The sequence below is a fragment of the Nomascus leucogenys genome, chromosome 13, assembly GCF_006542625.1.
Source record: "Nomascus leucogenys isolate Asia chromosome 13, Asia_NLE_v1, whole genome shotgun sequence".
NCBI classification, from domain to species: Eukaryota; Metazoa; Chordata; class Mammalia; order Primates; family Hylobatidae; genus Nomascus; species Nomascus leucogenys.
Window position 1 is genome coordinate 18,699,926 of NC_044393.1, and position 68,576 is coordinate 18,768,501.

Consider the following 68,576-nt stretch of genomic DNA (forward strand, 5'->3'; position numbering starts at 1 on the left):
AATTTTTTCTCTCCAATTAGCTCACTAAAACCTCCATGAGGTCGGGTATAGTGGCTCATGCCTGTAATACCAGCACTTTGGAAGGCCGAGGCAGGCAGGTCACTTGAAGTCAGGAGTTTGAGACAAGCCTGGCCAATGTGGCGAAACCCCATCTCTACTAAAAATACTAAAATTAGCTGGGCGTGGTGATGTGCACCTGTAATTCCAGCTACTCGGGAGGCTGAGGCACAAGAATCACTTGAACTTGGGAGGCTGAGGTTGCAGTGAGCAGAGATTGTGCCACTGCACTCCAGCCTGGGTGATGGAGTGAGACTTTGTCAAAAACAAACAAACAAACAAACACCTCAACGAATATTGCTAGAAGGAAATAAGTTTTAGCAATAATTTTATTCCTATTTTTCATTTTTTATAGCTGTCAAACCATGGTGTGCTAAAGCCATCTTGTAGTGGTTCATGAAAGTCAATTTTTAGAAATTTTGTGGCTGGGTGCCATGGCTCACACCTGTAATCTCAGCACTTTGGGAAGCTAAGTTGAGAGGACTGCTTGAGCCCAGGCATTCAAACCCAGCCTGGGCAACATAGTAAGACTCTGTCTCTACCAAAATAATAATAATAATAATAATAATTAGCTGTGCGTGGTGGCATACGTCTAGTCCCAACTACTCAGGAGGCTGAGGTGGGAGGATCTCGTGAGCCTGGGAGGTCGAGGCTGCAATCAGCCATAATTTTGCCACTGCACTCCAGCCTGGGCTACAGAGAGAGATCCTGTTTTTTTTTTTGTTGTTGTTGTTGCTTTTTTTTTTATGTCATTAGCCAGTTGTTAAACATAACTATTATTAAAAATTAAATTATATGAACATACAATTATATTAAAAACAAAGGAGGCCGGGTGCAGTTGCTCACGCCTGTAATCCCAGCATTTTGGGAGGCCGAGGGGGGTGGATCACGAGGTCAGGATATCGAGACCATCCTGGCGAACATGGTGAAACCCTGTCTCTACTAAAAATACAAAAATTAGCCGGGTATGGTGGTGTGTACCTGTAGTCCCAGCTACTCAGGAGGCTGAGGAGAATCGCTTGAACTTGGGAGGCGGAGGTTGCAGTGAGCCGAGATTGCGTCACTGCGCTCCAGCCTGGGTGACAAAGTGAGACTCCGTCTCAAAAAAACAAAAACAAAAACAAAACCATAAAGGAAATAAATACTCAAAACTCATCACTTACTAATTATCTCACTACACTTTACTGTTATCCATGCTTTTGAGATTATTTGCACCTATTGTATCTGTGTGGTAGAAATATATCTTCCCAGCTGCATGTTCAGTGACATCTCATTGGTAGCTTCCCCTAGCCAATTGTCAAACATTTACCAGCACACCACTGGCTGTAAGTGCTGAGAAACTTATAAAAGTTGGTAGGAACAGAAGAACTCTTGTTACAACAATGTGGCAATAGATAACTAAAATCACATAGTTATATCTATTCTATAGTTAATGATCTATCTACTGACAACTAGATTAGGCCCCCCTGCAATTTTGTGGAAAGCAAAGATTGCAAACCATTTAAATTGCAAAAGGATTTCTTATTCTGACGTGAGATTTCTTCATTTTCTCAGTTTTGTTCCAAATCCTAGGGAAGCATGTTAAAAACCACCAAAAGTCATTGCTTACCTTTAAATCTGTGGAAACCCCATGGTCAGCATCTGAAGCTTGCTTTGCTGCCAAGATTCTCTGCCACAAGAGACTTTTATTCTTTGATAATAATCAAGGGGTGGAAAAAGGGAAGTCACTACCAATTCTCCACTCCACAAAGTGTATGAATTCATAATATGCCAACAGAGGCCAAAACGCCCTACTTCTAAGACTCTTAGAAAGATTTATACATAAGTCAGGGAGAGACAGGGTTAGGCTTCTTTTGTACTTCGATCATCATAGGATGCCCACCTTCACACCCTGCAATAATTCCAACAGTACCTGTGCTTGGGGCCCCAGAGAATTTTACTGTCTCCATATAGCACCCCCCTCCACTTCTTTCCCCAACCTGCTCCCACAAATGCACTGCTAGGAGGATGAGGGGTAAGGAGGACACACAACTTTCTCTTATAGAGGGTGGAAGCTGACCTAAGAACGGAAATAAACTTGCAGACCAGTTCTCAGAGAGATCAAACTTTTGAGAAATTTCAAAATCTGGAAGATGAAGCCCTTAGAACAGACGTCAGCCACTCTGAGACCAGCGTCAGAGTGGTCTCAGAGTGGCTGAGGCCCACCGCCTATTTTTGTTCAGCCCACTGCTAAGAATGGTTTTTGCATTTTTATTTTTTATTTTTTTGAGACGGAGTCTTGCTCTCTTGCCCAGGCTGGAGTGCAGTGGGGAGATCTCAGCTCACTGCAACCTCCGCCCCTCGGGTTCAAACGATTTTCCTGCCTCAGCCTCCAGAGCAGTTGGGATTACAGGCACAGGCAACCATGCCTGAATAATTTTTGTATTTTGTAGAGACGGGGTTTCAGCATGTTGGCCAGGCTGGACTCAAACTCCTGAGCTCAAGCAATCCGCCGCCTCGGCCTCCCAAAGTGCTGGGATTACAGGCATGACTCACTGCATTCGGCCTGCATTTTTATTTTAAAATGTTATTTATTTATTTATTTATTTATTTTTGAGACAGGGTCTCACTCGGTCACCCAGGCTGGAGTGCAGTGAGCCATCATGGCTCACTGCAGCTTTCACCTCTCTGGCTCAAGCAGTCCTCCCATCTCAGCCTCCAGAGTAGCTGAGGCCACAGGGGTGCACCACAATGCCTGGTTAATTGCTTAAAAAACTTTTTGTGGAGATGGGGTCTCATTATGTTGCTCAGGCTGGTCTCAATTCCTGGGCTCAAGGGATCCTCCTATTCCTCGGCCTCCCAAAGTGCTGGGATTACAGGCGTGAGCCATAGAGCCCGGCCAATTTTTGCATGTTTAAATGGTTGGGAAAAAAGTCAAAAGAATAATAATATTTCATGACACATGAAAATTATATGAAATTCAAATGTCGGTGTCTATAAATAATGTTTTATTAGGACCTAGCTGAGCTCATTCCTTTAGTATTTATGGCTGCTTTTTAGCTGCGACGCTCGAGTTTGAATAGTTGCCACAGGGATCGTATGGCCCGCAAAACCTAAAATATTTAGCCCTTTACAGAATAGTTTGCTGTCCCCTGTCTTAACACTGTTCACATCCCATTTGGGAAGTTCTGTATCTTCAGAGGGGAGCACACCCGGTTTGAAGGCTGGTCTAAACTCAACACCCTAGGCTAGTCCTTCCCGTCCCTGGGCCTTAGTTTCCCCAACTATGAAATGGGGTTAGGCGCAGTGATCTCTGGGGACCTGTCGGGCAGTGGGTCAAACAAATAAAGGGGTTGGAGCTCCTGGAGGGTAGGACTAGGGGTTGACTAGGAGCCCGCGGGCTCGGGCAGGGCGGGTCTCTTGGGGTTTCCAACTCCGCGGGCGGGCGCAGTGCCCCACAGGCCTCGCTTCCACTGGGGAATTCCGGGCGGGGTGCGGGCGGTGGGGCGGGGGCGGGCGGTGGGGCGGGGGCGGGCCGGGGCGGGGCCGGTAGGTCGCCTATAAGATGGGTGGCGCGCCCGCCCGGGGCCACTCGCTGCAGCCTGCACGCCCTCTCCAGTCCGTGGTGCCATGGCCCCCGCCCGTCTGTTCGCGCTGCTGCTGCTCTTCGTAGGCGGAGTCGCCGAGTCGGTGGGTGCCTGGAGGTCCCCGGGCGGGGGGCGGGGGGAGGGAGCGCAGGCCGGTGCCTCCTTTGTTCGTGGGAGCGTGGGATGGGGGGGGGCGGATCAGGGAGTACGCCACCCCCAACCGGACACCGAGGCCCGGGAAACTTTGTTGGAAACTTTGCTCTGGGGTCACGGGCCAGCTCCGGGATGGCTTCACGCGCCGTGCGCCCCTCGCCTGTTGCTCTTCCCGCCTCCCCTGGCCTCAGCCCCGCCGCGGGCTACGGGCTCGTTAGTGACTAAGCCGGTGTCAACTCTTCAACTCCCACATCCTCCTCCCTTCCCTGGTGACCCTGGGGCAGGCTTGGAGCGCTGAATCCCCTCGCTCCCTGGGCGCCCAGAGCGGACAGCTTTAGGATCCGAGATGGCCCTGGGGGTCGGGGGGGGCTGCGTGTAGTCGGAAGGGGGAGGGTTTTAGGGTTGTGCGAGGCCCTCTTTCACACACCAGGGAGAGCTGAGCCCTGACCTCAGTTCTGGCCCCAGCTCTGTCATTGACTTGTGACTTAGGGCAAAGTCCTGCCCTTCTGAATCTCTTCCCAATCTCTTCCCAATACTGCATCAAGGGTCTGAGGGAATGGGGCAAGAGGGGACTGCTACTGCGTTAGGGTTTCTAGAAAGTTGGGGACTCTGCTCTTTTCGAGGACAGAGGAGACGAATGGTTTAGACTCAACACTTAGCCAGGAGCTGAGCCTCTGCTTTCTGCAAGAAGTGTGTTCATTTTTTCTCAATTGCAGCTAAGAAAATTGAAGCATCCACCGTGAGTGAGGTGAAGGGGGTGGGGGGAGAGAAGGCCTCAATCAGCCCAGAGAAACCTTTCATTCTCACTGTCCACTGGTCTCCGTCATAGCTGTCCCTGGGCCAGCAGAAGCGCTATCCATCCCCGCAGCCGGCTTAGGAGGAGGGGGGCAATCTCATCTGGAAAGTTGGGGGGCATGGGAATTACTGTTGAAGGCAATCTGTCCCCCACAGCCTGAGCTTTGTGCCCTCTTTGTGCCCTTTAGCCCCAGTTTTCAGAGCGAGTGAGTCCTTGCAGTTTAACCATTACTGTTAATTTCTTTGAAAGCCTTGGGGCTCCTATTCCTCTGAATTTACTTAGGGGAAGGTTGATTCTGCCTGCAGGCTCTTCTTGAGGAATGAATGAGACCCTAGGCAATGCTTCCAGCCCGATTCCAGGCATGCCATGATGATTGCAAACATTTAGCGCCTTTGTGGGGGGGGCCAGACATTGCTCTAATAACTTTCTAATGGGTATATCAAGGAGCTTAATTCCAACAACAATCTTACTGTGTACTGTTCTTAAACTGGTCCTGAGGCTAGAGAGGTTAAGTAACTTGCCCAGGGTCACACAGTTAATACACAATAAATGGGTGAGTCAGATTGAAATTTAGGCAGCCAGGCTTTCAAGTTTCTGCTTTAGCTTAACTTCTACTCTTTGTGCTACTCCAAGAGTCCCATCGTTGCTAACTCAAGACGGGTTTAGAATAGGTTGAGATTTTAGGCTGGAGGGCAAAGGAATTCAGAGGTGGAAGGAAACAAGGCCAGAGTGAGGTGATGACTTAACCTAAACCAAAGGCTACCTTGCCTAAAATGTTAGTGGCTGGGGACCCAAGCCTTCTGCCTCTAGCGCAGTGCTCTAAAGTAGGCCCTGAAGGATGTGTCGGGGTCAAGCAACTGGGGAAGCATCCGAAGGGATACCACCTGGGCAGTACAGGGAAAAAGAGGAAAGGACCCAGGAGGTTGCTGAGGTCACCATGTGCCCAGTCACATGCCAGTTTCCTCCCAGGGGCTGCTGAGCCTGCAGGTGCTTCAGAGTGCTGAGCAGTCACCTGTGTCCTGGGGGCATTCTGAAGGATGTGGTTTGGGGGAAGGGGACTGTGTCAGTCCTGCCTGGGTGACCCATCAGCTGCAGGAGACATCAGCCCTGGGCAGCTGCTTCCTGAGAAAGGTGTCAAGTCTCATCCTGACCTCAGCTCTCCCCTTCCTGGCTAATGTCACAGATGTCCTGCCTGTAACTGGGGCACAGGGCTTCCCCTTTGGCCTATCCCCTCCCTCTTTTCTAGGTTGTGGTTGGAAAAATCAGACCTAGTCACAGTTGGCTTGGACTGAAGAGATAATCCAGCGTGTCCTTTTCTTTTTGCAGGTAGAGAAAAGTGAGGCCCAGGGAGATGGACTTTGCTAATAGCAGTTAGGATTGATAGAGTACTTTTTATATGACAGATCTGGTGCATTTTATCCTCACAAAAAGACCTATCACATGGGGATTCTATTATGCCCACTTTCCAAATGTGAGAGGCAAAATGGTACTACTTTGGGTTAGCAGAGAGCATCCAGGTCCCCAGGATCTCAGACTAGTAGCCCTCCCATTGTGGGTGGTGTTCCCCCAACTGTTCCATCATTCCCCTTACTGCCCCCATGTTTTGGAAGGGAACCCAGGCTCAGTACCCAGCTGTCCTCTCCTCTGTTTGGCTGGGCTTGCTATACTAAACCAGTTCTTCCTGTCCAGCTGGGAGCATTCCCTGATCTGCCTTCCTGCCACTCCCTCTCAGGCCAATTAAAGGCAGCCTTGTTTTGGGAGTACCCTCCACCCAAAGGTGTTCCTACCCAGGGGCACAGCCTACTGACTTGGCCCCAGGCCCAGGCAGTTCTGGGGAAGTGTCCCCCACCTATCAAGTGTACTTTAGCTTAAGGACATTTCTGGTCTCCTACAGTGTCCTCTTCTTGATTACATGGGAGTGGGGGTGGGGGTGGAAGCCTAGGGGCTTCTAGGACCCTTAAGTGAACAGTGAGAGCTCTTAGGACTTCTCGAGCCCAGGGAGTTATCAAACACCCAGGAAAATATTTGGGCCATGATTTGGAGGGTTCCATGAGGTTGGAGGGAGGCCTCTTTCCCCGCTGGGCTGACATCCCCCACCTTAAAATGAAAGGTTTGAACAGGGTGGCCTCCAGAGTCCTTTCCATCTCTGAATTTGATAACTTAAGTACTTACTATTCAAAAGAGGTCTCTGTCTTGAAGGAATTAACTTGAGGGAATTAACATACTCCACCAAATTCTGAATCCCTCCCTCTCTCCCCCCACACACTGAGGGCAGGAACTCTGCTCTATTTGTTTTTGTGAAATACCTGTCCCCTAGTTAGTACTCAGGAAATGCTTGTATGAATGAATAAATTCGTGCATGTAACTTTATTCTAAATGGTTCATTAATGTTATTTATCGCTTGTATGAATATCTCCCAGTACTGCAAGGTACTATTTTCTCTATTTTTACAGGAAATGGATGCTCGGAACAATGCAGTGGCTTGCTAAGGTCAGAACCAGATCTGACTGATAGGGCAAGGTGTCTGGTTTGAGTGTCCTCGGAATATTCCAGATGAGGAAATTTGCTGGGTTTGGAGATAGATACCTTAGGTCCTACTTCTGCGTTGCTGGGTGACCTTGAGCAAACAATGCCCTGTCTCTAGGTCTCAGTGTCCCCAACTCTAAAATAAGGAGGCTGGACCATTGCCTTCTAAGGGTCCTTCCTGCCCGGAGAGCCCATTGATGAGGGGAGGGGCCCTCTCCTGGCCTCCTTGGTAAAGAGTCTAAACAAATCCTAGTCTCAGAAGAGAAGTGTGGGTGAGGGGACATTCAGATCCTGCCATCTCCAGCTCCTAGAAACAGAGGGCTTTTCCAAGGACTTGGAGTGCTGAGCCTGCCTGAATGAGGAGCTGGGGAAGCCAGGCTGGGCTCCCAGTCCCAGCTCCCTGTTGGGAGAAGTTGGCTCCTAGCTGTCCTTCAACCTCCTGGACCGGAGAGGCGAGTGTGATTTCCAAATGAACGCTTAAAATTGGGGTAAGGGGCTGGACCGAGCGCTGTGAGTCACTGCATGCTAGTGTAGCCTGCCTGAGTCACCCATTTCCTTTAAAACTCTTGGCTAATAGGACAGCTCTGTGGTGGGGGTGTTGGAATGCGCTCAGAGTTTTACCTCGTCCTTTGGGAGTCATTGTTCCAGTGTCCGGGGCCTTGAGGGGACATGCAGGAAATGTTTGTACTAGGTCCCGCACTGTCACAGCCCCTTGCCTGCGTGTGGACTTTGACATCGTACATTGTGCAGCCAGTCCTCAAAATTGGGCTTTAGACCTCTGCAGAGCAGGTAGTACTTTTTTCCTCTTTAAGGCAAAACTGAGGATGCAACTGGCCTGCATTTTTTCATAGAGCAAAAGCTGGTACCGTTCAGGTTTGGTGTGACCCCAGGATTTTCTGATGTTTGTGATGACACCTCTTTGCTTCCTGGGGCTGGCCAGAGAGCATTGAAACATTGGCTTGGTGTCAGGCAGACCTAACTCCAGACGTGCGAAGTCCACCTCTTACTGGCTACGTGAACTCAGTCATGCTACTCCACCTCTGAGCCCCAGCCTCCTGGTCTGTTGAGATCATGATACCGGTGTGGGAAGCTTAAAGGAGACGACAGGGCTGTAAATAAAGTACCATACCTGGTAGGGAGGAGGTGTTACTTAGTGACAGTTCCCTTCTTTGCCCAGGCCACCTTCATGCCAGGGGGTCCTATCTCTCAAGATTCTGAGCCCAGGTCTCCTGGAAAGCTTTCTCCATCCCCCTTATCCCCCTTATCTATCCCCACAGCTGGGAGGTGGGAAGGGATAAGTCTAGGGTGGGGCTTTTGGAGTCCAAATCTCCTATTTGTTTATCTTAGAAGTGGGCTGTTTGCTAATTATCGAATGGGTTTATGTTTAAACAAGAACCAGTTCTGGGCAGCCCCACCTCTCCTGCTGGGATTTGCTGGAGCCTCGTGCTGAACAGTTTGCAGCCTGGAGGGAGAGGGGGCAGGGGGTTTGCCAAGGGTACCGGACCACTCTGGACACTGTCCAGGACTTGGGGTCACCCTCCTGTGCTGGAAGGGCAGAGTTTCTACTCTTAAGGAGGCTGAGTGATTGCAAATAGCACTTTGAGGGGTGGGGTGTTGGTGGACAGAAAAGGTACAGTGTTCTGAAAAGCCAGTTTCTCGTATGTTTTCACTGCATGGTGCCCTAGAGAGGGAGGAGAGAGAACACATATGTCAACAGTTGGGGTCTCATTTAACCTTAGAAGAACAAGCCTGACTTCTTGGGTTGGTTTGTCATTAACTAACACAGTGGTGACCTTTGGGCGCATTCGCGCACCTCACTGGGGCCTCTCTGGTCCTGTCTGCTGAAGGCTGGGTGACTGAAAAAGAAGGTACAGAAAACTCCAGCCCCCGTCCTAGCTCCGCTGCTCACCCAGGGACACACACAGTTAATACAGCACTTTGTTGATGTGAACCCCACTGTCCTCTATAAAACACCTGTGGCACTCAAAGATCATAATCGCTGTTTGGCAAACTTGTAAAGTTTTGGCTTTATTAGCACCTAGACAAGGGTTCTTAACCCGGCCAGAGATTGGCTTTGGGGAGGTGGTGTCTGTGCATATGTTGAAAATGTAAACTAAGAGTTATAGTTACTGGGGTTTAGACCTTTTTATCCTTTTCAGGGGGCGGCAGTACTCCCCAAAAGGTCACTCTGATCTCAGCAGTTCTTTCTGGCTTTGATCTTTCTACAGCCATCCTTCCTCTCTCCCCCACTTCCCAGCCTTGTTCTTGCCTCCTGCTTCCCCCAACCCCCACCTTCAGCCCAGACCTTCCTATTCAGCGGCCCCCACCCCTTCAGGCTGCATCTCACCCCTCCCCCGTCCTCCAGGCCCGGGAGCTCGGCTGCTCCAGTTTTCTCTGGCACAGTAGAAGAGGCTGCTGGTCAGGTGACACCTGGGGTAATGGAAAGGGGAGGCAGGGAGAGGCTGGTATGTGTGGAAACAGTGACTTGGTGAAGCCCAGCAGTCAGTGGCCAGGCCTGCGGGGACTGGCGGTGTCACTCCAGCCTCTGGGCGTGGGGGCAGATGTGGCACATGGCTGGCCCTGCTACCCAGAGTGGGGGTACTCCTTGCCTTGGAGAAGCCCTGCCAGAGCCGTCTGTGGGACAGACTGACCTGGTCTGGAGGATGGCTTCCTTGGGGGGTGGTGAGGAAAGAGGCAGGAAGCCAGCACCCGGGGCTGATCTAATCAGCCAAGATAAGGCTGCAGCGTGGGCTCTCTACTCTGCTCTGAGAACACGGGAGGTTTGTTTACATCCCGAGAGCCTCCCTAGCCCTTGGATCCAGCAGGGATTTTGGATCTGCTGCCTAGATTACAAGCTCCAGCTTCAATGCACCTCTGTCTCTGAGGCCCTGAGGGAGCCAGCCCCCTCCTGGCTGTCTCCACCGGTAATCGGAGCAATGCCCAGCTTGGGTACCGGGCTGGGACAGAGGGAGGCTTGTCTCTTTGAGACCTGTCTTTTACAGATTGGGAAACTGAGGCTCAGAGAAGGGAATTGTCCACGATCATCCAGGGAGTTAGTAACAAGGGTGCTGGGTCAGCTCCTGGCAGGGAGACGTCCAGAGGCTCCTGAACCCTCCCCCCATTTCTAGCTGGCACCCTAGGATCCTGGAGTTCTTGCTGTGGGAATGGGCCGCCCTGGGGCTTGGTGAAAAGCTGGTTGCTGGCAGTGCCAGGCCTGGCTCTCTCCTGAGTGATTGTGTTCAGAGTAACCCGACCTTGAAGGTGACATTTGAACCCTCACTCCACCCGCACCCCCAGACCTGGTTTAACCATTCAGGCACCAGAGCACCAGACCATGGATTGGTGTGTAGTTTCTTTTTACCTTCTAGATTTTTATTTTTTTTTTGTCCTTGGGGACCCAGGTCCCCAAGTAGAATTTCAGGTGTTTCTGGTCACTGTCATTTGCACCTTCGGGGAAAATAAAAATGTTCTTTACCTTTGTCTGCTTAGGACAGGTGGTCAAAGCTGTGTGACCTTGGGCAGGTCTCTGACTATCTCTGCATCTTTTTTTTTCACAGTCTGAAGGGACCTGATTGGTTGTTGAAAAGTCTCTGGGCTCAGAAGCAAAATGATAACCCATTGTAGGTTATATTCCTTTACTGTTTGCAAAGCACCATCTCCCTGTCCCCAGACTAGCTTCCTTCCAGCAATAGAACTGCCTCTGCAAGTTTTCCCAGGCCTCTGATCCTTTGAACACTAATCCCACTGGCCAGGAGGAAGGCAGGTGGGGGTTAATCACAGCCACTGTTCATTGATCACCTGCTGTGTACCAGGCCACGTGCTGGGTCCCTTGCACACACAAATGCATTCCACTTAATCCCCATCACCCTGCAAGGTGCTACCAGCCCTAGTCACAAAAGAAGAAACAGGATTTCAGAGATGAAATAAACTCCCAAGCTCATATAGTTAGGAAGTGGCAGAACTCACTTGTGAATCTGCCTCGATGCACAACCACTCTGGGTGGTAGAGTCACAGTTGTGGGCCCCAGGTTTTAGCCATTTCGGGGAATGTCTGGCCCTTAAGAAGTGGGTGGGATGGGGAAGAACAGTTACTACTAGTGTACGCTGCTGGGGGTCTCCTGCCAGAAATCATTCTGGTGGGTCCAGGTGTTGGAGCCCCAGGTACTCACCATCCCCTCTCCCCACTAAATTTGGCTTGCCCAGTTATTACCCTTCTGGTCTTGCCTCCTGAAAGAAGGGTCAAGTGTGTCCCCGACCCTACCTCCCCTGGGGAGGAGCCAGGTGGGGGGAGGCTCTCATTAGTTCACAGTTATCCAAGCCCTGACCCTGAACTCCTCCTGGGTGCCCCAGCCAAGTTTCTGTTCCTTTGTTTAAGCGATATCACTTTCACCTTTGTTTACTCCCGGGCAGGGGCAGGGGTAGGGGTGCCCTGGAGCCCTGGCCCAGCCAGTGTGTTGTGGACTGGTGGGTTAGGCTGGAGAGAAGTGAAGAGTTGGTGGCAGTGAGAAGTCTAGTTGTGGCTGGGACGTGTTCTTGAGAAAGATCTGGATTTGAATCCCAGCTCTATTGCTTTCAGGTTGCATGACGTTGGATAAGTACTCAGCTGAACCTCAGTTTTCTCATCTGCAAAATGGGTAGAGCACCTTGCAAGGCTGTTTTGCCAATTAAATGAACTTGTATAAATAAAGTACCCAGCATGGTGCTTGGCATGTAGTGGATACCCCTTTTAGTCACTCATGCATTTCGTGGGGTGATAGAAGCCATAGGATTTCGGGATAGGGTTGGGATAGGACCTTTTCATAGCTTCATGCCTATAGCCAAAAGACTAGATGGGGAGTGTAACTGTAATGACAGCTGCTGCCTGTGGATTTGCTGAGGCCCTTAGGGGCAGCCAACACCCTGGAAGGGGAGAGAAGATAATTCCAGTCTGGGAGCCAGGAGACCTAGGTTCTAAGTCCATCTCTGCTGCCAGCTGCTTGGATGACCTTGGCAAAGTCCCTTGTCTTCTTGTCTGTTTGCTAGGTTATAAAATCAGATACCTTCTGTTGGCAGGTGTTAGTTTCTATAGAACAAAAGAGCACTTGCCCTCCCTTCTTTCTCCCCAACAGTCTGGGGAAGAATCTAGGATCTCTAAACCCCCAGGCCTAATCCCAGATCCCCACCAGCCACAGGGCCAGCAGAGTCTGGGGGACCTAGGCCCACTGCCCTATTTTTTATTTTTGGGAGACAGGGTCTTCCTGTCACCCAGGCTGGAGTGCAGTGGCACGATTGTAGCTCACTGCAGCCTCGACCTCCTGGGCTCAAGTGATCCTCCCACCTCAGCCTCCCTAGTAGCTGGGACCACAGGCATACACAACCACATTTGGCTAATTTTTGTAGAGATGGGGTTTCACCATGTTGCCCCGGCGATCTCAAACTCTTGGGCTCAAGTGATCCTCCCACCTTTGCCTCCCAAAATGTTGGGATTAAGCCACTGTGCCTAGCCACCACTGTCTTATTTAGTTGGTAATTTCTGTTGTGTGTTCATGAAAGGGACAAAGATACAAGGAGACTTGAGAGCCCAGAGAGGGTGCCTGTGCATGTACACACACGAACACACATGCCTGGGCAAAGGTGGGGTGAGCTGAGGAGAACAGACCACATTCTTAGCCAGGAGCAGGGCGGGGTCCATCTCTGGTCAGGGCTGGGCCTGGCTGCTGGGTGGCCTGGTTCTTCAAAGTCACCCCAGACTGAATGGGCTTTATCTGAAAAGAGGGTGGAGGAGAGGAGGACCGTTGGTGCCTTCCCAACCTTTACACAAAAAAGAGTGATTGCCCACAATCCCACGGGGCTTGGTCCCGTCTTGCTGGCCTAGTCCTAAATGGCTCTTACCCACTTGGGAGTTTCCTTCCCTCTTGTCAGAGGTCATGGGTGGAGAAGGGACCAAAACAGGGCAGAGAAGGGGCTTCCAGAGCTCAAGGAGAGATTTAATTCCCTGTGTCCTCCCATCACCACTGGGAGCTGGAAGAAGTTTCTTCCCAGCCCCTTGACTTGCTATAGGAGGGAAATCCTGGACTCATCTAAATGCAGCCTTGAAGACTCCGTCTTTTCAGAGCTTTGGAATAGGATCAAATCCTGGCCGTGCCACGGAGCCCCAGGGTGACTTTAGACTAGACTAGTTTCTTTTTTTGGAGACTGAGTATAAAAATGAAGGGCTAAGGATGAACAGGTGCCCACAAAGAGGGCTGAACTGGGAATAAATCTTGGTTTCAGCCTTGCTTTTGCTGCTGACTTGGCTGCAAGATCTTCACGCCCCGCTTTCGCTCATAGCCTTCATTCCTCTAGTGTAAAACGGAGGTAATTCCTAACAGCCAATGGGCATGCTAATGCCATGGGTTGTTTTGAAATACCTCTTAGCACTTTCACGTACTGAAAGAGAGGCTGGATGCATAAACAACCTTCCATGGCTCCTGGAGGCAGTGAGGGGTGGGAAAAGGTCTCTCAGCCTGAGACAAGTCTCCTGATGGAGCTACAGCCCCTGTTGAGGACTTTGACCTGGTGAACAGGTGGCCAAAGTGTACCATTCTTTCTCTCTCCCGGCTGGATTTGACCCCCGCACTTAACAGGGCTCCCTTGGAGCCTGGGGCAGGCTGGTGACCCCGTGTACATATGTGTTCATGCATGTGTTTATGTGTTTGTGGTTAAAGGTCCAGGCGAGTGACGCCTGGGTTCTGGTCCAGTGTCGCTACTTCCTGCTTGTGTGGCCTTTGACAAGTGACTTTACCTTTCTGAGCCCTTGTTTCCATCTCTGCAAAAACGGACTATTAAAAGGACCTAGACAGGCTGTGTGCTTGGTTAAGTCTTGTCACTTGGGCTCGGGGGATTTGCCGCAGGAGATGGAGGTAGGAGCACAGGGACCCTGCCGTTAGGTATAGGTACTTGGGCAGCCATGAGGAGCCTTCCTCCTGCTCTGCCAAACCAAAGCCACAGGCACGGGCTATGTGCGGGGGCTTGAATTCCAGCACCAGCAGCCCAGCAGCTCCTGATTCCCAAGTCATGAAGTCATCTCTGACCAGGACTTAACCTCTCTGGCTTTCCACCCCCACGGGTGCCAAGCGTTCAGCAGAGATTCTCCCCACTCCCCGGGGAGAGAGTGATTCCTGGCCACTGCCTTCCTTGCAGCCTGACCCAGCTCCCTTCCGGGAATCCAGCATCCTCCCTCTGTGGGGGTGGAAGAGGGGGCATGAGGGTCAGGTTCCACCTGCCTCTCCCCAGAAGCCCAGTGAGGAGAGTACAGGAGCGGCTCTGAAGCAGCTTTCCTGGGCCTCTCCTGCAATGACAATAACCTTATCTTAGGGACAGATGTTCCTTCTCAGACACCCTCCTTTGTCAATGGCAGTCAGCTGAGTGAAGGACAGCCTGGGGTGTCCGAAACAGAGACCTGACCTCTTTCTATCCTGAGTTATGTAGCAAACGCTCTGTGTGACCTTGGGCAAGTCCCTGCCCTGTTCTGGGCTCAGATTCAAGTTGTGTGAAATGGGAGGACAGGAGCTCCTTGGGTCCTGGCATTCCATGATTCTAAGCAGACCCCCAGCTCCTGCAGTTATGGCGTCTGGAGAAGATGGGAATGTCTTGCAGCGGGAGGGGCATGGTGTATTGAACTTAATGAAAAACCCCAACTCTCCTGGCAAATACTAGGCACTTTAATGTTTGAATTAATTAGTAGAATAATGAACTTTGCTCAGAGCTGCTGTTCTCTGGGCAAACAGAAGCCTGAGCCCAGAAGCTGGAGGAAGGGTGATGGGCATCCAAATGTTTCCTGTGCTCTTGAGGGTGCATGCATTGTTCCCACTCCGTGGAGCTACAGAATGGGAGCAGGGTAACTGATGTACTGTAGGGCTGCCCAGGACCTTTGACACTTTCCTTTGGCAAGTGGTTTGGTGGGAGTGGACCTGAGACTCTGTCGTGATCAGCTGTGTCTCCACAGGGTAGTGGCTGAGTGACACTTATGGGTACTGGAGTGGATGGTCTGTGAGGGTAGGGATTGTGCCTCTCGGTGTCTGCATGGTGCTGGCAGCAGAGTAGATCTGTGGGAGATGTTTGGAAGGCAAGACTGAATCCAGGAGTGTACTCCTGAGTCATCAGGTCTGGGCAGCGCCCTGACCTGAGGCTGTCTTAGGGTGTGCGTGAGGCAGCCCTGTCTGTCCCGGCCCAGACTGACTCAGCTGGGCAAAGTGTCCTGGACTGGGCAAGACCAGAACCAGCAGCCCACTCCATGTCCTGTGTGAATCAGCTGCCACTGCATCACAGAGCCCTGGAGTGTAGCATCCCAGGGCCCTGTGCATGGAGACTCCTGGCTCTGAAGTCAGGCAGCCCTGTGTGTGCAATCCTTGCCATCTGCCAGCTGTGTCACCAAAAGAAAATGACTCCCTCGGCTGTAAAAATAAGTGAATAACATGCCTCCAGAGTTATTAAAACAGGGCCCGGCACATAGCAAGTGCTTGGTAAAGGATACCTAGCCATATTAATAATTTGATTATTACCTCATTTACTATTTTTATTTTTTTTTCTGAGACGGGGGTCTCACTCTGTAGCTCAGCTAGAGTGCAACGGCATGATCCTGGCTTATTGCAACCTCCGCCTCCCGCGTTCAAGCAATTCTCCTGTCTCAGCCTCCTGAGTAGCTGGGACTACAGGCGTAAGCCACCACGCCCAGCTAATTTTTGTATTTTTAGTAGAGATGGGGTTTCACCATGTTGGCCAGGCTGGTCTTGAACTCCTGACTTCAGATGATCTGCCTGCCTCGGCCTCCCAAAGTGTTGGGATTACAGGTGTGAGCCACTGTCCCCAGCCTCATGTACTATTTTTATTTGCCCAGAATGGGAAAGAGACTTGTCTAAGGACACGTGGCGACTTAGAGGTAGAGTGGGATCCAGGACTCAGGTCTCCAGGCCCTGGCCTGGTCTCTTTCTAGTTTCTGAATGCCCACTTCACTAGCTTTCGGGCATCAGCTGTCACGGAGCACTGGGGATGTTGGCTGATGTGTCTCCTTTCTTTATCTTAGATCCGAGAGACTGAGGTCATCGACCCCCAGGACCTCCTAGAAGGCCGATACTTCTCCGGAGCCCTACCAGACGATGAGGATGTAGTGGGGCCCGGGCAGGAATCTGATGACTTTGAGCTGTCTGGCTCTGGAGATATGGGTATGGAAGGTGTGTTGGGCAGGCGTAGGCACAAAGCTGGAGGGGGTGGTGGCCTCACCAGCCAGGAGGGTGACCATGCCTTGAGACTTGGATTTTTGTGGGGCTTTTCCTAGAGTGCCCTTCCTCCTTCTCAAAAAAAGGGGAGACAAAAGTAACGGATTAACCTTTTCCATCCCTGAGAGCCCCTGGGGACAAGCTGTTTGCTGCTTTGAAGGCATCTGGGTTTTCTGAGCTCCAGCCTGAACCTGTCCTCATAGGCTCTTCTCTTTTCTGCAGGGCATGGTGGGGGTGGGGTGGGGGTAGGATGGGTGGCAGGACAGGGTGGGAGTGGGGAAGGAGGACCCATAAAGTGTTTTCCTTTTTCTGAAAGGAAAAGTTCCAGCCTGGGCCACATGGTGAGAACTTGTCTCTACAAAAACACAAAAATTAGCCGGACATGGTGGCATGCACCTGTAGGAGTCCCAGCTACTTGAGAGGCTGAGGTGGGAGGATCCCTTGAGCCTGGGAAGTTGGGGCTGCAGTGAGCCAAGATCATGCAACTGCACTCCAGCCTGGGTGACAGAGTGAGACCCTGTCTCAAAAAAAAAAAAAGGAAAAGTAGCAGCTTAGAAGTGGGGATGGGGTGGGAGGGGGCATGAGTGGGCAGAGATGTAGTTGGGAAACCAAGAACAAGTCCCTGCTTCAGCGGTGGTGGGGGTGGGTGAAGGGCCCAAGGCCTCTAGGCCAGACAGCTAATAAGTGTCCCCGCTATGTGCAGAGAGGTGTTAATGATTGCAAGTTTTAGCTTTGCAAGTTTTAGCTTTGGAGTCACATGGTCCTGAGTTCAAGCCTCCATCCTGTGTGAACTGAGCTTCAATTTTCTAATCTGTAAAATGGGAATAATAAAGATAGTACATGAGTGTTGTGGGGACTGAACTGACTTAAAGCTTTTGGCACCTACCAAGCACTCAGTACGTGTGTGTTTGGTTTAAAAAAAAAATAAATTTTATGGCCGGGCGTGGTGGCTCATGTCTGTAATCCCAGCACTTTGGGAGGCCAAGGCAGGCAGATCACAAGGTCAGGAGTTTGAGACCAGCTTGGCCAACATGGTGAAACCCCGTCTCTACTAAAAATACAAAAATTAGCGAGGTGCGGTGTCAAGTGCCTGTAATCCCAGCTACTTGGGAGGCTGAGACAGGTGAATTGCTTGAACCCGGGAGGCAGAGGTTGCAGTGAGCTGAGATCGCGCCTCTTGCACTCCAGCCTGGTGACAGAGCAAGACTCCGTCTTGAAAAAATGTAAAAATAAAAAAATAAATTTTATTATGCGCATACAACATGATGTTATGGGAAACATATAGATAGTAAAAACGTTACTACAGTGGAGTTTAATTAATATATCCATCATCTCACATAGTCACCCAGGAAATGTTTTAATATTGCAGTTAGAGTTTTCTTTCTCAAAAGTTAATTCCCTGGGGATCTTGTTAAAATATAGATTTTGGCTGGGCGTGGTGGCTTACACCTGTAATTGAAGCACTTTGGGAGGCCAAGGCAGGTGGATCACGAGGTCAAGAGATCGAGACCATCCTGGCCAACCAATATGGTGAAACCCCGTCTCTACTAAAAATACAAAAATCAGCTGGGTGTCATGGCGCACCCCTGTAGTCCCAGCTACTCGGGGGGCTGAGGCAGGAGAATCGCTTGAACCCAGGAGGCGGAGGTTGCAGTGAGCTGAGATGGCACCACTGCACTCCAGCCCAGGCAACAGAGAGAGACTCTGTCTCAAAAGAAAAAAAAAAAAAGTAGATTTTGATTCAGTCAGCCCTGAAATTCTACATTTCTACTTTTTTTTTGAGACGGAGTCTTGTTCTGTTGCCCAGTCTGGAGTCCAGTGGCATGATCTTGGCTCACTGCAACCTCTGCCAAACGGGTTCAAGTGATTCTCCTGCCTCAGCTTCCCAAGTAGCTGGGATTACAGTGCCTGCCATCAAGCCTGGATAATTTTTGTATTTTTAGCAGAGACGGGGTTTCACTATGTTGGCCAGGCTGGTCTCAAACTCCTGACCTCAAGTGATCTGCCCACCTTGGCCTCCCAATAACTCCTGACCACAAATGATCTGCCCACCTTGGCCTCCCAAAATGCTGGGATTACAGGCGTGAGCCACCGTGCCTGGCCTTGAAATTCTACATTTCTAACCAGCTCTCAGGTGTTGCTGTTGGTTTTTAGATCCACACTTTGCAGAGCAAGGCTTTAGAGCTGATGAAGCCTCTGCTCAGCTGCCAGCTCACACATTCCTGTGAAAGAGCCAGGGGGGTGGGTCTGAGAAGCCCCATTTTACAGATGATATGACTGAGGTAGGGGTGGGGAAGCTCGCTTGCTGGACATTGAGCATTTGGAGGCTGGTTGTAAGGTGGAGCTCCCACCAGCCCTGGCTGAAGGGGTCATTTTCCTGGGGTAATGGACCTCACACTCACACAGCTATTCTGACCTTACAGATGACTTGGAAGACTCCATGATCGGCCCTGAAGTTATCCATCCCTTGGTAAGTAGCTACATCCTTCTGCCTCTTCCACTTTGCTCCTCTATAGCAGACCTATTGGGAGAGGCAGAAAATACAGCCCACATAGGCAGAATAAGTGAGGGGTCTTACCCCACTATGCGGGAAGGCTTTTTAAAAATCTGGCCCTGGGCTGGGCATGGTGGCTCAGGCCTGTAATCCCGCAATTTGGGAGGCTTGAGGTCAGGAGTTCAAGACCAGCCTGGGCAACCTGATGAAACCTGTCTCTACATAAAAAATACAAAAATTAGCCAGGTGTGGTGGCATGTGCTTGTAGTCCCAGCTACTTGAGAGGCTGAGGTGGGAGAATGGCTTAAGTCCAGGAGGCAGAGGTTGCAGTGAGCCAAGATTGTGCCAGTGCACTCCAGCCTGGTTGACAGAGCCAGACTGTGTTAAAACAAACAAACAAACAAATCTGGCCCCAGCCTCATTTTGTAGGTTGCTGGTAGGCCATCCTCCCTGCAGGGGTAGTCACCGTCAACAGCAACTCCTTTTCTCTACATTTATAGCTATTTCCTAGCATTGGTATAAAAGTATATATACAGGCTCGGTGCAGTGGCTAATGCCTGTAATCCCAGCACTTTGGGAGGCCAAAGCGGGCAGATCACCTGAGATCAGGAGTTCGAGACCAGCCTGGCCAACGTGGTGAAACTCTACCTCTACTAAAAATACAAAAAATTAGCCAGGCATGGTGGCGTGTGCCTGTAGTCCTGGCTACTTGATTAGGAGGCTGAGGTAGGAGGATCACTTGAACCCAGGAGGCAGAGGTTGCAGTGGGCAGAGATTGCACCATTGCACCCCAGCCTGGGCGACAGAGTGAGACGCCCTTTCAAAAAAAAAAAAAAAAAGTATATATATAATTCTGTGAAATGCGTTTTTCACTTAGACTGGTCATGAGTATTTCCCTGCATAATTTAATGCTCTTGTCATTTTTATAGGCTGTGTAATAGTTTACCTGTTTCCCTTTATTGATGGAAAAATGGCTTATAATTTCTTAACATTTTAAAATTATAACACTGCAGCAAACATCTTTTTTATTTTTGCAAAGTGATAACAAGTTTATTAAGAAAGTAAAGGAATAAAAGAATGGCTACTCCATAGGTAGAGCAGTGGCATTGGCTGCTGGTTGCCCATTTTTATGGTTATTTCTTGATTATATGCTAAGCAAGGGGTAGATTATTCATGAGTTTTCCAACAAAGGGGTGGGCAATTCCCAGAACTAGGGAGTCCTCCCCTTTTTAGACCATATAGAGTAACTTGCTGACTTTGTCAGGGCATTTGTAAATTGCCGTGGCACTGATGGGAGTGTCTCTTAGCATGCTAATGTAGTATAATTAGCAATATAATGAGCAGTGAGGCCAACAGTTTCATTGCCATCCTGGTTTTGGTGGTTTTTGGCCAGCTTCTTTATTGCAACCTGCTTTATCAGCAAGGTCTTTATGACCTGTATCTTGTGCAGACCTCCTATCTCATTCTGTTATGTAGGATGCTTAACTTACTGGGAATGCGGCCCAGCAGGTCTCAGCCTTATTTTACCCAGCCCCTATTCAAGATGTAGGCACTCTGGTTCAAACACCTGACATTTTCCCCCTCCCTTTTGTAAGAGAACCCTTAATTCTAAGGGTTGCAGAGGGACAAAGATCCATCTTCTGTAACTTCTTCATGCTGAATAGGGTGATGATATTCCTGCTTAACTATTAGGGCCTCTTGTATCCATGGTAGAGAGGGGCTCAGTCAGAAAGGGCCAGTATGGTGAGGGCCATTCATAACTCTTAGTTCTGACAAAAGGTGATATCCAAAGTCCTCCAATCAGTGCTGCAGTCCATTTCCTTTGGTTTGGGGGTCTCCCCCGTCTCATCCCTTCTGTGGTTCTCCAGAAAGATGTTACCAGAAAGGGGTCCCGATCCAGACCCCAAGGGAGAGGGTTCTTGGATCTTGCACAAGGTAGAATTCAGGGTGAGTCCATAGAGTAAAGTGAAAGCAAGTTTATTAAGAAAGTAAAGGAATAAAAGAACGGCTGCTTCGTCGGCAGAGGAGCTGCAGCAAGCATCTTTTACATGTAGTCTGTAAAGAGCTCCTTATAGTAGCGTTTCCAGGGCAAAACTGCCACCTTAAAGGGCCAGCCATGTCTAAGGTTTTGCCAAATTGCTTCCAGAGTGGTTGCTCTAGAATAACCAGTGGCCAGCAGTGCAGGAGAGCACCTGCTTCCCTGTTCCCTTGGTCGCATTCATTTTTCATTTGGGACAGATCTACTAGAAAAGTTGGGGATAAGGATTTTGGCAGCATAATTGTGGAGAGGTTGTTGCCAATTCCTGCTCCAGGACCATATGGTTCAGCTGAACATGGCAGAACCAGATTCTCTGCCTGGCTGAATGTCCCTGTCCCCTGCTCTGGGTCTCTTCCAAAATATGCTGAGTGTCTCTTCTCCTTTCCACCCATCCAGGTGCCTCTAGATAACCACATCCCTGAGAGGGCAGGGTCTGGGAGCCAAGTCCCCACCGAACCCAAGAAACTGGAGGAGAATGAGGTTATCCCCAAGAGAATCTCACCCATTGAAGAGAGTGAGGATGTGTCCAACAAGGTGTCCATGTCCAGCACTGTGCAGGGCAGCAACCTCTTTGAGAGAACGGAGGTCCTGGCAGGTAAGGCCCCATGCTGCTTATAAGATGCCTTGAAGGTGGAATGGGGCTTAGCGGGGGAGAGCACCTGCAGGCAGGGATGCCTCCAGCCCATGAGGCTCCTTGGTGCCTCTTCCTTTTGCCCATTCAGGTTGCCCTAGAACTTGGAAAGACTACACCTCCCTTATGGGGTGGCTCTGACTGTGCAGCCTGGTGGAGGGAGAGGAAAAAGTGCCTATCAAAGGCTTCTGGAAAATAGGCAGTAAGTCATTCTCTTGCCTTAAGTCCTTCTCATTTATTTTGCAAAGGACTTTCACTGTATAGGTTTGGCATCTGGGAGTTAATCATTAAAAGTTAATTTCCCTTGTAAGTCTGGAGGCTCCTTCGAATTGGGTTAGCTTCCCTTCCCCCTACTCTATCACTTGTCAGCCTTGCGACCTTGGCTGAGAAGCTTTCGAACTTGATGAGCCTCAGTTTCCTTATCTGTAAAATGGGTACAGTGATACCTCCTGGGGTTGATATAATGAGTCCATGAAAAATAAAATATGAAATAACTTCGCACACTGTAAAGGGCTATTCTGATTTGGCCTCAGTTGAGTGTTCTTTACTGGAATGTGCATGGTGAGGAATGCTTTGTCCCAGGTGTTGACAAGAGGGATGGAGGGAACTCCCCAAGGTCATGGCCGAGGGCCAGTCTGGATGAACCGGCCTGGAAAGTGGGCACCCTGGGCCCATGCTGGGTAACTCCTGTCTCCTGGGAATCAACAGGGCCAGCAGCTCCAAGGAGGCTTGAGCTATAGAGACAGAGCCTGGCTTCATCCAGGACAGATGGAAGGTCTCACCTGCCTCTTGTAAAGAGGGTTCCTGGGAGCACAGTCCCAGCTGACTGGGCCCACCTCAGCCCTGACCCTGGCTTCCTGGTATCTGAGCCAAAGTTCTTTTTACTTTTCTTTCAGAAAAAGATTTGCATAAGACTTTGGATTTGCATAAGGTTTTGCTCTAATTAACTAAAAGTGCTATTGCTTCTAAAGAAAAATGTGAAAACCACTGATTAATCCAAGCGCCTGCTTCTTATACATGGGGAGACTGAGGCCCAGACTTTGGGCCACATAGTAAGAAAAGAACTGAAGCCAGGTCTTTAATCTTCCATTTGAGAATTATACAAGCCTAAGAGCCTTATGTGAAAAGTTACATTGTTAGCTGGTGTGGTGGAATCCCCCATTCCAGAAGCTTTAATGAGCACCCAGAAGCTTTATTAAATGCTTGCTGTATGCTCTATGATTCCTGCACCCCTCATTGAGTCCCTACAACACAAAACTGAGTCTAAAGAACTTATCCAAAGTCACAAAGCTGGGAAGTGGCAGACCTGGCATTTGGACCGAGGACCACAGTCAGCTTCTGAGCCTGTGCTTGAAACTTGACCCTGTGGGGCATCCCAGCGCAGACCCAGGGCCCCGTGGAGGAACTGGGGTCATCAGAGGGAAAGGTGATAGAGACAAGAATGGGGTTGATGCCTGATATTCCATGTGCTTTCTCTGGCACCTCCTGGGGGTACTTTTTTGTTGCTTTTTCATAGGATTTTACCTAAGAAAGAACCTTGCTTGACTCCTCTGTGCCACTGTGTCCCCATTGTGGACATAGATTTGTAGTGTGTGCAGGGATGGAAAATTAATCTTCTTAGCCAGAGTAAGACCGAATTAGGGGACTCAATCTGCCACAGAAGGGATTCTATGAGGCATCCCTGCCCCTAGCAAACAGGAATGAGTCATTCAGGCCACCTGGCAGAGTGGACAGGCCAGACCCACTCACCGTTAGAAGCCCATCTCTGCCCGACACTAGGCAGGCTCTCTTCTCAGAGCCTGAAAGTGTCATTTATTAAGCACCTCCTGTTGTGCACACCTGATTCAGGGGGTTCAGGACACAGCTATAAACCTTAAACCTTTACAGTTAATGAATCTTGAGAATATGCTATGCACTAGGCATTGTTCTAAGCATTTTGAGTGGATTAATTTATTTAATCCTTAGGACAAATGTATGAGAAAGATATGGCTATTCCCATTTTGCAGTAGGGAGATGAAGGAAACTTGCCCCAAATCACACAACCAGGAAGTAGGAGAGGTAGGAGTGGAAACCAGGCCTTAGCTACTGAGTTCTGTATGTAATCGTAACATAAGAGCTTGGAATTAGTATGTTCTGTATGTGTGCACTTTGAATGTACATACCTGTCTATGAAGTGTAGGCTGTATAGGTAAATATGCACGCAGGGAGAGCTAGAGAGTGCCCTGTGCTAAGGACTGCAGGATAAATATGTCTACAGGGATTTCCATAGCCTACCGTTTTCTCCTGTTCCTGGCTCAGTTACTGCTAGACTGTTGCAGGGGAGTCCGCTTGGTGTTTGGAAAGAGCCTGGGCTTTAGATTCAGGCAGATGTGGGTTAAAGTAGTGGCCTTGGCCAAGTGCGGTGGCTCACGCCTATAATCCCAGCACTTTGGGAGGCCGAGGTGGGCGAGGTCAGGAGTTCAAGACCAGCCTGGCCAACATAGTGAAACCCCGTCTCTACTAAAAATACAAAAATTAGCCGGGCATGGTGGCATGTGCCTGTAGTCCCAGCTACTCAGGAGGCGGAGGCAGGAGAATTGCTTGAACCCAGGAGGTGGAGGTTGCAGTGAGCCGAGATCACACCACTGCACTCCAGCTGGGGCAACAGAGTGAAACTTCATCTCAAAAAAAAAAAAAGGAGTGGCCTTGCCACTAGCCCTGTGGTCTTCAGTGACTTAAAATGCCAATGACCCACTTCTTATAACTGGGGTCATGAGGTCAACTTAAATAAGGCATCAGCTTGCCTGGCACAGGCAGTGGTGATGGTGAGGATGTCTGGTTGTAAGAGAACTGACAGTGGGGGAAAGAGGGGTTCATCCTTAGGTCCTGATGAGGAGCTCTCACCCCCCGCCTCTTCTCTCTCCTCCTCTCCAGCTCTGATTGTGGGCGGCATCGTGGGCATCCTCTTTGCCGTCTTCCTGATCCTACTGCTCATGTACCGTATGAAGAAGAAGGATGAAGGCAGCTATGACCTGGGCAAGAAACCCATCTACAAGAAAGCCCCCACCAATGAGTTCTATGCATGAAGCTTGCTTGTGGGCACTGGCTTGGACTTTAGCGGGGAGGGAAGCCAGGGGATTTTGAAGGGTGGACATTAGGTTAGGGTGAGGTCAACCTAATACTGACTTGTCAGTATCTCCAGCTCTGATTACCTTTGAAGTGTTCAGAAGAGACATTGTCTTCTACTGTTCTGCCAGGTTCTTCTCGATCTTTGGGCCTCAGTTGCCCTGGCAGAAAAATGGATTCAACTTGGCCTTTCTGAAGGCAAGCCTGGGATTGGATCACTTCTTAAACTTCCAGTCAGGAATCTAGGTCCGCCCTCAAGCCCATACTGACCATGCCTCATCCAGAGCCCCTCTGAAGCCAGGGGGCTAACGGATGTTAGCTAGAGGTCCTCCCCCAGTGGCCTTCCTCCCTTCCTTTCACAGCCGGTCTCTCTGCCAGGAAATGGGGGAAGGAACTAGAACCACCTGCACCTTGAGATGTTTCTGTAAATGGGTACTTGTGATCACACTACGGGAGTCTCTGTGGTATATACTTGGGGCCATTCTAGGCTCTTTCAAGTGACTTTTGGAAATCAACCTTTTTTATTTGGGGGGGGAGGATGGGGAAAAGAGCTGAGAGTTTATGCTGAAATGGATTTATAGAATATTTGTAAATCTGTTTTTAGTGTTCATTTTTTTAACTGTTCATTCCTTTGTGCAGAGTGTATATCTCTGCCTGGGCAAGAGTGTGGAGGTGCTGAGGTGTCTTCATTCTCTTGCACATTTCCACAGCACCTGCTAAGTTTGTATTTAATGGATTTTGTTTTTGTTTTTGTTTGTTTCTTGAAAATGAGAGAAGAGCCGGAGAGATGATTTTTATTAATTTTTTTTTTTTTTTTTTTTACTATTTATAGCTTTAGATAGGGCCTCCCTTCCCCTCTTCTCTCTTTGTTCTCTTTCATTAAATTCCTTCCCCAGTTTTTTTTTATACTTTAAACCCCGCTCCTCATGGCCTTGGCCCTTTCTGAAGCTGCTTCCTCTTATAAAATAGCTTTTGCCGAAACATAGTTTTTTTTTTTTTTTTTTTTAGCAGATCCCAAAATATAATGAAGGGGATGGTGGGATATTTGTGTCTGTGTTCTTATAATATATTATTATTCTTCCTTGGTTCTAGAAAAATAGATAAATATATTTTTTTCAGGAAATAGTGTGGTGTTTCCAGTTCGATGTTGCTGGGTGGTTGAGTGAGTGAATTTTCATGTGGCTGGGTGGGTTTTTGCCTTTTTCTCTTGCCCTGTTCCTGGTGCCTTCTGATGAGGCTGGAATAGTTGAGGTGGACGGTTCTACCCTTTCTGCCTTCTGTTTGGGACCCAGTTGGTGTTCTTTGGTTTGCTTTCTTCAGGCTCTAGGGCTGTGCTATTCAATACAGTAACCACATGTGGCTGTTTAAAGTTAAGCCAATTAAAATCACATAAGATTAAAAATTCCTTCCTCAGTTGCACTAACCACGTTTCTAGAGGCGTCACCGTGTGTGGCTCATGGCTACTGTATTGACAGCAGAGAGCATGTCCATCTGTTGGACAGCACTGTTCTAGAGAACTAAACTGTCTTAACGAGTCACAGCCTCAGCTGTGCTGGGATGACCCTTGTCTCCCTGGGTAGGGGGAGGGGGAATGGGGGAGGGCTGATGAGACCCCAGCTGGGGCCTGTTGTCTGGGACCTTCCCTCTCCTGAGAGGGGAGGCCTGATGGCTTAGCCTGGGCAGGTCGTGTCTCCTCCTGACACCAGTGGCTGCAGTGAGGGGAACCACCCTCCCTTGTTGCACCAGTGGCCATTAGCTCCCGTCACCACTGCAACCCATGGTCCCAGCTGGCTGGGTCCTCTTCTGCCCCCAGTGCCCTTCTCCTCGGGCTGTGTTGGAGTGAGCACTTCCTCTGTAGGCACCTCTCACACTGTTGTCTGTTACTGATTTTTTTTTTTGATAAAAAGATAATAAAACCTGGTACTTTCTAAACTGCCTGCCTCTGTCATTTTAGTTCATAACAAGTCATCCTTTTTGGGCTCTGTATCCCCTTGATCTCAGTGGGGCATGAAGAAACACCCTGGACCAAATCCCCTATGGGGTGCCAGACATGCCAGGGGGTGGGCAGCGGGTGGGGGCAGAGATGTAAGAAGGCAGGAAGGGGCCTAGAGAGGAGGGAAGACTTCAGAACATGCACCCTGATGGCCTATGCAGCATATCACCCCTACTTCAAGGTTTTGTGTAGGTGGCACTGTGTTTAAATAGCAAACACGAAAATCTTTGCATCAGTTGCCATCCATAGAAATCAGGAGGTTTCTCATAAAAATCCAGATTTCTCACTTTTCTTGGGAAAAAGAAATCAAAACATTGGCCACTGTCGGCCTGCATGGCAACAAGAGAGAGCTGCTGAGCAGCAGGCACCCATCTAGATGTGGGCTGTCCACACCACCGTCTCCGCCTGCTTCACTCAGGCCACCGCCGCAGCCAGGCTGGCTGGCAGGCTCCGGAAATAGCGTGGGCCATCTTTCTTGACCACCGTAACAACCCTGTGAGGTGGGTAAGATCCTTGTTACCAAGAGGGCAACCTGCCCCTAGTGTGTCTGGAGAGTCGAACCTTAATTTCAGGTCCTTGGACATTGGTGATCTTCCTTTGACACCATGTTGCCCAGTACTTTGCTGGGGTTGGGGAAAGGACGCAAACAGGAATTGGTGGTAGTTGGTGCAAACCCTCGCATATACACCATGTGGCCAGGAACCCATTCTTAAGGCTTTATATCAGAGCCCATTTAATTGTCAGAGCTTCACAGAGTAGCTGCTATTAGTAACCCCACTTGACAGATGGGGAAACTGCATCTAAGAGGTTAAATACCTTGCTCAAAGCTACCCAACTTATGTAGAGGTGGGATTTGAACCCCGGCAGTCGGGCTCTAGAGTGCTAACAACTGCACTGCCTATCAAGGGGTTTATATCACCCAAGTCTCCCTCACTGGGGGCTGTTCGTGCCCCCACAAACCCCCTCCGAACCAGTGAGTCTGGTCTCAAATCTCATGTCAGCTTAACTCTCTCTTGAGACTTTGCCACACTGTTTTTCTGAGTCCCATGAGGTTGAGTGGGTCTCTGTTCTCCTAACTTGTGTCTTGTAGAAGGCCCTCACATCTGTTAGATCTGTGCTACTACGGTAGCCACTGGGCACTGTGGCTATATTATAAATTTAAATTAATTATAATTGTAAAAATAAAAATTCTGCTTCTTAGTTGCATTAGCCTTGTTTTAAGTGCTCAATAGCCATATGTGGCTAGTGGCTACTGTATCAGGTGGTGCAGTCACAGAACATTTCCAGTTGCAGAAATTCCTGTTAGGGCTGCTTTGGATGGTGTGAGACTGAGTCAGGACCTCTGGGTTTGGGTTTCAGCTTTTACCAGCTGTTACCTTGTGCTCCAACAGCCTACAGGGAGGCAAGTCAGAGCTTAGCACACAGTAAGTGCTCAATATATGGTGTTCTTATCATCAGTGCCATCTTTTTAGGTAAAGTATGAGTTTAAGAAGACCCCCCAGGAGACTGAGACCATCCTGGCTAACACGGTGAAACCCCATCTCTACTAAAAATACAAAAAAAATTGGCTGGGTGTGGTGGTGGGCGCCTGTAGTCCCAGCTACTTAGGAGGCTGAGGCAGGAGAATGGCGTGAAGCTGGGAGGCGGAGCTTGCAGTGAGCCGAGATCCTGCCACTGCACTCCAGCCTGGGTGACAGAGCGAGACTCCATCTCAAAAAATAAAAATAAAAAGACCCCCATATTATCTATTGATATTTAAAATTACCCCCAAACTTAGGGGCTTATAACAACATAAATATTATCTCACATTGTTTCTGTGAGTCAGAATTCAGGAGCACTAGCTGGGTGATTCTGGCTCCATCTTGTGAGGCTGCAGTCAATGTTAGCCAGGTCTTGCTGTCATCTGAAAGCTTGACTGGGCTGGAGGATCCACTTCCAAGATGGCTCAGTTACATTTCTGACAACTCGGTGCTGGCTATTGGCAGGAGGCCTCAGTTCCTCATTGTGTGGACCCACATAGGGCTGATTGACAATCCTTGTGATGTGGCAGCTGGTTTCTCTCAGAGCAAGTGATCCAAGAGAGCCACCAAGTGGAAGCTACAGTGACTTTTATGACTTAGCTTGGAAGTCACCCACTATCTCTTCCATAATATTGCATGGGTCACACGGGTCAGCCCTATTCATTGTGAGAGGAGACTACCCAGGGGCAGGAGCACCTGGATACAAGACTCATTGGAAGCCATCTTAAATGCTGGCTGACATAATGCCATCAGTGGTGAACTTCAAATAGGGCTTTATCTGTCTGGAGAGCCAACTCTGGTTATTTCTGATAATATATGATATTATTTCTGAGAATTGGGCAGTGGATGCAAAATGGATTTTGAACACTATTGGTCCACTTTTTGTTTGTTAATTTTTTGAGGTGGAGTCTCACTCTGTCGCCCAGGCTGGAGTGCCGTGGTATGATCTCAGCTCACTGCTATCTCTGTCTCCCAGGCTCAAGCGATTCTCCTGCCTCAGCCTCCCAAGTAGCTGAGATTACAGGCATGTGCCACGATGCCCGGCTAATTTTTGTATTTTTAGTAGAGACAGGGTTTCACCATGTTGTCCAGGCTGGTCTCAAACTCCTGATCTCATGCGATCCACCCACCTCGGCCTCCCAAAGTGTTGGGATTACAGGCGTGAGCCACAACACTTGGCCAAAATGTGGGCACAGGTTTAACTAGTTTTCTGTTTGTTTCCAGCCTCGATTAAACTCACTAAATTTAGGGGGAAAATCTCGTGTTTTGGCCCGGTCTCAAACCAGCGACCTTTCGTGGGTGAGGCGAATGTGATAGCCACTACATTACAGAAGCCAGGCGTGGGCCCACTTTTTGTTCATGATCTTGCCAGTCTTCAGAGGCAGCAAAACCATGGGACAATGCCTGCATGGGGTGTGGGAAGGCCTACAAGCAAAACACATCTCCCCTACCTATGATTTGCTATGTTGTCTGGGGAGTAGACAGAATTCTAAGATGGCCTGCAAGATTTCTGCCCTGTATATACAACCTGTATAATTCTCTCTCCTTGAGGACCTGTAAATATGATGGGATGCCACAAGGTTTATGATTAGTTTACATTAGATAGCAAAGGTGAAAGTGCCCATCTGGTGGCAAGCAGCCAGCTGTAGTGGGGGTTTATCACTTTGCTCTCTAAATGCGTTATTGTGCCACCGCTACCCTGCCTGCCTTTGTCCCTTAGGGTCTGGAACAGGGCCAAGCCTGTCTAGGAGGCTATTTTGAGCTGGTCTGTGGCAAAATCTTATAGATGGCTTTGTTTGTTTTTCTTTTTTTAGACAGTCTCGCTCTGTTGCCCAGGCTGGAGTGCAGTGGCACAATCTCGGCTCACTGCAACCTCTGCCTCCTAGGTGCAAGCGATTCTTGTGCCTAAGCCACCCAAGTAGCTGGGACTACAGGTGCACACCACCACATCTGGCTACATTTTGTATTTTTTATTTTTTGAGACAGAGTCTTGTTGTCACCCAAGCTGGAGTGCAGTGGTGTGATCTCAGCTCACTGTAACCTTCGCCTCCTGGGTTCAAGCGATTCTTCTGTCCCAGTCTCCCGAGTAGCTGGGACTACAGGTGTGAGCCACCGCGCCCAGCCTGTTTTTGTATTTTTAGTAGAGACGGGGTTTCACCATGTTGGCCAGGCTGGTCTGGAACTCCTGACCTCAAGTGATCCGAAGTGATCTGCCCGGCTCGGCTTCCCAACGTGCTAGGATTACAAGCGTGAGCCACCATGCCTGGCCACAACCTTATAGATGTATTATGGGTTTCACTTCCCTTAAAACCACTTCCTCTTTCCCTTGCCATCTTCACAGGTCTGTGCCCTACCCAGGGGAAAGCTGTCAGAGAACTTTACTTATGCTGTGGTTATAACTTAGTAGAAGTTAAAAAAAAAAAAAAAAAGAAAGGAAGAGAAACCCCAAGGTCAGTACTTAAACTGGGGAACTAGCTTGTTAATAATGGTGGAACACCAGGCAGCATGAGAGCTGGTAAATTGGAGATTTGGGCCTTATCCTCACTACATGCCCCATCCTCACCCTCTGCAACACACATGTCACCTACACACAGCAGTGTGGTAGAATGAGAATGAAGAGAAACTCAGAGCCCCGGATTTAGTGGTAGGAGTGCAGGATTCGAATCAATTGTAGGCTTTGCCATCTGCTGTGACCTTAGCCTCCTCTCTTGGAGCCTCAGTTTCCCCATCTATAAAATGAGGAGGAAATACTGACTAGGGCCATGATTCTTAACCCTGGCTGCTCACTAGATTCACATGGGAGGGTTTCAAACAATACAGATGCCTGAGCTCCACACTCAGAGATGTTAATAGAATTGTTCCATGGCGTGGCCGGTATATTAATTTTTTTTTTTTTTTTTTGAGATGGAGTTTCACTCTGCTGGAGAGACCCTAGGCTGGAGGGCAGTGGCGTGATCTCGGCTCACTGCAGCCTCCGCCTCCTGGGTTCAAGCAATTCTCCTGCCTCAGCCTCCTGAGTAGCTGGGATTACAGGCGCCCGCCACCATGCCTGGCTAATGTTTTGAATTTTTAGTAGAGATGGGGCTTCACCATGTTGGCCAGGCTGGTCTCAAACTCCTGACCTCGGGTGATCCACCCACCTCGACCTCCCAAAGTGCTGGGATTACAGGCGTGAGCCACTGTGCCAGGCCTGGTATATTAATTTTGATAGCTTGGTAAATGATTCTAATATCAAGAGGACTAAATTAATCCATAAATAGACTTTAGTGTTTGGAAATTCCCTGGAAGTATGTAGAATTCTGTGCATAAACCCCCAAAGGGTCTCCCTCTGTCACCCAGGCTGGAGTGTAGTGGCACAATCAGCTCACTGCAGCTTCCACTACCTGGGCTCCAGTGATCCTCCCACCTCAGCATCCCCCCAGCCCCCTCCCCCGCCCATAGCTGGGACTACAGGCGTGCACCACCACAGTGGCTAATTTTTTTTTTTTTGAGACGGAGTCTCACTCTGTCCCGCAGGCTGGAGTGCAGTGGCGTGATCTCGGCTCACTGCAAGCTCCGCCTCCCGGGTTCACGCCATTCTCCTGCATCTGCCTCCCGAGTAGCTGGAACTACAGGTGCCCGCCACCACACCTGGCTAATTTTTTGTATTTTTTGGTAGAGACGGGGTTTCACTGTGTTAGCCAGGTTGGTCTCTAACTCCTGACCTCGTGATCCACCCGCCTCGGCCTCCCAAAGTGCTGGGATTACAGGCATGAGCCACTGCGCCTGGCCCTATTTTTACGTTTTTTTGTAGAGATGGGAGTCTTTGTTATGTTACCCAGGGTGGTCTCTAACTCCTGGGCTTAAGTGATCCTTGCGCCTCGGCCTACCAAAGTGCTGGGATTAAGGCCCGGTTTTTAAATATAAATAAAATGAGAACTTAATGCTCGGGTGGAGAACAGTGCCACCTGCTGGTTTCACTTTGCATTAGCAATATCTAAATATCTGCCAATGCCATATAATGCAATTCGCTGTTTATTGAGCACCAACTCAACATGCGAGGCATTGTGATGCACCCTTTAGGACATGAAGAGATAAGAGCTCCTTTCCCCATGAAGCTGACAGCCTAGAGGGGACAATGGGCATGTACGTAAAACCTTTGATCCAAAGTGGGCAGCTGCCACGGTCCCACCGAGGTTCTGTGGGAATACAAGAAAAAAGCCTGGGGCCAGGGCTGGCTTCATGGGTCTGCAGCCTGTGCTTGGAAGGGCCCTGTACTTGGTTTCATCATTTCCTGTGGCTGCCTTGAAATTCTTTTTTTTTTTTTTATCCTGTGTTCTGTAGAATTGAAAATCTTTAATAATTTTTGAACAAGTGGCCATTTTGCACTGGGGCCCACAAATTATATAGCTGTTTCTACCTGGAGTAGTTTGGGAAATTTTGGAAGAGGCGACATATGACCTGGCAGGGCAGTAGTGGAGGGAGCGGAAAACAGGAGGTATATGGCAGTGTGGAAGGCGAGGTGAGATCCTTAGGCCTGGGTGACTGGATGGTGTGGGGGAAGGAGCTAGAGCTGGTGCTGCAAGGCAGGTGGAGAGGAAAAGGAGTTTGAGGTTACATGGCTTCAGATTCAGTGCAAGGAAGACCTCCAAGGACAGTTTCAGCAGCTGGAACTCAGAAGCTAGGCCAGGGCTGGAGCTTTGGTCACAGACCTCCAGATGGATACCTTGGTGACACCAAAGGTTATAGGATCCCCTGAGATGGGTGAGGACTAAGAGAGAGCTGTATGGCTGGGCCTGGGCTTTTGGTCCAACCTACATTATTGGCTTCTGGGACTCCTGCCTTGGAGAGTGGTGGAGGAAAACTTCGGGGGCAGGGCTGCACGATGAGTGCTTGAGCCCCAATTCCCCATGTGGTGCGCTATGACACTCTTCTCAGCCTCCTTCCTCCTGGCTGCCTGCTTCATCACCACCATGGACGGTGAATCAGGCGCTCATTTCAGGGACATTTCCCATTCAACTCACTCGCTGCATTCCTCAGCCAAGATTCACCTTCAGGGGCCACAGGCTTCTTCCTCACCCCTCACAGTGGGTTGCAGCCTGCTGATGGCAGATGACAGAACTTAGTCAAGACTTTGGGAAGGCTAAAGAACATACCCCATTTCCTCTCCTCTGGGTATTGTTAGTTTCTTTTTTCCCATGGGACTTTCCATAGCCTGGGGGAGGAGTTTTACAAGAAATGAGCTCTTCCTTAGGAGGGCAAGCTCTTCCCTAGAGGGTTATAACCTGGAACCCACATTTCAGACCAGTTTTCCCATCAGGCACCACCAGAGGCTGGTACAGGTAGCTGGCACACATGATACTTATCTGTGTCCTTGATTCCAATAGCCCAAGCCAGTGTTCTGCCTGTTTTTTTTTTTTTTTTTTTTTTTTTTTTTCCTTCCCTATAAAGCACAGACCAGGTAGAGGGTGGGTAGGTTCGTCAGGAATAGATTGTGATTCTGTCCCTCAGCCCCATGCAAGGAGGTCCCCCTCTCAACTACATTATTGCCCAGTCAATCCCAGGAGTTCTGCCCAGGGCTATCCTGGGAAAGCTTTGTTTTGAAAGGGTCCTGTGGTCACCTCTGGGCCTGGGGGGCACCCTTGCTTGGGATGGAGAGATAGCTAATAGGGTAACATCCCCAGGGCAGGGACAGGGACTCAGGATGCCAGCTGCCTCTGCACCCTGTTCCTCCTCTAAAAAACGTCAAAAAGGTAGGCTCTCTGCTCCATCAGACTTGTGGTTCTTTTCTTTCTGTGCAGGTCCCCTCTTTTGTGTGTTGGTGTGAGGGTTGGGGGAGGCACACTTGGGGAGGTGGCTCATACAGACCAAACTCTGCCTTGGATAGGATTGATTTTAATGCAGCTGTAGAATCCCTGATCCTCAGGACTGCGTCCTGCTGGGCCTGTGGGAGAAGTGACTGAGGGGACAGTTAAGGCAGCAAGACCTCATCACTGTCCAGGCACCTGCCCAGCCACCAAAGCTGTGGACCAGGGAGCAAACACAGGCAAGGGTAGTATGTCTGGCTGCAGCCAGAGAGAGTCTCAGGAGGAGCAGGTCTTTGTGCTCCAGGGCAGGACACAGTGCTCTAGGTGGGAACTGGTGCCCCAGGTGGGACCAAATGCCCCAGGTGAGACTCAGAGAGACCCGGTGCTCCAGGTGGATCTAATATTCCAGGCAGGACCTGGTGCTCCAGGGTCCTGATGCCCCAAGAGCTTGCCCCCCATGCCTGGGTGTGTGAGGCTGTGTGTTTTCTCTTCAAGAGGGGACACAGAGGCCTGGAGGGTAAATGTCCCAGACCTGGCTCCTCGGGGCATGTGAAATTGAGTGTGAGAGGCAGGGAGAGCTGAAGAGAGAAAAGGACAGAGGGATAGGGCCACGCACATAGGTCTGTAGACTAAGTACTGAGGGGGAATGGAGAGAGAGAGGTTTAGAGACCGAGTGAGAAGAGATGAAGACAGGGAGAGCCACACATGATGGACACAAAGACAGCACCACTCAGGTCTTGTCTTCCTGTATGTGTAAGGACGAGGGAGAGAGTGAGCGGGTAAGAGCCACCAGGCCCGGTTTCTAGGGTAAGCCTTCAGCTGCCCTTCTGCAGCAAAGGGGCAAGGAAGCAGGGCCTAGAACCCAGAAACACGTCCCCGCGCCTGGCGCGGGCGCAGCCCTCCACGGTGGGCAGCCGGGGCGACCGGGCGGGCCTAAGTCTGGATGAAGAGGTGGAAGTTGGTGCGCGTGAACTCCTGATGGATGCTCTCCAGGAGCGCGTCGGCGTCGGTGGCGGGCTCGGGGACGCCGGGGTGACCCGGCCGCACGCTGTATTCCGGGGTGTAGGTGAAGGAGAAGGCACTAGGGTAGAAGAGCCCGTCGGCGCGCACCAGGCTCATGGGGATTGTGATGGGAGCGCGCAGCCAGCGCCAGTCGCTGCAGAAGGCCGCCACGTCCGGCACCACGCACACCAGGGACCGCGGGCTCCTGGGGGTGGAGCACCAGGGTGAGGGCTGCGGCGACTCTGACGACGCGTGCGCCCCCTTCCGCCGCTCCCCGGGGCCCAGGGGAGGCTGCCTCCCCACCCCGTACCTGTACATGGTTTCTGCCTCCACGTCCCCAAACCACACCTTGAGCCCCGCGTGGAAGTTCTCTCCATGGAGCTCCAGCGTGGCCACGTCGCCCCCGCCGCTCAGCTGGGGGAGGGTGGGACCAGGTGAGGTGAGAGAACCAAGCAGAGCGGGAACCTGCTGCTCCCCACTCACTAGCACCCCCACTGCCCAGTGCAGGCAGGGTCCCCCTGCCCGACGCTCCTAGCGCCCGGCTTCACCTCTAGGGTGCTGATGAGAGGCACCGGAGTGACCGGCTGCAGGGTACACGCCAGGCTGGTGCTGAAGGAAAATTCCACCGACTCGGTGCCGATGATGGTCCAGCAAGAGCTGTCGTTAAGCAGAGCCCTGTTCGCCTCCTTGGGGCAGGGAGAGGCCTGGGAGGAGACCCGAGGGGATGAGGCCGAAGCTTCTCATGGTGGCCACCAGCGTAGGGAGCCAGCATGGCGCGTGGGCTTCTGCATTAGACCGAACTAGATACTAATCCTAGGCTCTGGGGTTCACTTGTCCCCTCAGCTTGGACAGTGCCCTTAAGTTCTCTCACTTAGAGTTAAGTAAGCTCGTTGAGCTAGCTGATTATTTCTTTCTTTCTTTCTCTTTCTTTCTTTTCTTTTCTTTCTCTTTCTTTCTTTCTTTCCTTTCTTTTCTTTCCTTCCTTCCTTCTTTTTCTTTCCCTTTCTCTCTTTTTCTTTCTTTCTTTCCTTCCTTCCTTCCTATCTCTTTCTTTCTTTCCTTCCTTCCTCTTTCTTTCTTTCTTTCTTCTCTTTCTTCTTTTTCTTTCTCTTTCTCTCTCTCTCTCTTCTTCCTTCCTTCCTTTCTTCCTTTTTTTTCTTTGAGACTGAATCTCGCTCTGTCGCCCAGGCTGGAGTGCAATGGCCTGATCTTGGCTCACTGCAACCTCCACCTCCTGGGTTCAAACAGTTCTCCTGCCTCAGCCTCCCAGGTAGCTGGGATTACAGGTGCCGGCCACCACGCCCAAATAATTTTTTTGTATTTTTAGTAGAGACGGGGTTTCACCATGTTGGCCAGGCTGGTCTCAAACTCCTGGCCTCATGATCCTCCTGCCTCAGCCTTCCAAAGTGTTGGGATTACAGGCGTGAGCCATTGGCCCGGCCTGGGATAGCTGATTTCTAAGGGTCTTTTTTCTTGGGATTCTAGAATTTTTTTTAACATTGTGCAATTCTATGCTCTAATAATCTACAATTTTAATATTCTTTGGGAAGGAATATTCTTGGGGAAGGAATAATACTTGCTATTTTCCACTTATTATAATTCTATCTCCTAACATTCTATGATAATATTCTTTTGGGAGTACTACTGCTTAATGATAATTGTTATTTTCCACATTCTATAATTTCCCATATTCTGTGTCTTTATCTGTGCTTTGACTAGTCTTTGCTCATTAATTCTCTGCTCTCTATTACCTATCATGATTTTTATTTACATCCTACAATTTTATATCCCAATTTATTTATTTATTTATTTTGAGATGGAGTCTCGCTCTTGTCACCCAGACTGGAGTGCAATGGTGTGATCCTGGCTCACTGCAACCTCCACCTCTCGGGTTCAAGCAATTCTCCTGCCTCAGCCTCCTGAGTAGCTGAGATTACAGGCACCTACCGCCATGCCCAGCTAATTTTTGTATTTTTAGTAGAGATGGGATTTCACCACGTTGGCCAGTCTAGTCTCGAACTCCTGACCTCAGGTGTTCTGCCCACCTCAGCTTCCTAAAGTGCTGGGATTACAGGCATGAGCCACCACACCTGGCTATATCCCAATATTTTATGACTCTAAAATTCTCTGGGAAGGAATATTGCTTCATACTATTACTTATTACTATTTTTCTACATCCTATGATTCTGTCCTGGGAGTCTATGATTTTAATGTTCCATGGGAGGCTGCTCAGGAAGTAGCAACCATGGTGAGGGTGATGATCTTACATTCTGTGGTTCTCTGCATTCTCACTTTCCAGGACACTTGGTGCTGGTATTCTCTGCTTCTTACCTGAAATTGCACCACCTTCTCTGTGGCAAGGCATAAGTAGGTGCCACCCCCTCCTGGGGGACTGCCTGGAAACTGGAATGCACACTTGTGCAGCTGGGAGATGGGCTCATCCACATCAAGGAGTGCACACTGTTTTGCTACTTTACGGATGATCTGCAATGGAAGGGTGGCAAGAACAGTGGTGGCAAGGAGCCCGGGCATCCAGAGGCTGCCCTCCTAGTGGCTGTCTGCTACTCCAGTAGCCACACAGGCACTAGCAGATTCCCCCTGCCCTTTGACTTCTGTCTGGTCCTATGCGACACTGGGTGAGAACAGGTGTCTCGATGCCTTGGGGCCTCACTCTCCAGCCCTGCCCATGTGTGCCACATTCTCTGCATGGATCTGAGGGGACCCCTCCACGCATGCCCCCCCTTTCTATACCATGGGAGGTAGTGTGATGCCGGTGACCGTGCAGACGAGCTGTACCAGGGAGCCATAGCGAACGTAGCCCTCTCGCGGTGGGAAGTCTCCTTGGGAAGAGTGCCCATCAGCTGGGGGTCAAAAAAAGCAAGGGACAAGGTTTTCAGCGGCCCCCAAGCTTCTGCCTTAAACCCTGCCTTCTTGCCTCTGGCTCTTCCTCGCATCACACATGGGCCCTGCGGGAAGGGGTGGTACTCAGGGGAGCCGACTGAACGTTCTAATTCTGGAGAGGCCATTTGAGGCCATCCTCACAAATGTCTGCCCTGGGGGCAGGGGTTGGGGGCAGGCAGCTTAGCTGATATAAGGGGAAAGGGCATGGATAAGGGAGTCAGAATAGCTTGGAACAGTCACCAGCTCACTGACTGTAGTCAAGTCTTTTTGTGTTTCTGAGCCTTAATCACATGGGGCAGAGTTTACCTTCCTTAAGGAGTTGTGGTGGAGGTTAAATAAGCTAATGCATGTGAAGTGCCCAGCCCCAGGGCCTGCAGATATCATTACCCAGGTGGAGCGTGAAGGCAGCCCACTGCCGTGCACTGGCCACAAAGGCCCCATCCTCCACAGACAGGTAGCGTGTGGAGACTGTCTGAGAGCGCAGGCGGTTGAAGAGGGAGACCTTTGAGCCGGAGGATATGCACACTGTGAGGGTGAGGGTCAGGGTTAGGGTGAGGGTGAGGGTCAGGGTCAGGGTTAGGGTGAGGGTCAGGGTCAGGGTGAGGGTGAGGGTCAGGGTCAGGGTGAGGGTGAGGGTGAGGGTGAGGGTGAGGGTGAGGGTGAGGGTCAGGGTGAGGGTGAGGGTGAGGGTCAGGGTCAGGGTCAGGGTGAGGGTCAGGGTCAGGGTGAGGGTCAGGGTCAGGGTCAGGGTCAGGGTGAGGGTCAGGGTTAGGGTGAGGGTGAGGGTCAGGGTTAGGGTGAGGGTCAGGGTTAGGGTGAGGGTGAGGGTCAGGGTTAGGGTGAGGGTGAGGGTCAGAGTTAGGGTGAGGGTTAGGGTGAGGGGACAGGGTTAGGGTTAGGATTAGGGGTTAGGGTGAGGGTTAGGGTTAGGGTTGGGGTTAGGGTGAGGGTGAGGGTAAGGATTAGGATTAGGGTGATGGTTAGGGTGAGGGAGGGGGTCAGGGTGAGGGTTAAGGTTAGTTGGTGCTATCAGTGCCCTGGCCTGGCTTGGTCTCTTGGACTTTCCACACAGTTTCCAATCTTCTGTCCCTGTGTCAGGCTGGCTAATGTGCCCACAGGCCTAGATACACTGGGCATTCCCAGTTCACAGCTGTTTTTCCAGGACCTGCTGCAGTCCTGCTTTGGAACCTTTGCCTGCTCCTTTGCTGCCTGGACATCTTTCAGTTCAATAAACAAAAGTTAAACTTTTTTTTTTTTTTTTTTTAAGACAGCATCTCATCCTGTCACCCAGGCTGGATTGCCATGGTGCTATCACAGCTCACTGCAGCCTCGAACTCTTGGATTCAAGTGATCTTCTGATCTCAGCCTCCCAAGTAGCTGGGACGACAGGTGCAGGCCACCATGCCAGGCTAATTTTTTTTTTTTTTGGTAGAGGCAAGGTTTCGCCATGTTGCCCCAGCTAGTCTTGAACTCCTGAGGTCAAGTGATCCACCCACCTTGGCCTCTTAAATTGTTGGGATTACAGGCATGAGCCACCGTGCCCCGCCTAGGTCACCTTTACTCTGTCCCTAGTTCAGCCCCTGCCTAGTTCAACTTTTGTCTGCTCTGGGACCCCAACTCCCAACCTGGAGTTTGGTATCTGTCCCTTTCCTCTATGCTTTTCATCCTCCGACTCTTCTCATCCCCAGGCCTGGGCCGCACCCACTCATCCAGACTCCTTCCCCTCTCGGCTCCGACTCCACCTTTTCCACTCTGACCCCTATAGCCCAGCCTACCCCTACCTCCGCGCCCTAACTGAGCCGCTCTGGGCTTGGTTGCACCTCCCCGCCCGGGCCCGCGGTCAGGCCCCGCCCTGCTCACGGTCGGTGTTTTTCAGCGACTGCTTCTTCTGCGAGGGCTTCGAGATGACCTTGATGAGGCGGCTGTGGAAGGTACCCAGCTCCCGGCCCCCGCGCAGCACCAGCCGCAGCACCAGCCGAAAGTGCTTCCTCTTGTCTGCATCTGAGATGTACAGGGTCTTGGCGCAGCCGAATTCCTAGGGGGCTCGCAGGGACAGGGCCGTCTCATCCCAGCCCTCCCCCGTCGGATGAACCAACCTCTCCCAGATATCGGACGTCCGCCCCGTCGGAGGTGACCAGAAGCTCCACCATCCAGGCTCTCAGGCTGGGCCTTAAGGCAGGACCCTGGCCTCCCGGTCTCCCCACCTATCTCTTGGCTTTCGGAGGGGAGTAAAGGAGCCCTCCTTTCCCAGGAGAGGCAGGAATGGGAGCAGGAATCGGACTCCTTCCCGTGCGCTCTCACCCTGGAGTCCGGCTGCTGCTCGAAATTCAGCTTCTGCGTCTCAGCGGCGCTGCCGGACGCGCTGTCCAGTCCCATGTAACCGCAGACCGTGGGCCCCGTTTCCCCCGCCTGGTGAGCTGGAAAGAGACGCGAACTGGCTCTGCAAGGACTCGGGAGGACGCAGGTGCCAGGCAAGCTTAGCGCTCGCCGCCAGAGGGCGCGGGGAGACTGCGCCTGCGAACCGCCCCCTCTCGGGCCCAACCTCGTGGTCCTCCCTACAGTGCAGGCGGCCAGCAGCCCTTGAGTCCGCCCTCACCTTGGTCCTGCCCTGGCTTCACCCTCCAGCCGGGCCCCGAGAGGTAGACACAGGGCGGAGGGCAGAAGAACCTGCGGAGATAAGTGAGTGTTGGACTCGTGCATCCATCTCCACTTGGCTCTCCTGTTAAGCAGGGCAAGGTAGTAGCATAAACCCAGCAGAACCTTCGTTTCCTCCTCCCGCTCCCCCAAACACTTTTTCATGACTGTAAACCCCATTCATAGCTAAACCTTATTGTTTTTACAACCCTCATTCAACTCATCAGACGGTCCTGTCCACTCCACCTTCAAAATATAATATATCCAGAATCTACTGGCTTCTTACCACCTGGCCCTTCATCCCAGCTGCCATTACTTTTTGCCTGGACCACAGCATCAGCCTTCAAACTGGTCTACTTCCAGAAAGTTCTGTTTCTATCTCCTCCCCATTTTGCACAGCAGCCAGAGTGCTCCTTCTTTCCTTCCTTCCTTCCTTCCTTCCTTCCTTCCTTCCTTCCTTCCTTCCTTCCTTCCTTTCTCTTTCTTTTTTTCTTCCTTCCTTCCTGCCTCCCTCCCTCCCTCTCTCTCTCTCTTTTCTTTCTTTCTTTCTTCTCTTTCTTTCCCTTTCTTTCTTTCTTTTCTTTTTTTTTTTTTTGAGACAGGGTCTTGCTCTATTGCCCAGGCTGGAATGCAGTAGCTTGATCTCAGCTGTCTCGGCTCACTGCAACCTCTGCCTCCCCAACTGATCCTCCCACCTCAGCCTCCTGAGTAGGTGAGACTACAGACACAAGCCACCACACCCATCTAATTTTTGTATTTTTTGTACAGACATAGTTTTGTCACGTTGCCCACGCAGGTCTGGAACTTCTGGGCTCAAGCAATCTGCCCACCTGGGCCTGCCGAAGTGCTGCGATTACAGGCATGAGCCACCAGGCTGGCCAGAGTGTTTTGTTAAAAACATGAGTCAAATCATGTTAACTCCTTAAAATCCTCCAGTGGTTTAAAATTCAAAGTCCTCCTGAGATCTGACCCCTGCTTACCTCTCCGACTTGTTTCCTACAGCTCCTCCCTCTGATTTCAGCCACTGTCATTTCTTTTGTACCTCAAACAGGCCTAATTGGTACAGCCTCAAGGTCTTCCCATTTTCTGTTGCCCTTTTTGTTTGTTTGTTTGTTTTTTGAGACTGAGTCTTGCTCTGTCGCCAGGCTGGAGTGCAGTGGCATGATCTCGGCTCACTGCAACCTCCGTCTCCTGGGTTTAACCAATTATCCTGCCTCAGCCTCCTGAGCAGCTGGGATTAGAGGTGCCCGCCACCATGCCCAGCTAATTTTGTATTTTTTGGTAGAGAGGGGGTTTCACCATATTGGCCAGGCTGGTCTCGAACTCCTGACCTCAGGTGATCTGCCCGCCTTGGCCTCCCAAAGTGCTGGGATTACAGGTGTGAGCCATCGCGCCTGGCCCTTCTGTTCCTTCTAATTGTAGCATGCTTTCCCCAGATATTCTCCTGTCTGGCTCCATTTCAGCATTCAAGTTTCAATTCCAATGTTACCTCCCAAAAGGTCTCAACCTCCTTGACCTTTCTAGCTAATGTCCCCCCTGCCTTCAGTTTCCGTCAAATGGCCTTGTTCAGTTTTCCTTCTAGTGCGCATCATAATCTGCAAGTATCTTGTTTCCTGATTTGTGGGGAGTTTACTGTCTGTCTCTTCCACACTTGAGTGAGAGCATGGGCTACACAGCCGGGGCTGTTTCTGTCTTGTTCAGCTGTATGCCCAGTGCCCAGCAGTACCCACAGAGCCTGGTGCATACATGACAAACACTCAGTAAGTAGTTGTTGAATGAATGAATAAGTGAATCAATGGGAGAATGAGTGAATGAATGGAGACAGGAGATTCACAGGGAATCTCCTGCTGTAGAACTATAGACCAAAGTGGGGGCTAATGGCGGCTGAGGGTCAAGGCCCTGGTCGACCAATAGCTGAGATCTCAGCCCTGAGGCCTGCTCTGGGTCTAAAAGAGGCCCAATGGGTGGATGGAGGAGATGCATAGGGCTGACAGTTGCAGAGACCTGGGAGGGGCTGCGGAGGCACCTACCGCTTCTCATTTCCGTACGATTTCTGGGCCACCTTGGCATGCAGGATCCGCACAGTCTGTTCACACTGTTGCTGCAGGCACCTGCCCACGCCTCCCCTCAGAATGGTGGTGTGCTCTGGGGATGACCTGGGAGTGGGGCAGGCAGGTCGACCGGCCACAGGAGGGAGAAGGGTCAAGGTGGCACAGGGTCCAAGCACTCAAGTTGAGTAAAATGAAGTGGGCAGAGGGTTAGAGTGAGTGGGAGGGTGGGGCTGCTCTATATCCTGCCCCTGTGGGGTCAGGAAGAGGAAGCATTAGGTAAGGAGGAGACTTGGCTGCAAATTGTAGGCTAAATATTTAGGCTGCGAGGTGCTCAATGAAGCCTGCATGGAGCCCATGGGACCACCCAAGCCATCCACTCTGCGGCTCTGGCATCTTGCCCATTGGAGCCCAGGGCCATAGGGATACGTGGCTGTGACACAAAGGCTGCACTTATACTGGCCTTGGGATGGAGAAGAGTATTTTAGGGCTGATGGAATTGGTAGAGATGAAGCTTCCCCAGCCTAGGGAAGGCAGGGTGGGGAGTGAGGGGGGAGGGGAAGGGGGAGCCTTTCCTGGGCTCCTGGCCTGGAGCACTCTCTAGCCTCCTGCCTGCAAACAGAAAAGGGCCAAAACCTTGTCCTCAGCATGGGAGATGGCCTGGGGGAATCTGAGCCTTTCTGGGGCCAAAGCCATATTCTTCCCTTTCTCCCAAGAGAAGTGGCCTGTTGCTGTGTGGGCTTTCCTTCCTTTGATTACAGGAGTCAAGGCAGATGACATTGGTCCTGCAGAGTGAGCCAGGTTAGAACCTAGAGATCTGGTGGCTTCTTAACCTGGGGGTCTTGAGCGGTGTGGGTGGGTGGGCCTGAGTAATTGCAGGGAGCATGTAGAGGAGGGGAGGTGGGAGAGATTTGGGGGGTTAGCAGGTTGAGGCCCAAGGAGAGCCATGAAAACTGAGACTGTCCTTCTGAGCCCTTATTCCTCTTGGCAGGACCGGAGTCTCTCCTCACTACTGGAGGGGACAGCGTAGGACCGCACCCTCGAAAGCCAGGCCAGACAGGCAGCAGCCACAGCCAGGACCGCTCCACCCCTTGGGGCTCTCCTCAGGGAAGTGCCTTCTAAGCTTCCAATGAATTCCGGCTGCAGAGTGTGGCTGCCCCGGTCTCCCCAGTCTCCTGCTGTAGCTGAATTCCAGCCTGGCCCGCAGCTAGCCCTGTCTTCAGCTCCGAGGGTGGTAGGAGCAGGGGGTGCTGGGTTTGCCCCGCCTCAGGAGGAAGGGGGGATCCCTCCCTGCCAGTGGGAGGGGCTGCAGCCTGCACTTCCCCTCCCCACCCACCAGCCCTGGGTTAAATGTGGCCGCTGCCTCTGCATGCTCCAGCTGCCTGGCAGTCCCCACCTAGGGCACGCTGCCACGCCGCCGTTACCTGGTCCAAGTGCCCGGGAGGCTCCGCCTGTCGGCTTCGCTCTGCAGCTGCATCTCTGATCTGTCCTGCAGGCTCAGGTGAGTCAAAGGATTGGGAGGCACTGAGGGGTCTGCAGGGGAGTAGGCATCAAGCCAGATCAGGCGACTGTATTTTAGCAGAGGCACTGCCTAGGGTGCCCTATCTGATTTGCAGTGCCCTTTCCCACTTCTGCAGGGTCCTTTCCAAATCGAGCCCCCACCATCAAAGCCATCAAAATAGGGTCATCCCTTTTCTACTCTCATCCCTCTAGGAACCCCCTGAAATGTCCCTAAGGGACTTTTGAGAAATTATTTACAGGCCTCTCCTCCCTTGCTGCTCCACTCCCTCAACCTCACCTCAGGCCATCTCTGAATCTTTCTTTTTAATGCAAGGATTAACTCCTCAGAGGAATCCCAGGTTCTAGTATCAATCCTGCCACGACATCGCCATGTGCCCTTCAGCAAGACACTACCCTCTCTGGACCTAGTTCCTTTCTTTGTAGAATGAGGGGTTTGGAAAGATGATGAACTTTGAGGCAGTCGCTATTTTGACTCTCTAGGATTCCTGGGGTGGAGGCAGAGTGCCAGGTGAGAAGTTGGCTCAGACCAAGAATGGGATGAGGGGAACCTTAACCAAGATTTAGGGGCCCAGAGGTGTCTCCGGGTGGGAAAGTACGGGAGGTGGCAGAGGCCCCTTGTGCCTTAGCCCTCATGCTGCCCAGGGATGTTGGCCTCGCCTGTGGCCCAAGCTTGAGAAGAGTTCCCTGCCCTCCCACTTCCACCAGTGCTGCCACATCTTGCTTGGTCACCCTCCCACGATGGGCCCTGCCAGAGGATTTATGTTCTTCTACCAGGCCTGGGAGGGGAAAGGGGAGAAGAATCCGGGATGAGAAGGTCGCCTGGAGTGAGAAGGAGGCACTGGCCTCGCTCAGAATAGGCGCATTCACGGAACTGGGGGGCGGGGGCGGAGCTGCGGTTGGGTGAGGGGCGGCTGGCCCTCTCTGCCAAGAAACAGCAACAGAAAAATGGCTAACACAGCTTCAGCATGGGGCGCGGGGGTGGGGTAGGAGCTGGAAGGAAATGAGGTTTAGTGACTTCTAGGCGCTAGGGGGCCTCAAGAGAGAGAAGGGGAACCAGGAGCCCTAGGTTCGAATCCTGCTTTTGCAGTTCGGCGGGCTGCCTCCTTGGGGCTTAGTTTTCCTATTTGTATAGTGGGGTGGGGGTGGTGGTCCTTCGTAGTTCTCACGGGGCGTCTCCGGGGCCGCGGGAGGGTAAGCGCTCACCTGCTGCTCCTGCGGGGTCCATGGTGGCTCCACGGGGCCCCAGCCGCTCACCCGCCGCCCTCTGGACGAGTCCAGTGCTGCTGTCGCTGGAACCCTGCACACCCCTGCTCCTCGGCTCTTGTGCGGGATATATCCTGTCCAGGCCTTATCTCCAAGGCCCCGGGCCCCGGCCCTCTGTTTGCTCGGGGTGGGCGCACCTGCTGGGCAGATGTGGGCTTCCCACGCCCCCGGCCATCTCGGGCGCCCCCTGGCGGTCGCTCCTGAGAGCAGGCGGGAAACAGGCGCCAAGCCGCGCGTTCTCGTGCGCAGTGGGTTTTGGTCCACTCGCTGCCGCGCCACCACGCTCAGCCCCGCAACAGGGCGCAGCCCCTCCCTGCCGCCTGCAGTTGGGCAGTGCATGTCTGTGTTTGTGTGTGTGGAGGGGTCTGGGGGGTTGGCGAGTTGCAAAGACAGCCACACAGAAGCTTGTGTGCGTAGGGGAGTGGGCAGAGGTGGGGAAGGGCTTCTGTCTGCAGAGGTCCGCCTGGCAGGAGGAGAGGCACCAAACGCCCAGGCTGGCTCACAGAAACTAGCAGGTGTGGGATTCTATCCTACCGCAGCCACTTTTTGGCCGAATGACTTTAGGTACCAGTGCTTAACTTTTCTGAGCCTCAGTTTCCTTGTCTGTATGATGGGGACAATCACAGCCTTAGTCTTACAATTGCAGAGAGGATTAAATGCCACATTGCGTGAAGAGCACTTAACACTGTGCCTGACATTTAAGAAAGACCTGTTTTTTTTTCCTGTTTAAATTTTGCATATTTGTATCTATTCTTATTTACTATTCTGCAGTTCCACAAAGAATCTCTTGTGGGCCAAGCGCGGTGGCTCACGCCTGTAATCCCAGCACTTTGGGAGGCCGAGGTGGGAGGATCACCTGAGATCAGGAGTTTGAGACCAGCCTGACCAACATGGCAAAACCCGCTCTCTACTAAAAATACAAAAAATTAGCCAGGTGTGGTGGCAGGAGCCTGTAATCCCAGCTACTCGGGAGGCTGAGGCAGGAGAATCGCTTGAACCTGGGAGGCAGAGGTTGCAGTGAGCCGAGATCATGCCACTGCACTCCAGCCGGGACGACAGAGCAAGACTCTATCTAAAAAAATAAATAAATAAAAATAAAGAATCTCTTGTGTTTCCCAGCAATCCTACTGTGATGAGAATTTTTAAATTCTGAAACATTTCAAACATACACAAAAATAGAGAGATTAGTAAAATAAACCCGTAACTGTCTTCCCCCTCCAAGTGCCTATCACCCAGAATAAGAGCTCTGTAAATACTGTTGCTTTTCTATTTTCCTTCCTCCCTCCAGGCTCTGACTCCTCCATTCTCTGTCCCGAAGCGCCATGAGAGGCCTTCTTTGCTGGCCCGTGTTGCTGCTCCTTCTTCAGCCCTGGGAAACCCAGCTCCAGTTGGCAGGTGAACTGGGGCCCAGCCCTCACCAGTGGGAGGAGAGGAGCGGAAGTAGGTCCTCCCTCTGCAGCCAGCTCCTCCTGCTGGGGAGAGGGAAGCAAGGCCTTTGGAACATATGGGACTGGGTTTAAGTTCCCCACTTCACCTTTCTGGGCTTCAGTTTCTTCATCTGTAGGATGTGGCTTAGTTTTGGGCGCATGCAGAACTGTCCATGGGGTGTTTAATTTGGAAAAATTATTTGAAAACATGGAAAAACCAGGGAATTTTACATAAAAATCCCTGTTTAGTACTTCTCTTGAAAAACCAGGGATCTGCTCACATCCAGTTCGCAGGGGCATGGCAGCATTTGGATGGAGCTGCCTGCCCAATTTAGGAGTGATAGGGGCTCTTTGGGTCTCCAGCGTCCTAACCCAACCGGTTCATCCATGTTCCCTGCCTGGTCCCTGCAGGCTTTGAGTTTGCGACGCTTCCTTGCCCCCTCGTCAATGGGTAATACCGCCTCAGAATAGCCCTCAGAGCTGTAAGAAGAGGGAATTTGTGAAATCTCCTAGCCCAGGTGCTAGGCACATGCCGGGCGAGTGCATCTGTCTAATCTGCGTTTGCTGTGCTGGGCGCTGTTATGTCTGCATAGCCGCATTTCCCCTGGGTTTCCCAGGGGGTCTCCTCGGAAGTGAGGCTTTGCTGACCTAAGAGAGACCTCCCTGATCTCCCCATAGGTCCCAGGTGTCACACTGGGCCCCTGGATCTGGTGTTCGTGATTGACAGCTCCCGCAGCGTGCGCCCTTTCGAGTTCGAGACCATGCGGCAGTTCCTCATGGGCCTCCTCCGAGGCCTGAACGTGGGTCCCAACGCCACGCGCGTTGGCGTGATCCAGTATTCGAGTCAAGTGCAGAGCGTCTTCCCTCTCCGCGCGTTCTCGCGCCGCGAGGACATGGAGCGCGCCATCCGCGACCTGGTGCCACTGGCGCAAGGCACCATGACGGGACTGGCAATCCAGTACGCCATGAACGTGGCCTTCAGCGTGGCCGAGGGCGCGCGACCGCCAGAGGAGCGCGTGCCGCGTGTCGCTGTCATCGTGACAGACGGGCGGCCCCAGGACCGCGTGGCCGAGGTGGCGGCACAGGCGCGCGCCCGCGGCATTGAAATTTACGCGGTGGGGGTGCAGCGCGCGGACGTGGGCTCCCTGCGCGCCATGGCATCGCCCCCGCTAGACGAGCACGTCTTCCTCGTAGAGTCCTTCGACCTCATCCAGGAGTTCGGCCTGCAGTTCCAGAGCCGGCTGTGTGGTGAGTTAGGAGGGTGCTGGAGTGAAGCTCGAACTCTCAATCCAAATGCTTGGATTCTTTTCCCACCACAGTAAATCCCATCCCGTGGAGTGGCCCCGCTATTTCCAGGTAGAGTTGCCTTGACCTACCGCAGGCTGTGTCAGATTTCAGCTCTGACCACTTCTGCTCAGGCTCCATCAACAAGGAGCAACCTGTAGTTTCTTGCCCTGCCCGCCACAGCTTACCACAGGCTTAATGTCAAACTCCAGCACCAACTCCCTGCACACAAGGAACCAGTGATTCTCAAAGCTAAGAGGGATCGACTGCTCCAAAGAGTCGTGGCCCTCCCACATGGGGATGGCTTCTCCCATTATCATCTTAGCTCCTCCCACAAATGCTGCAAGATCTGTTCTAGTGACGTTTTGAGTTTATTCCGCCCATCTCGACTTAGCACCTCTCCACCTCCCTACCCACTCCTGCCCCTGTGTAGTCCTGTCCCAGCCCACTGACGTGTCTAATTGGGTGTCTCCTCTTCTGAGCCTACTCACAGGGGCTCCTTAAGCCTTCTTTCCCTAAGCCCTCTCACTTGGTACCGCCCTTCTCAAATTAGTTATTTCCTTCTGAAAGCCATTTGAGGGTGATGCCTGCCTCTGACCCCAACTCCATCCAGCTCTCTTGTTGGAGGCTTCTGCCCGTCTGTTCCCTACTGATTCTAGTCCTGTGTGTCCTCAGGGAAGGACCAGTGTGCTGAGGGGGGACATGGTTGCCAGCACCAATGTGTCAATGCCCAGGGCATGTTCCACTGTGCCTGCAACCCGGGCTACAAACTCGCAGCAGATAACAAGAGCTGTTTGGGTGAGAGCTATCCCTGTCCTGCCATCTCACTGCCCCTGAAGCTTCTTTGGCTCTCCATTGCCCCAACATCAGACCAATGAGTCTGGAAGGGCCTTTGGCAGTAAAAGCACACCTCCATCACTTTACAGGCCTAAGAAAGAAAGGTATTGCCTGGGGTCACGTAAGTTCCTGGTGGGAGCCCACAGTTCAGTGTGCTTTCTGCCCTCTTTCTCCCTGTTTTCAGGCCAGTCTCCAATCCACCTCCCAAACTTGTTTCTGTTTTCTTTTTCTTTTCTTTTCTCTCTCTCTCTCTCTTTTTTTTTTTTTTTTGAGACAGAGTCTTGCTCTGTTGTCCAAGCTGGAGTGCAATGGTGCGATCTGGGCTCACTGCAACCTCCGCCTCCCGGGTTCCAGTGATTCTTGTGCCTCAGCCTCCCAAGTAGCTGGGATTACAGGCGCTGGCCACCACACCCAGCTATTTTTTGTATTTTTAGTAGAGATGGGGTTTCACCATGTTGGCTAGGCTGGTCTCGAACTCCTGACCTCAAATGATCTGCCCGCCTTGGCTTCCCAAAGTTCTGGGATTACAGGTGTGAGCCACTGTGCCTGGCCATTTCTGTCTTCTTACAGGCACATCCTTACAGTTTCTCTTCTCAGATACTGTTGGGGGGTCTTCAGTTAGGTGGGTCTCCCCTGTCATGCTGCCCATTCTTGACTCTGCACCTCAGCTCTTTGTGTGCTGCTCACCTGAGCTGCCCTTGCCGCTCCCCTCTGCCTTTGCAAATCTTGCAAGACTCTCTCTTTTTAAGAGATAGGGCATTGCTATGTTGCCCAGGCTGGTCTCACACTCCTGGGCTCAAGAGATCCTCCCGCCTCGGCCTCTCAAAGTGCTGAGATTACAGGTGTGAACTGGTTCTTCATTTTTGTCTTCTGAAAAGCTATGGCATAGAATACCTTGCTTATTCAATTGGGTTTTTTACTGAGTACCAAGTTAGTATTAGACACTGTGCTAGGAGCATTACACACATTATTATCTCTCAGCCTCACAACAACCTGGAAAAAGAAATCATGTAATACCAATAACCCAGATGTAAGCTCGAGTCTTCTTGTTTCTAGAAACTAAAAGTTGGCTTGAACTCTGATTTGACGACTGTTTAACATTCAAATCCCTCTCCAAGGCCTCTGGAAATCCCCCAAGTGCTTACATTCTGGTGGTCACCTCTTGCTGTGAGCCTCTGCTAAATTCATTTGATTGATTGATCCTCTCTCATTTCTCAACCCTGCACACCATGTTCTTGTTCCATGCATGTTAATCAACCTCTTCTTTGGTTTACACATTTGTGTATGCAGGAGCATACACAAGTGTGTATGTGCTAAGTAACTCATAGCGGGCGCACACACACACACGAAAAACTCATTATAATTGAATATTAGCTTTGTTTCTGAAAGTCCTCAGTCAGCCTAGCACAAGGGATTTTTCACGGGCAGCCTCAACCCACAGAGTTACTCATCTTCATACTGGCTCTCTTGTTCTTTTTTTATTTTTTTTTCTCTCTGCACTCTCATCTCCTCTCCAGGAACCCCAAATACTCACTTTTTTATACAGGGTAATTATCTTCTCTCCAGTCCAGCTCTCGGCCATCTTTGCCTATCCAGACCATCAAGATGCTCAGCAGGGCAATAGTTCCCCATCTTCCACAGAAGGAAACTGTGAATAGCAAGCACTCTCTTCCATTATATCCCCATTTTGCAAATAGAAAAATGGAGGCTCAAATAGGTAAAGTGGCCAAACCTGTCCTCTGTAAGTCAGAGAGCATCTTGAGGACAGGGGCCCTGACTAATTAGGTCAGGATTTTTGGGGTTGGGGCCCAGGCGTAGGTATTCTTAAAAATTTCCTCAGGTGGTTGTGCTACCAGAGCTGAGAAGGGCAGCCCTGGGCATAGACTGACCCCATCTCTTCCTCAGCCATTGATCTGTGTGCTGAAGGGACCCATGGATGTGAGCACCACTGCATCAATTCCCCAGGCTCCTATTTCTGTCGCTGCCAAGTTGGCTTTGTACTCCAGCAGGACCAGAGGAGCTGCAGGGGTGAGCAACACCCCCGCCCTCCCACCACACCCTGGACTGTGGCCTCCGAGGGCTCCAATCAGAGGCAACATCTTGCTGTTTCTTCCCTCCTGCCAGCCATTGACTACTGCAGCTTTGGGAACCATAGCTGTCAGCATGAGTGTGTTAGCACCCCTGGTGGGCCACGGTGCCACTGCAGAGAGGGCCATGATTTGCAGCCTGATGGGAGGAGCTGTCAGGGTGAGGAGGGCTCTCCTACATTTGTGGGAGGGGTAAAGGATCTTAGCTGGTGGGGTCCATTCTGACTCATCCTGACCTGTCTCTCCTTTCAGTCCGGGACCTTTGCAATGGCGTGGACCATGGCTGTGAGTTCCAGTGTGTGAGCGAGGGCCTCTCCTACCGCTGCCTGTGCCCCGAGGGGCGGCAAATTCAGGCAGATGGCAAGGGCTGCAACCGTGAGTGATGGGCGGGAGGGTGTTCTCTTGGCTTCTGCCCCATTGCCCACATTCGGAGTGTCCTTGACTTTGCCATTGCTGTGGCCCCTAGGCTGTGGTGTGAATGTGTGTGTGTGTTGTGGGGGTGACATTGGAGGGTATGCCATTCCCTGCCTCCATCTCTTTCCTACAGTCCTCTACTCTGCTGCCAATGTTAATTTAAAAAATACATATTTGATCACATTCCTCCTTTGTGCACAAGCCTTCTGTGGCTCACCAATGCCTACAGAAGAAAGATCAAATGACTTACCCCTAAGTATTTCAAATGGTGAGCAGAACCACATTAATGAATAATGAAATCAAATTACTGGGTTACAACCAACATTAAAAAAAATAAAGAGTGGAAGACAATATAGAGTTTACTGCCTGTAGAAAGAGTTATATTATTTCTGAAATTTTAGTTCTATGTGAAATGTCTCATGATGTATTGTCATTATTATTATTTTTACTGTGAGCCGTGATAAAAATTTTGAAACCACTGCCTTAGGTCATCACAATCTAGCTTCAGCCAACTCCATCTGCCCATCTCCTGCCACACTTGAACATTTCAGTCTTACTGGCCTGCCCCTCCCTGGATGTGTCAGGAACTCCCCAGATCCCAAGCCTCTGCACGTGCTGCATCCCATCTTCTAGACTGTCCCTTACTGCCTTGGCAAACTCCTACTGATGTTTCAAGACTGTCTTAGTTCATTCAGGCTGCTATATCAAAGTACCGTAGACTAGGTGGCCTAAACAACATTTACTTTTCACAATTCTGGAGGCTGAGGAGTCCAAGACCAAGATGCCAGCAGATATGGTGTCTAATGAAGGCCTGTTTTCTGATTCTTAGATGGCACACCTTTCAAAGCCTCCCCATGCCAACACACACACACACACACACACACACACACACACACACACCAATCTTCTTGCTGTGTCCTCATATGGCGAAGACAGGAAGCAAGCCCTCTTCAGACTTTTTTTTTTTTTTTGAGACTGAGTCTCCCTCTGTTTCTTGGGCTGGAGTGCAGTGGCACGATGTCGGCTCACTGCAACCTCCACCTCTGGGGCTTAACTGATTCTCCTGTTTCAGCCTCTGGAGTAGCTGAGACTACAGGTGTGCCCCACCATGCTTGGCTAATTTTTGTATTTTTAGTGGAGATGGGGTTTTGCCATCTCAGCCAGGCTGGTCTTGAACTCCTAACCTCAAGTGATCTGCCTGCCTCAGCCTCCCAAAGTGCTGGGAGCCACCATGCCTGACCTCTTCAGACTCTTATAAGGACAGTAATTTTACTCATAAGCACTGTACCCTCATGTCCTCATCTAATCCTAATTACCTCCAAAGATCTCACCTCCCAAGACTATCACATTAAGGTGTAGGGTTTCAATAAATGAATTTTGGGAAACACACTCATTCTGTTCATAACAAAGATCAGATAGAATGCCATCACCTCCATGCAGCCTTCCTTAACAACTCCAGGAAGAATACACTACTCCTACCTTGGGATCCCTGCACGCTCTTCTCTTCTAGCACTTTCCTTGACCAGAGCATATGGCATGTCTGACTTGCTCTGCTCTGTCCTCATGGATCAGGATTATGTTTTAATTCTTTCAAAACCTTTCAAAACCTCCCCAGGCCAACACACACCACATTTTGGTCCTAGCAAATTCCCTGGCTCAGGATAGGGGAGGTGACATTGTAGAGTCATTCAGGAGCATGGGTTTTGGAGTCAGATGGACCTGGCTTCGTGTCTTGGCTCAGTCAGTACTAGCTATGAAATCTGGGGCAATCACTTTATCCATCAGAACCTCAGGTCATAGAAAATGGGGACAATAGTCAAACTTATTGGGAGTATGAGAATATATATAAGCACTTCACCCAGTACCTGGCACATGGTAAGCTGTCGGTAAATAATGTTTTTGTTATTATTATTGTTAATACTGGTACAGTGCTTAGAAGTGTGCCTGATACATAGTAGATGATCAATAAATGGTAGTTATTGTGGTCATTATTATGATTGTTGTTAAAAAAGATGCTTTTAGCAGAGTGGTTTGTTTTAAGCACTGAATAAATGTCAGGGGCGGTGATGATGACGATGATGGTGATGATGGTGATGATGATGGTGATAATTATTATTATTTAGCACACTGCCTGGCCCAGGAAGGACTCAGGAAATGTTGTCTGTTATATAATAAATGTTTGCGAATGAATGACTAGATGGATAGACAGCTGCTGCCAGTGCAGAATCTGGTCCCTCAATTCAAGCTTTTCTGGCTGTGCAGGGTGCCGGGAAGGCCACGTGGACCTTGTTCTGCTGGTTGACGGCTCCAAGAGCGTGCGTCCACAAAACTTCGAGCTGGTGAAGCGCTTCGTGAACCAGATTGTGGACTTCCTAGATGTGTCCCCCGAGGGCACGCGCGTGGGGCTGGTGCAGTTCTCCAGCCGCGTGCGCACCGAGTTCCCTCTGGGTCGCTACGGCACCGCAGCCGAGGTGAAGCAGGCGGTCCTGGCCGTGGAGTACATGGAACGCGGCACCATGACAGGGCTGGCGTTGCGGCACATGGTGGAGCACAGCTTCTCCGAGGCACAGGGTGCACGGCCCCGTGCCCTCAACGTGCCTCGAGTTGGCCTGGTCTTCACGGATGGCCGCTCCCAGGATGACATCTCGGTGTGGGCAGCGCGCGCCAAGGAGGAAGGTGGGCTTGGCATGGGACACAGTGGGCTGGGGTTGGGTCAGACGCTGGGAGGCAGCTTTCCCGAGTCCTGGGGCACCCTCTGAGATCCCAGCCTTGTAGGCATAGTCATGTACGCTGTGGGCGTGGGCAAGGCGGTGGAGGCGGAGCTGCGCGAGATCGCCTCGGAGCCAGCGGAACTGCACGTGTCCTACGCCCCGGACTTCGGCACTATGACGCACCTGCTGGAGAACCTCAGAGGCAGCATCTGTCCAGGTGAGCGCATCTCTCTCGGGGCTCCTCCTCTCTCTCATCGCCCGCCCTCTGATATCTCCCCTTCCTATTCACTTCCTACCCCCTTTGTAGTTATAGCCAGAGGTTGGGCTCACTAGACAGAGCTTTGCTACTCCAAATGTGGTCCGCAGGCCAGCGGCAGGGCGGTCACCCGCTAGCTTCTTAGAACTGAAGCATTTCTGGTGCTCTCCAGACCGAATGAATCAGAATTTGCACTTCGACAAGATTCTCAGGTGATTTGCAAGCATATTAAAGTCTAAGAAATCCTAGACTAGGCTACCTGTCCCCCAAATCAGTGGAGGTTCAGAATAATTTGGGAAATTTTTTTGAAGGCACACCAGACAGCATTTGTAAGTGGAGTCACAGCACATATCCCCTGAACTTGTTAGAATTCAACCTTATGAACTTGGCAAAGTGGCAGGACTGAATATATTTCAAGTATGCAAAGACTTTTTTCCTCTTTTTTAATGGGGACAGCATACCTCATAAGTGCAATCCCTCTACTTCATCATCTGGTGCTCAGTTCCTCCTGTGGAGGAGAAGGGGGATCTTGAATTGTGTGTAGTGTACTGTGCTCTAGGTGATATAGGTAATGTCTCCAGGGTAACTTTTACCCTAGAGACTTTAGACACTAGCCCAGGCTTAAGATGTGACTCTTCTTCCAGTTTATCAGACTCCAGCTCCAGAAACAGACTAAGTAGGGCTGGTCTGGGTCTGGAGAATCTGTCTTTTTTTTTTTTTTTTTTAAATATATGTAGCAGGGCTGGGTGCAGTGGCTCACACCTGTAATCCCAGCACTCTGGGAGGCCGAGGCAGGTGGATCACTTGAGATCAGGAGTTCGAGACCATCCTTGGCAACATGGTGAAACACTGTCTTTACCAAAAAATACAAAAATTAGCCGGGCAAGGTGGTGGGCACTGAGGCAGGAGAATTGCTCGAACCTGGGAGGTGGAGATTGCAGTGAGCCGAGATTGCACCACTGCACTCCAGCCTGGTGACAGAGTGAGACCCTGTCTCAAAAAAAGTATATATAATATACTATATATACTATATTATATAATATATGTGTGTTTGTGTGTGCACGCACACGCACTTGCATGTATATACATATACAAATATACACATACACTCCTTCCGCCAACTCTCCTTCCCTCCCTAGTCCCAGCTAATTCTAATTATTGTGGCTCTTTCAGATTAGGGGCTCTTTCAGAGCTCTTCCTGTGTGACTCTTATGGGCCCTGCAGTGTGACTTTGGACGAGTCACTTACCCCCACACCTACCTTAGCTTTTCTCTTCTGTAACAGGAGAGGCACTGGCTGCCCAAGGTTACCTCTAGCTCTAGAGTTCTAAGAGAAGTCTGGGTTTTGTGGCTGAAGCTCTTTACCAATTGGTGGTATGACTGCTCCCTGTCTCCAACCCTTTGTTTAGAGAAACAAATCTGTGAAGTTAGGGGTCTTTGCTGGATTCCAGCAGTTTGTTCATGGTACATGTAAGACTAAGATGAAGAGACAACTTTTAAATCATTACGGCAGTGTTTTCAAAGGTTAAATGTCAGGCATTGTGCTTATTATTTCACCACCTGTAATCCTTTTTCTTTTTTTCCTAAGGTACTTTTGTTGTAGCATTTTTTTTCTATGTCATTCTCTGTAATCTTTTTTTTTTTTTTTTTTTTTTTTTTTGAGATGGAGTCTCGCTCTGTCACCCAGGCTGGAGTGCAGTGGTGCGATCTTGGCTTACTGCAACCTCTACCTCCCAGGTTCAAGTGATTCTCCTGCCTCAGCCTCTTGAGTAGCTGGGACAACAGGCGCATGCCACCACGCCTGGCTAATTTTTTCTAATTTTAGTAGAGACGGGGTTTCACCATGTTAGCCAGGATGGTCTTGATCTCCTGACCTCATGATCCACCTGCCTCGGCCTACCAAAGTGCTGGGATTACAGGTGTGAGCCACCGCGCCTGGCCTCCCTGTAATCTTAACAATGGCACATGCTTATAGAATTTCAGTGAATCTAAGATACCATTCATTTTAAGATTCACCACTATTTTATGTACTGCTAAGAAAAAACATGTGCCAGTTTTAATTGTAAGGCCTCCCGCCCAACCCCCAAGATGTTGATGTGTGGGGAGATAGAGTTGGATCAGGATCAGTGGTTCCTAAAGATTAGGTCACGCCAGAATCACCTGATGGGCCTTTAAAAACACAAATTGCGGCTGGGCACGATGGCTCACGGCTGTAATCCCAGCACTTTGGGAGGCTGAGGCGGGCGGATCACGAGGTCAGGAGATTGAGACCATCCTGGCTAACACAGTGAAACCCCGTCTCTACTGAAAATACAAAAAATTAGCAGGGCATGGTGGCACATGCCTGTAATCCCAGCTACTCGGGAAGCTGAGGCAGGAGAATCACTTGAACCCAGGAGGCAGAGGTTGCAGTGAGCCGAGATTGTGCCACTGCACTCCAGCCTGGGCGACAGAGCTCAAAAAACAAAACAAAAACAAACACAAATTGCTGGGCTTCAACTCTAGATTTTCTAATTCAGCAAGTCTGGGGTGTTGTCTGATAATTAGCATTTTTGATAAATTCCTACATGATGCTGGTGCTGCTGGTCCAAAGACCACACTTTGAGAATCACTGGTCTAGTTGAAATACACCATAAAGCAGTGGTTCCCAACCTTTTTGGCACCAGGCAGTGGTTTTATGGAAGACAATTTTTCCATGATGGTGGTGGGGAGGATGGTTTTGGGATGATTCAAGCACATTACATTTATTGTGCACTTTATTTCTATTATTACATTGTAATACACAATGAAATAATTATACAACTCACCATAATGTACAATCAGTGGGAGCCCTCAGCTTGTTTTCCTGCAGCTAGATGGTCCCATCTGTGGGTGATGGGAGACAGTGACAGATCATCAGGCATTAGATTTTCATAAGAAGCCTGCAACCTAGATCCCTCACATGCACAGTTTACAATAGTGTTTGTGCTCCCATGAGAATCTAACAATGCCACTGATCTGACAGGAAAGGAGCTCAGGTTGTAATAAGAGCTATGAGGAGCGGCTATAAATACAGATGAAGCTCCCTTGCATGCTGGCTGCTCACCTCCTGCTGTGTGACCCAGTTCCTAACAGGCCATGGGCTGGTATTGGTCCATGTAATGTGCTGGTACTGGTCCATGGCCTGGAGATTGGGGAACCCTGCTGTAAAGTATTTACTTGAACCAGGCAGTGTTCTAGATTTGTGCTTTTTCAAAAAGGTAGGCAGTACCTATTTAATTACAATTGATTAAAATAAAATACATTTTAGTCCTTTAGTAGCACCAGTCACATTTGAAGCGTTAAACAGCCACATGTGGCTTGTAGCTACTGCTTTAGACAGGGCAGGTGTAGAACACTTTCATCACTGCATAAAATTTTATTTGGAGAGTGCTACACAAAGTGTGGTCCACAGACCAGGAACATCAGCATCATTTTGGAGCTTGTTAGAAATGTACCTTCTGAGCTCCTTCACCATGCTGAATCAGAATCTATATTTTAACACGCTCTCCTGATGATTCCAATGAGCATTAAGGTTTGAGAAACAGTCTTGTAAGTTGTGCACGGGCACACACACACACACACACGTACACAGGTGAATGAATCCTCGAAGCCACTAATGCATACATTCTTTCATTATATCCATTTTATAGATGAGGAAACTGAGCTTAGAAAGGTTAATGAGTTTTTCAGTATCTAACAGCTACTTAGCTTGGGACTCAGCCCAGGTCTCTCTAAATCCAAAGCCCATATAAGCAACCATAGGCTCAGTGCAGGGAAATCAGAGGGCCAAAGCTAGCGCAATTTCTCATCCCCCTGACCCTCTGTGTCCGGCTTGCAGAGGAGGGCATCAGCGCAGGGACAGAGCTTCGGAGCCCATGCGAATGCGAAAGCCTCGTGGAGTTCCAGGGCCGCACGCTGGGGGCGCTCGAGAGTCTGACGCTGAACCATATCCTTTAGGGCTGGTGGCGCGGGCTGGAGGGAAAGTGAAGGGACCTCCGCGAACCCCAGCGGCCTCCTTAACCACTCACTGGCCCAGCTGACGGCGCGCCTGGAGGATCTGGAGAACCAGCTGGCCAACCAGAAGTGAGGGCCACGGGCAGCCCAGACCCGGACCACGGACGGTGCCCCTTGCGCGCCATCGGTTCGCCGGGGCCAGGCAGAACCTGGGCCCGTCAGGCTTGGGCTGTCGGGGCGGAGGCGCTGGCGGGCTTCCGGCACTGAGCTGAGCTGGCCTCGCCCGGACCATTAGGCGGACTGCGGGGTCAGGGGGACAGCGGGTGCTGAGGGAAGGGGCACGTGCTAGACCGGCACGCCCTCGCCGCGTGCTGCGCTCAGTTCTTTGTTGGATTTCTTGTTTGTTTTCTTAAAAAAATAAAAAAAAAACTTATTTCTACGGGGTCCGTTTTTGGGTCTTGCTGCGCCGCCTGGGGCAGGGGAAGCCAGACGGAGCGCGCTCTGGCGGCGCCCGAGCGGCGTCTCCTTGGAGAAAGGCGCATTGTGCGGGGGTCGGGCTCGGGTGCAGGAGACCCGGCGCTGCTTCCCCCTGCTTGTTTATTCAGCCGAGAACAGATGGCTCCTTATGCAGGCTGCGGGAAGGGAGGGGGCTCAACAGGAATCCTTGGGGTCTGAGTAAGTCTGCGCCACCCCATTCCCCAGCGGATTGAACGCTTCGCTCTCCGGCCAGGCCTATCCCATGATGCCCCCAAATCTGGCTCAAAAGCTGCTAGGACTGAGCGCTGGTGAGGGGTGCGGGGCGGGGGTGGCGTTGGTGGGAAAGTGAGAGGCAGTAACTGAACCCCTAAATGAATGGGGTGGGAGTGGATAGATGAGCTTTGCCCGATTTTAACTCTCTCCTGCACTAGGTAGGAAGAGAAGGAGGTATCAGCTAGGACCCCTGTCTGCCCAGCCTGTGGCCTTCCTTCTGTCATCCTATCAACCCCTCCCAAAACACCTCTATCAGCAAAGAACACAAACCAGTACCATTTCCCGGATGCATGTAAGAAACCACGAAGTTTAAAATGCTTCCAGAGTGATTTGGGGAAAATTATTTTGTGTTTGTTTCCTCATCTGCAAAGTGGAGATTGGAACTGTTACCCCCAAGCGTGATGGGGAGAATCAAGGACATTCTTCTAAGGCATGTGACACTGTGCCTGGTACCTATCAGACCCTCAATTAATGGTAGCTATTAACTATTCTTATAGTAACAGCTAACATATTTAGTGTTGGGCATTATTGTAACTGATTTGCAGGTATTTTCATTTTATACTTGCAACCACCTTGTGAAATAAGAATCATTGCCTTTATCATCCCCATTTTACAGATGAGGACACTGAGGCATAAAAAGGTTAAGTTTCCAACAGTAACATAACCAGTACGAAGCTGAACCACGATGTTTCCTATGGCTGCTCTAATAAGTTACCACAAATTGAGTGGCTGAAAACACACATTTATTACCTTACAGTTTTTAGGTCAGAAGTCTAAGAAGTGTTGGCAAGGCTTTATTCCTTCTAGAGGCTTTTGTTTCCTGGCCTTTTCCAGCTTCTAGAGGCTACCTGAATTCCTTGAGTCATGGCCCTACATCACTTCAGACTCAGTTTCCATCAGCACATCTCTTTCTCTGACTCTGCACTTCCCGTCTCTGTCTTATAAGGACTCTCCTGTTTATATTGGCATGACCTTGATAATCAAAGATAATCATCCCATCTCGAGCTTTTTTTTTTGAGATGGAGTTTTTGCTCTTGTTGCCCAAGATGGAGTGCAATGCCGTGATCTCGGCTCACTGCCACCTCTGCCTCCCAGGTTCAAGTGATTCTCCTGCCTCAACTTCCTGAGTAGCTGGGATTGCAGGCGTGTGCCACTACTCCCAGCTAATTTTTTGTATTTTTAGTAGAAACAAAGTTTCTCCATATTGGTCAGGCTGGTCTTGAACTTCCGACCTCAGGTGATCCGCCTGCCTCAGCCTCCCAAAGTGCTGGGATTACAGGCATGAGCCACCGCGCCCGGCCTCAAGCTGTCTATCTTAACCACATCTGCAAAGTCCCTTTTGTCATGTGAGGTGAAATCACAGGTGCCGGGGATTAAAACGTGTACATCTTTGCGGAGAAGGCCATTCTGCCTACCACATGGGGCTTGAAGCCAGGCTGACTGATTTCAGAGCAGCTGCTCTTAAGCACTCTGTGCCGGGCACCTTGCTAGGCTTGGTGAAGAGGGAGAAACTGACGATTGAGAAAAACTCTTGAGCTGAGGAAGCTCCGGGCTAGAAGGGCTGAGCAGAAAGAGGGAACCTGACTGTAGCAGAAAGAGGGAACTTCAGATGAGAGGAGGGAGAAATCCTGGAGAGGTGATCCTTAAACGGTGGCTGGAATTTCCGCAGGAGGCCATGGAGGACTTTACAGGTGAGTGAAGCATGAACTATGCATGGTCAGGAGGGACTGGAGTATGGGGGGATGGGAATGATCATCTTACCTGGCCATGAGGATCAGATGAGCTAAAGACCTATGGACTTGGCATGTGACCTCACCTTGCCTTCCCATTCATTTTACAGTTGGGGAAACTGAGGCTTAGAGGCCAGAGTTGCCTGCCCAAGGTCACACAGAGAGAAAACATCAGTTGCACCAGGAAGAAGCCTTGTGGGGAGGTCAAACTGGAGCAGGGTAGTCAACTGATAGGGGGCACTGAGGGCAAAGGCCAGGCTCCTTCCCTTCCTCTTCCCTGGAGCTGGCGGGCACTAGCTTCTCTGAGGTTTCTTTTCTCATGCTCTTTTCTCTTGCAATCTCCCTAGTGGCCACTGGATGGCGCCCGGAGCTCTGATTTGGAGCTGGGTCCTAGCGCCTTTGCAGGCCTTTGGCATCTGGCACTTGGGCTGCAGAGCCTGTCCTTCTCCCTTAATTTCCCCACTCTGGCAGCCCCACCACCGAAGTCTACAAGCTGCTTCTGTTCCCATGCATTGGCCCCATAGTCCTGGATTTGAAGACCAGCCCTGCTACTTACCAGGTGTGTGTTGGCGTTGACGGGTACTGGTTCCCTTGCTCACCTCTTGATTCGCTTCTCTCATTTCCCTTTCCTCCTACCCCCTTTACCCTGCTGGATACAGGGAATTCCTGTTCCCTAACCATGCCCCACATAAGGTCAGCTAGCCCTTGCTTCTTTGTTTATACCCCCATCTTACATTATGGGATAGAAGACTTAGAAAGGACTCATGAGTTCAGGAAAACAAACATCCATTAACCCAAGAACAGAAAGTGAGAACCCAAGTAGCAGTGTGAGGAGAGTAACGCTGCCAAGAAAGCTTAGATGGAGAAGGCACCGAGCCCGAACAAAGACCCCCAGGCCTGGGTCTCTTGATACCCAGGCAAGCAGGGGTTTATGTGGCTTTCAGAGCCTGTTAAGATCAGGAACAAAGCATGTACATATTGGGGGAGTCCTGAGCCCAGGTGTGTTCCAGGAGGGAACTCAGCGCCCTCAGCCCTCTTGGTTCCCCGGAGAGTTTGAGTCGTTAAAAAACGACAATATCTTCCCTAGTGGTTAGTAGAGATGCCACTTCTGAAGCTGTTTCTTAGACTTAGTAACATGAACTAGGCATGGCCTTGGGTGGGGAAGTGCAGGGCAGGAAGGGCCTGTAACTTCAGCCAAGTGCTGGACTCCCTTTCTGAATTTCACCTCTGTGTTGTCTGGCTCTGTTTCTCCGTGGTTTTTGGCCTTTCTCTTCTTCTAATCTAGCTCACAGCTCTCTCCATTTCTGCAGCTGGCACAGCTGCTGTCTCCAAGGACTGTCTACTCTTCTGGCTCTTTGGACCTAGGATAGTGAAACAGGAGAGAGAACTATCAATTACCAAACACCAGCCCGCATGCTGGGGGCCAGGCTGTGCCTTTCATCTGTGTTGTCTTGTTGAAACCTCTCAACCTACAGGAGGGAAAACTGAATTTGAAAGAGGCCAGTTAGTTGCCCAAGGCCCAGAGCTTCCAAGTTAGGGTTTGAACCCAGGTGGTCTTGATCCCAGAGTAGGCCCATTTCATATTTCTACCATTAAGTTATTAGGGACAAATTTGGGCTTTTTCAAAGAAACCTTTTTCAGGAAGCTTATGGAGCAGACCAAAGCAAAGCCCAAGATCCGGCGCAGGTGAATGGCGGGAGCCACTCTGCCATTCGTCAGCAGCGCAGCCACCACAGGACGCTTTTGCCTCAGTATCCCCTCTTGTAAAACCTGTGGGCAGGCCAGGCATGGAGGCTCACACCTGTAATACCAAGCACTTTGGGAGGTTGAGGCGGGCGGATCACAAGATCAGGAGTTCAAGACCAGCCTGACCAACATGGTGAAACCCCGTCTCTACTAAAAATACAAAAATTAGCTGGGTATGGTGGCATGTGCTTGTAATCCCAGCTACTCAGGAGGCTGAGGCAGGAGAATCGCTTGAACCCAGGAGGCGGAGGTTGCAATGAGCCAAGATCGCGCCACTGCACTCCAGCCTGGGCGACAGAGGGAGACTCCGTCTCAAGAACAAACAAACAAAACCAAAAAACAAAGCAATAACAACAACAACAAAAAATACCTGTGGGCAACGCCAACCTCATAGCTTAAAAGGAAAGAGCGAAGTCATTGATGAATGTGAACATGCACATTGGATGATCAGGAAGGGCCCCTTTCTTTTCAGGCCGTTACTTGCCCGTTTTCCACACCCTCCCACTCATTTGAAGTGGTGTGGCTTCAGATTCCCAGGCCCAGTGAAGAAGTTGGGCCACATCACACAATGAAAAGCAAATTGCTGTTAAATACACAGAGGAGGGCATGAGCAGCTCAGCTTTATGGAGCCCAGGAAGGCTTCCTGGAGGAGGTGGCAAGTGAGCTGCACCAGCAAGGAAAGGTGGACATTCTGCAGATGATAAAGGAGGAGAGGGCTCCTGGGCACAGGGCTCGAGTGGCTTTTCAAGGGCATGTGGGGAGGGTGAAGCTGGAGAAGACAGTCGCCCTCAGTCCCCAAGGTGGATCATGCTGCATCCCATGACAAGGGCTTGTGGGTTAGTGGTTCTAACCCACAAGACTTCATGGACTTACGAATTACCTGAGGGTCTGTTAAAAATGCAGCATCCTGCAGTGGGGCCCAGGAATCTTCGTTTCTCCCAGCTCCTGGGTGACACTGTGCAAGTGATCAGAGGAAGAAAGGAGACTCAAAGCTTCTGGTGATGCACATGAGTGCAGGGCAAGGGCTCAGTGTCCTTCACCAGGCAGGGGAGCAGACTAGGGTCTCAGGATCTTGGGTGTGGGCGTGAACTAGACCCTGCGCCCCACATTAGCGGATGTGAGGAGCTAAGCTGAGACACAGCAAATGGGAAAGCAAATGTGAATGCCAGGGCAAGTATTACAACTTTGTTAGGAGTCACCAGGGGCTGGGCAGAGAGGGCAGGTTCAGTCACAAGGGTTTTAGTCCAGAGACATGTGCTGGAGAGGAGAGGGAAGGCTGGAAAGGGAGGTATGAGGAGCAACCGCTGGGAAGCAATTTTTTTGTTGTGGGGGGTGAGTGGCAGCCCTGGGGCTTTGGAAAAGGTGATAAAAAAAAAGAACATATACTAAGGTCCTGACATTCTAAGGACTTATGAAGAACCCATTTAATTCCCATAACCATCTTAATTAGAAAAATATATTGTTATTCTTAATTTACAGACAAAGAAACCCAGTCCCAGAAAGTAATTTGCAGAGCAAATAAGCCGTGGAGCAGAGACTCAAGTCCGACTGTGTCAGTCCAGAGCTGGGCACTGATTCTTCATTCTAGGGTATCCCAAGCACATTTAAAACTCCTGGATCCATGAGCCACTGTTTCTTTCTGTTCTTCATCCTGCCCTGGACAATCCCATCTCCAGCCCACCTCATCCTTTGCTCTGCTCTTTCCCAGGTCCAAGATGGTTCTTTTTCCTGAAGTGGTGAATGGAACTGCTGCTGTTTATCCCTCTCTAGGCAGCCAGGGCATGCATGTTCTTCTCAGCAGCTGAGATGAGGATGGAAATTAATAGAGGATATAGACAGAAAAAAGCTAACAACTAACTAACTATATGCAGATAATAATTAAGGTGTATTTTCTCCCAGATGAACAAGATAATCTGAGTGACCCTGTTCCTTATTACAGGACTCCAATTCCTAATCTTGGTGGTTGCCCCCCAAAATGCCTTCCCAGTGAGTGTTTCTTGAATACCTGTTTTGGGAATATGTTAGGTACTGTGCTGTACACTGGGGATTCAGTGGTGAAAAAGAGAGTCCTACACTGTCTTTAAGAAACTTGTGTTCTAGGAAGGGGCAGACAACAAATAAGTAAATGAATAAGGTTTCAATTAGTGATCATTGCTGGGAAGATGATGAAATTGAGTAAGGGTGGAGAGCTGCGCTGTCCGCAGGATTTCTGTGATGGTGGAAAGATTCTATGTCCTTGCCGTCCAACATAGCAGTCAATATATGGAATGCTTGCAATGTGACTAATGTGACCAAGGAACTGAATTTCAAGTTCTATTTTAGATAATTTAAATTTAAATAGCCCCATGTGGTTTGTGGCCGCTGTGTCACTCATCACAGGTATAGAGAACACCTGGAAAGGGGAGAGATGATTAAGTGAGGTGGTCAAGGGAGACTCCCTGAGGGGGTGAAATTCGAACTGAGGTCTGAGAGGGAGGCAGCCTTCCATTGTTCCAGGGGGAGAGAGTGCAGATGTGGGGGCCTTCGGGGGTAAACAAAGCTTGAAGTTCTGGGGCGGAGAGAAGGCTTGTGGGCTGGCATTCAATGGGTGAGGTAGCGTGGTGGGAGCTGATGGTGGAGGGCTGGTGGGGACCGGGTAACTGGGGAATGGCAGGCTGCGGCGAGGTGGGCACCCCTCATTCCCCTTAGCAACACAGCAGGTATGGCTGCCTGCCCTTGCCTGCCCCCTTCTCTCTCAGGGCTGTGGGGAGGACTAGATGAGACCAGGTGACATGCACATGCTCTGTAAGTTGTACAGAGCTGCCAGGTGGTGGCTCACGCCTGTTAATCCCAGCACTTTGGGAGGCCGAGGCAGGTGGATCACCTGAGGTCAGGAGTTCGAGAGCAGCCTGACCAACATGGTGAAATGTCATTTCTACTAAAAATACAAAAATTAGCTGGGCGTGGTGGTGGGCGCCTGTAATCCCAGCTACTCGGGAGGCTGAGACAGGAGAATCGCTTGAACCCGGGAGGTAGAGGTTGCGGTGAGCCGAGATCACACCATTGCACTTCAGCCTGGGCAACAAGAGCGGAACTCCGTCTAAAAAAAAAAAAAGAAGTTGTACAGTGCTGCCCATAAGGGTAGAGCTGTGGTTCTGAGTGTGATCTTGGGCCAGCAGCATGAGCATCATCTGGGAACATGTTAGAAATGAACATTCTTGGGCCACACCCTGGATCTACTAGTTTAAAGCTCTGGGGGTGACGCCCAGCAATGTTTCCAAAAGCCCTCCGGGTGGCTGTGATGCAGGCTCAAGTTTAAGAGCAGCTGCAGAAGACTGGCAGCAATCACCTCCTCCTCCTCCTTCTCATCTCAGGCCCCCAACAAACTGTCCTTCCAACTCCAACCCTGGCAGAATTCCTTGGTGGCTCATTGCGTGCCCTAGCCCTTCTTCCCTCAGGGCTAGCTCAATTTTTGGCTTCACATACACAGACTAAAACAAACAAACAAAAAATCACATAGATAAAACCTTTGTATTAAAAACATTTTCACCATACAAGCCATCCAGGGTCATCGTTAAAATAAAACTTAGTCCGGACACAGTGGCTCACGCCTATAATCCTAGCAGTTTGGGGGCCGAGGTGGGTAGATCGCTTGAGCTCAGGAGTTTGAGACCAGCCTGGCCAGCAAGATGAAACCTCATCTCTGCTAAAAATACAAATATCAGGTGGTCATGGTGGCATGCACCTGTAGTCCCAGCTACTTGGGAAGCTGAGGTGGGAGGATAGCTTGAGCCCGGGAGGGGGAGGTTGCAGTGAGCTGAGATTGCACCACTGTACTCCAGCCTGGGCGACAGAGTGAGACTGTCTCAAAAAATAAATAAACAAATAAAACGTATATAGCATAGAACCTATCAAGTGAAAAAAAGATCCCCTGTTCCCATTAATCCTATTCCCTAGAGATTACCACAGAGTGATTTGTTGTGATTCCTTCTAGATGTCTGCTATGCCTATAGAGGCAGCTAACGTAGTGCTCCGAAACAAGTTTACTTGGTTTAGAATCCCAGGTTTACTTATTTGTCAAATAAATTGGACAAGTTGTCTCAGTGTTGTCATTCAGAAAATGAAGTTAATAATAGCACCAACCTCATAGAATTGTTTTGAGGATTAAATTAATTCAAATAAAGCAATCAGGAGACAATCCACTTAACATTCTTACAACAGTGCTTGGCATATAGTATGTACAAACATGAGTGTTTGTTAATAAATAAAATGCATGGCTGAGGTTTAATTATTCTATGCCTTTTCCTTGGGGATATAGTCTTGAGAGAATAAGCCAAAGGTGCAGGAACAGTTGGAAAGTCATTTACGATGGGGATGATATTGAGAGCCACTGAAAAAATCCTGACCAGATGATTCTTGCCAGTGCCTTCGGCTGACTTTCTTGGTTTCTGATCATTATTTCTTATTTTATTTTATTTTTATTATTTTTTTTTTTTTTGAGATGGAGTCTCACTCTGTTGCTCGGCTGGAGTGCAGGGATGCAATCTCGGCTCATTGCAACCTCTGCCTCCTGGGTTCAAGCAATTCTCCTGCCTCAGCCTCCCAAGCAGCTGGAACTACAGGTGCGTGCCACCACACTCGGCTAATTTTTGTATTTTTAGTAGTGATGGGGTTTCACCATGTTGGCCAGGATGGTCTCGATCTCTTGACCTTGTGATCTGCCTGCCTCAGCCTCCCAAAGTGCTGGGATTACAGCCATAAGCCACCGTGCCCAGCTTCTAATCATTGTTTCTATAAACTCCCTGGTATCTTTGCAAAGCTTCTAAGTTGCACAGTTTCAAAAAACATAGCAGGAGGGGGATATTTACATGGAACCCAGTGTGGATGGTGCACCCTGGAGTTGTGAAATGGTCTGTCTGATATCAGCCAGGTGTGGCATGTCTGTTGCTTGCAACCAAGAACTCTGACCATGCCTTGCTCCATTCTTTCTAAGGGCTATGTAGTATTCTACTCTATGTATGTGTTGTATTTCACTTAATCATTTCTTATTGATGGATATCTGGATAGTTTAGCTATGCTACACTACACAGACAAATGCAGTGACACACTTCTCAGAGCCTACTGTCCAGCCCCCACCTGCACCCTATCCCCTCCGCTTTTTTTTTGGAGACAGGGTCTTGCTCTGTCACCCAGGCTGGAGCGCAGTGGCACAATCACAGTTCACTGAAGCCTTGCTCTCGCAGGCTCAAGTGATCTTCCCACCTTAGCCTTCTGAGTAGCTAGGACTACAGGTGCATGCCACCACACCTAGCTATTTTTTTCATTTTTTGTAGAGATGAGATCTCACTATGTTGTCCAGGCTGGTCTGAAACTCCGGGGCTCAAGTGATCCTCCCACCTCAGCCTCCCAAAGCTCTGGTATTATAGGCGTGAGTCACTGCGTCCGGCCTGAAATGGGCTCTTTATCTTACATGATCCTATGTAGTGCTCATGCCAACACTGTGAAGTTTGCATCAACACTTTCCCTCTACAGATGAGGCAGCTGAGGTCAGAGAGAGGATGAGATGTGCCCCCAAACCATCAGTGAGCCCCTTGATGGGCAGGGCTCTTGCCACTTCATCAGGGTGGTCAGTAGTGGGGAGAATGTTTGGGGTAAAAGCAGGGGCCTTCCCTTGACTCAATACCAGTTGGCAAAAGGCGGAGGTTCTTGGAGGAGAGAGATAAGTCAGGGAAGGACTCATGGGAGTGCTGGGGAGCCTTCCGCTGTCAACTCAGCTGCTTTCCAGAGGGCAAGAGGAGCGAGAGGGTGGAGGACAGTTGGCATGTGGATTGAGGAACAATAATGATGATGCTAATAATCACAGTGACTAATGTTTTGGGCGAGTCACAAAGCAATTTCCTATTGTGAATAGTTCAGCAGAGCCACACAACCATCCCCTTGGAGGAAGACAAGGCAATGTGGCTATTCCCATTTTGCAGAAGGGAAAATTCAGGACTGGAGAGGGAGAGGAACTTGCCCAAGTTTACATGTCAAGATAATTGCCGTGCTGGGTGGGGCCAGACCTTTTGGGTCCCAGCCCAGGATCTAGCTCCCTCCCATGGGCCACAGCTGT

At 50.4% G+C, this 68,576-nt stretch overlaps 3 protein-coding genes across 9 annotated transcripts; 2 read left to right on the forward strand and 1 right to left on the reverse strand.

Moving 5' to 3' along the window:
• Positions 1-3,626: 3,626 nt before the first annotated feature.
• On the forward strand, positions 3,627-26,533 carry SDC4 (syndecan 4). 2 transcript variants are annotated; one of them, XM_003253627.4, is made up of 5 exons: positions 3,627-3,726; positions 16,141-16,279; positions 18,757-18,803; positions 21,262-21,460; positions 24,410-26,533. In XM_003253627.4, exons 1-5 carry the CDS (start codon positions 3,667-3,669, stop codon positions 24,559-24,561), a joined length of 597 nt encoding a protein of 198 aa, XP_003253675.1. In that variant the 5' UTR covers positions 3,627-3,666; the 3' UTR covers positions 24,562-26,533. The 2 variants fall into 2 exon arrangements, with proteins under 2 accessions (XP_003253675.1, XP_030681869.1); XM_030826009.1 differs by having other exon boundaries at positions 3,643-3,726; positions 16,141-16,288.
• Positions 26,534-33,972: 7,439 nt separating this feature from the next.
• RBPJL (recombination signal binding protein for immunoglobulin kappa J region like) lies at positions 33,973-45,308 on the reverse strand. 3 transcript variants are annotated; one of them, XM_030825645.1, is made up of 12 exons: positions 45,210-45,308; positions 43,910-44,018; positions 42,468-42,593; positions 40,400-40,470; positions 40,105-40,220; positions 39,664-39,838; positions 38,191-38,328; positions 37,654-37,763; positions 37,234-37,386; positions 35,451-35,606; positions 35,213-35,316; positions 33,973-35,104 (listed from the first exon to the last, which is right to left on the reverse strand). In XM_030825645.1, the coding sequence occupies exons 1-12, from the start codon at positions 45,229-45,231 to the stop codon at positions 34,834-34,836; spliced, it is 1,551 nt and encodes a 516-aa protein (XP_030681505.1). In that variant the 5' UTR covers positions 45,232-45,308; the 3' UTR covers positions 33,973-34,833. The 3 variants fall into 3 exon arrangements, with proteins under 3 accessions (XP_030681505.1, XP_030681504.1, XP_030681506.1); XM_030825644.1 differs by having other exon boundaries at positions 33,973-35,107; XM_030825646.1 differs by having other exon boundaries at positions 34,982-35,107; positions 35,206-35,316; positions 45,210-45,231.
• MATN4 (matrilin 4) lies at positions 43,632-58,702 on the forward strand. Of its 4 annotated transcripts, XM_030825640.1 has the most exons (11): positions 43,632-43,719; positions 43,864-43,986; positions 46,558-46,664; positions 47,375-47,944; positions 50,723-50,845; positions 50,942-51,064; positions 51,157-51,279; positions 53,581-53,994; positions 54,094-54,246; positions 58,144-58,251; positions 58,334-58,702. In XM_030825640.1, the coding sequence occupies exons 3-11, from the start codon at positions 46,592-46,594 to the stop codon at positions 58,390-58,392; spliced, it is 1,746 nt and encodes a 581-aa protein (XP_030681500.1). In that variant the 5' UTR covers positions 43,632-43,719; positions 43,864-43,986; positions 46,558-46,591; the 3' UTR covers positions 58,393-58,702. The 4 variants fall into 4 exon arrangements, with proteins under 4 accessions (XP_030681500.1, XP_030681501.1, XP_030681503.1 ...); XM_030825641.1 differs by lacking the exons at positions 43,632-43,719; positions 50,723-50,845 and having other exon boundaries at positions 43,834-43,986; positions 58,334-58,696; XM_030825642.1 differs by lacking the exons at positions 43,632-43,719; positions 43,864-43,986 and having other exon boundaries at positions 46,577-46,664; positions 47,424-47,944; positions 58,334-58,701.
• The last annotated feature ends 9,874 nt before the right edge of the window (positions 58,703-68,576 follow it).

What these genes read in the sequence shown, in the direction of transcription:
- MATN4 (XM_030825640.1), top strand. Translation starts at nt 46,592, where the DNA reads ATGAGAGGCCTTCTTTGCTGGCCCGTGTTGCTGCTCCTTCTTCAGCCC. An exon ending in AACCCAGCTCCAGTTGGCAG is followed by an intron (nt 46,665 to 47,374) that starts GTGAACTGGGGC and finishes ATCTCCCCATAG; the next exon opens with GTCCCAGGTGTCACACTGGG. An exon ending in TGATGGGAGGAGCTGTCAGG is followed by an intron (nt 51,065 to 51,156) that starts GTGAGGAGGGCT and finishes CTCTCCTTTCAG; the next exon opens with TCCGGGACCTTTGCAATGGC.
- SDC4 (XM_030826009.1), top strand. Translation starts at nt 3,667, where the DNA reads ATGGCCCCCGCCCGTCTGTTCGCGCTGCTGCTGCTCTTCGTAGGCGGA. An exon ending in TGGAGATATGGGTATGGAAG is followed by an intron (nt 16,289 to 18,756) that starts GTGTGTTGGGCA and finishes CTGACCTTACAG; the next exon opens with ATGACTTGGAAGACTCCATG. An exon ending in GAGAACGGAGGTCCTGGCAG is followed by an intron (nt 21,461 to 24,409) that starts GTAAGGCCCCAT and finishes CCTCCTCTCCAG; the next exon opens with CTCTGATTGTGGGCGGCATC.
- RBPJL (XM_030825644.1), bottom strand. Translation starts at nt 45,231, where the DNA reads ATGGACCCCGCAGGAGCAGCAG. An exon ending in GCATCACACTACCTCCCATG is followed by an intron (nt 37,387 to 37,653) that starts GTATAGAAAGGG and finishes CTTCCATTGCAG; the next exon opens with ATCATCCGTAAAGTAGCAAA. An exon ending in GAGGCAGAAACCATGTACAG is followed by an intron (nt 35,108 to 35,212) that starts GTACGGGGTGGG and finishes CTCCACCCCCAG; the next exon opens with GAGCCCGCGGTCCCTGGTGT.